Source organism: Crinia signifera, chromosome 1 (genome assembly GCF_055691185.1).
Source record: "Crinia signifera chromosome 1, ASM5569118v1, whole genome shotgun sequence".
In the NCBI taxonomy this organism is placed as follows: domain Eukaryota; kingdom Metazoa; phylum Chordata; class Amphibia; order Anura; family Myobatrachidae; genus Crinia; species Crinia signifera.
Window position 1 is genome coordinate 352,778,149 of NC_139217.1, and position 72,089 is coordinate 352,850,237.

At 45.8% G+C, this 72,089-nt stretch overlaps 2 protein-coding genes across 3 annotated transcripts; one reads left to right on the plus strand and one right to left on the minus strand.

Annotated features, from left to right (window-relative positions):
• Positions 1 to 3,476: 3,476 nt before the first annotated feature.
• On the plus strand, positions 3,477 to 8,574 carry SNRPD3 (small nuclear ribonucleoprotein D3 polypeptide). Of its 2 annotated transcripts, none has more exons than XM_083148151.1 (4): positions 3,477 to 3,633; positions 3,882 to 4,030; positions 7,556 to 7,748; positions 8,408 to 8,574. In XM_083148151.1, exons 2-4 carry the CDS (start codon positions 3,905 to 3,907, stop codon positions 8,467 to 8,469), a joined length of 381 nt encoding a protein of 126 aa, XP_083004277.1. In that variant the 5' UTR covers positions 3,477 to 3,633; positions 3,882 to 3,904; the 3' UTR covers positions 8,470 to 8,574. The 2 variants fall into 2 exon arrangements, with proteins under 2 accessions (XP_083004277.1, XP_083004285.1); XM_083148159.1 differs by having other exon boundaries at positions 3,477 to 3,629.
• An 8,376-nt stretch (positions 8,575 to 16,950) lies between these two features.
• Positions 16,951 to 38,340, minus strand: LRRC75B (leucine rich repeat containing 75B). The gene is made up of 4 exons (XM_083148173.1): positions 37,389 to 38,340; positions 37,002 to 37,130; positions 22,544 to 22,656; positions 16,951 to 18,435 (listed from the first exon to the last, which is right to left on the minus strand). Exons 1-4 carry the CDS (start codon positions 37,656 to 37,658, stop codon positions 17,961 to 17,963), a joined length of 987 nt encoding a protein of 328 aa, XP_083004299.1. The 5' UTR covers positions 37,659 to 38,340; the 3' UTR covers positions 16,951 to 17,960.
• Positions 38,341 to 72,089: the final 33,749 nt, after the last annotated feature.

Sequence of the window (72,089 nt, forward strand, 5' to 3'; positions counted from 1 at the left end):
GGTCAGGTAGGCAACCATGCTTTATTATTATACTGCAATTTAGATTTCAGTTTGAACACACCTCACTCAAATCTAACTATCTCTGCACATTTTACATCTGCCCAACCTGTAGTGCACATGGTTTTGCGCATAAGAGAAAAAAAAAGTGCTTTGGTATCCAGTCTGAATTAGGCCCCAAAAATGGTTGTTTTGATAAGTTTCAAACAGATTTAAACAATTTGTTTGAACAACCACTGTCTGTTTTCCAGTGTTAGGGAGCAAATGGCTGAATGTCCTTTGCTCCCATATATTACCAGATTTGTGTTTCCATCAGACAGATTAAGCTGGGTACACACAGACAGATTTATCTGTCCAATCTGGTTGGAACAAAAATGGGACTATAAACCATTTGCTCCCAGATGCTGGAAAATAGATAAAATTATTGTTTGGACACATTTGTTAAATCAGATTCTTTAACCAATTTGTCTGAATGACTATTGTCTGCTTTCCAGCATTTGGGAGTAACTGGTTGATTGTCCTTTGCTCTCATATATTACCAGATTTTTGTTTCCACCAGACATATTGGACAAATAAATCTTTAGGTATGAACCAAGCTTAAAGGTGCTGGGCGATATATCGGCCATTCAATTCAACAATGCTGCCTGGCAGCTGCAGGGGAGATCCGGAGGGTGAGGCAGAATCCGGGAGGATTGACCACCTTTCCGGGGGGCCGGGAGGGGGACCCGATTTCCAGGACCCTCCAGGCCAATCTGGGAGGGTAGGCAACCCTGCTATATCGGCCAGTGTGTATGCACCTTAAGTTCATCTTGAGGACTGAGGTTGGGAATACTGGGTCCATACCTCCCAAAATTTGTCAGCCCTAACTCGGGACCTGCCTAGCCTGACAACAAATGTGTGGAGCTACATAGTGGGTGTGGTCTCAGATAAAGGGCGTGGAAGATACCCTCTTGCGAGGATCAGGTCCTTTATAAGTGAACGTGACTTGGAGGCCGTAGGTTAGTGTCGGTCAAAAAGCACAGCCGCAGTGATGTGCCCGTCGGGTCCTAGGCTGCAGTGTTCAGTAAGTGACTCCTCAAGAAAACTAGTTTCGCCACGCTCAGGTGGCTTTTTCAATTCAGGAATTGAAAAAGCCACTGCAGACTAGGACCCGACGGGCACATCACTGCCGCTGTGCTTTTTGACCGACACTAACCTACGGCCTCCAAGTCACGTTCACTTATAAAGGACCTGATCCTCGCAAGAGGGTATCTTCCACTACTGTGACACTGACCACTGCAGCCGTCCGCAGACATCAGAAGCGGTGCGGCAGACGCCGACAATAGAAGCGGCACGATAGACGCCGGTAATTTACCAACTGAGGCGCAAGCCTGTTTCCGGGTCTCTAATCACGCTGCCCTACAAGGACCTGATCCCCGCAAGTGGGTACCTTCATCCACTGTGATACACATCACCCCAGCCGACCGCAAACAACAGAGGCGGCGCGGCAGACGCCGGCAACAGAGGTGGTACGGCAGACGCCGGCGGATTACAACTGAGGTGCAAGCCTATTTCCAGTGGAAAGGTAAAACCAGGGGATGCTGTAGTGACAACTATTCAGCCCTGTCTAACACAAGATTTGAAGTGTCACTCTTGCGTGAATAAGTGCTATTTACAACACAGGTGCCACTAACAACTATCAGGCATCCAAATAGTGAGCGGCAAGAGGTGATTAACCCGTCTCGTTCTGCACATTATTATACAGCTCTTCCTATTATAACTCTGGAGAGGTCTGAACCCGTGATGGGACTATAAATATTGGCCCCTACACCATCCAATCAGGACTTGGTAAATATTTGCTGCAGTTCAGTTTTTATATCCATTTTTTCATTTTTATTATTTTTCTCAATTTTTAGAATATCTCTATACAGAATATACATTTTTATTCTGTTTGCATGCATGCATACTATTCGTCATATGTAATCTGTGTTTTGTGTATTGTATCTATGTGTATATCGATTAAATCTTTTTAGTGTACAGAAGGCGCCCACTGGCTCTCTTTTCTTTGTAATCCTGCGCTGTCATGGTGCAGATGTCTGCGCTTGCGCAAATCACATGAATCAAATGAATCATTTGGTACTTGTTTCCTATCTGGGCGCCCACGATCAAAATCGCGGTGATCGGGGGTAAAAATCGCGGTGATCGCGGTCATCGCGGGTAAAATTGGATGGTCGCGATGCCCGCGATGACCGCGATCACCGCGATTTTCCCATAGGGAACAATGTTAAAAAGGCTGATTGACCGCGATTTCACTGTTAAATGGCTCAATTGACCCGATTTGGCCATATTAACCCTGAATTAGGCCCAATTAACCCTTAAATGTCCCCCCCAATTTTTGACGCCACCCCACGATCGACGCCAACCCGAAGCGTGGCGAGCGCAGCGAGCCCGCGAGGGGCGGCGGTACGCGTCCTCCGACCTTTTCATGCCCTACTATCCACTAGGGCGTGGTGTGAGAATATAATAGTGTGGCGAGCGCAGCGAGCCACCGAGCCCGAAGCGTGGCGAGCGCACGCGTATAACTTCACAGGTATTGCCCCCCCAAATGTTACTAAGTGGGCTAGACCCCACGATAGACGTCAACCCGAAGCGTGGCGAGCGCAGCGAGCCCGCGAGGGGCGGCGGTGCGCGTCCTCCGACCTTTTCATTCCCCTACTATCCACGTCGGCGTGGAGTTGAGAATATATAGTGTGGCGAGCGCAGCGAGCCACCGAGCCCGAAGCGTGGCGAGCGCAGCGAGCCCCGCGAGGGGACGCGTATAACTTCACAGGTATACGCGTCCCCTCGCGGGGCTCGCTGTGCTCGCCACGCTTCGGGCTCGGTGGCTCGCTGCGCTCGCCACACTATATATTCTCAACTCCACGCCGACGTGGATAGTAGGGGAATGAAAAGGTCGGAGGACGCGTACCGCCGCCCCTCGCGGGCTCGCTGCGCTCGCCACGCTTCGGGTTGACGTCTATCGTGGGGTCATGGCGGGCACATAAAAAATGTGAAATGGGTCATATTGGCCCATTTCACCTTTTTTATCATTTTTCCCTATGTGAGATGGACTTAATCAAGTCCATCTAATCTTGTGCCATTATAATGGCACAAGACCAACGCGATCCTCCCGATTTCAATGTTAAAAGATTTTTTAACATTGAAGTCTATGGAAAAATCGGGTGAATCGGTCGGTCGCATCGCGGCCGATTTTAATTGGTCGCGACCGACCGATTGACCCGATTTCTGTCATTCAAAGTGAAAAAATTGTAAAAAATCGGCCACATCGTGAGGATCGTGTCCCTTAATTAAGAGCCACGATCACTCACGATTGTGGCCGTTCTAGGAAACAAGTACCGCCCACCCTTTATTTGATGGTAGTCTTCCAATGACCATCCCTATTTGGACCACATGACCAAAGTTACTAAGTTCAGATATCAGTAAATGCGAAACAACGTTATAGGCCCGGAACCTTGCAACGCTTCCCCTTTTCCCTTCGGCGGTTACTCCTCTTCTCACAGGAAATAAAGTGTGAGGCGCCTTTCCGCTTCCTGTCTACGGTGCATTGTGGGGTGAGCGGGACGCCATTCGATCGCAGGCCGGTTGTCGCACGAGTAGGTGAGAGCTGGTGTTCTGGGGTTACAGAGCGGCGGGGCCGGTGCCACAGCCTGGGCGGGAGGGGCTGCTCTGCCTGCTAACTGCACGGCGTGTAGTTGGGATAACGTGGCGCATTGTGCACTACAGTAAGCCTGTGCTGTCTGCCATAGACAACGCTTGTCCGTGCTCTGTGGCCGCGCTGAGCGTATACGGCGGTGGGAGGTGACTGCTGGTTTGTGTGCTGCTGACTTAATTTCGCTTCTTTATAGCTTGATATCCTGAACCAGTCACCATGTCTATCGGCGTACCCATCAAAGTGCTGCATGAAGCAGAGGGGCACATTGTCACCTGCGAGACCAACACTGGCGAGGTGTACAGGGGCAAGCTGATTGAGGCCGAGGATAACATGAATTGCCAGGTAGGTCTCATCCCTTCTACAATGTTGGGGCTGATTTTATATTAACAGGTTCTACTTCTGAACTGTGTCACCATAACAGTGGTAGAGTATGCATCAAAAACCTATCCATGTGCTCATTATGACTTTCATGATTGTAAAAGTATCTTACCCAAAGCAGCCTAATGCTTTTTTTGGGATGCAGCTACAAGGCAGACTTTACACTCCCAACTGTTCATTGTCTGCTGATCTGCTCCGTCCCTCCATTGGTTACCTGTATTCAAAATAAAATACTTATTATTCACATGTAAGGCTATTAACCACACTACCCAACATACATCTCTATACTTATTCCCTGAATACCTAAACTGGATACATACACTATCCTGGCAGTCAAAAGACCAACCCCGGCATCCTGATAAGTAGAATCCAGTGAGGAGCGCTGTATGTACCCTAACAGCCCCCGTTAAATGTAAAAATGTAACCCTCTCTTGAGACAGCCTCACTAACTGACCCCACTAGTGCCTAAACCTAACCCCCATGCCACGCAGCATAACTTAGTGCCTAAACATAACGCCACCTTGCCTGCCTACTTACCAATCGAGATTCTGGTGTCTGCATCCTTATCCTGTTGAGGCTCTGGTCTTTTGTCAGTTGAAATGCTGCCGTCATTATATTGAACACTGGCATCCTGACCGGATCCCCTCCCAACCTGCAGGGTTCACAAATATTTGCTTTATTTAGTATCTTATATAGCGCAGCATATTCCATTGGGATTTACAATTTGAAACAGTGATTAAACAAACTGGGTAGATGCAAACTGACATGTAGGTAGGAGGGCCCTGCTTACAATCTATAGGGATAATAGGAGGGATACATAAGCCTAGAATTCAATAGCATGGCAGTCCCATCAGATTACAAGACTGATGGGATGCAATTAGATATAAATGCTACTGGAGGTTGTGTGTGTGTGTGTGTGTGTGTGGGGGGGGGGGGGGGGGTCCTGAATATAAGCTTGCTTGAAAGTTTGAAGGCTAGAGGAGAGTCTTACTGTGGGTGTGTGAGTCAGGGCATTCCATAGGGTGGGTGCTGCCCGACCAAAATCCTATAAGTGTAAGTGGGCGCAAGTAATGAGTGTGGATGAGAGACTCAGATCTTGTGCAGAGTGAAGAGGTCGGGTGGGGATATATTTTAAGATAAGCGAAGAGATATAAGTTGGTTTATTTAGAGTAATGGCTTTATATGCAAGTAGAAGTATTTTATATTGAATGCTATAGCACGTATTTTACTCCAAATTTGGGACCCGGGACTCCGAGTGGTTCCCCCGGCAACGTACTCAACTACAGCCAGTGGAAAGGTCAGTCAGATTTGGTCAGCAGTGGGCCCCTGTCCTGTTTGAGCCATGTGCTATGTTCTGCAGTATGGCTTAGCAGTACACCCTAGCGGACCCCATGGCCACAGACACTGGAGAGAATCCGGGGTGATGTGCTGCCTGGAGTGCCTGATGTACAGCCGTTATTGCTCGCAGCTCCGATCAGAACAGGGGTAAAAACGCCGGTGGCCACCGCTGCCATCTCTGCTCCCCCGCACTTTCAGCCTCTCCCAATTGCTGCTCCACTGTGCCTGATGTCCTTTGTGCTGGTACCTGGCTCTGGCTGTCCTGTCCTCTACTTCCACTGCTCCACAGCGCTTACAGGAGAGCACCTCAACCGCTTCCCTTTCACACCTCACCACACGTCACCTCACTTTCGCTTACCAACATAGGTCACATCACCTGTCTCCTCACGCCACCAGTCACATCACCCCTTCACCTCAACCCCCATCACTTCTTGCCGCCTCTTGCTCCCCATCACTTCTTGCCGCCTGTCCCCTCATCCCCTTTCATCTCGCTACCCATTACCCCTCTAACCCTCTCATATCTCTCCCTCTAACCTTTCTCCTACCCCCATCTTTCCGCTATTTCGTTCTCCTATTCTATCTCGTGCACTCGACCCAGCCCTTCTGTCACTCTCCTCTGCTGTCTCGTCACTTCCCCTGTCCCCCTCTCAAACCCCCCCCCCCCCCCCCCATCTCACCTCACTCTTTATTTCTCTCTGCTCTCTACCTCTTACCCTACACTTCACTCTTTTCTCCCTCTCTGACCGTCCCCTGTAGCTGGAACCCTTTCTCTCACCCCTTTCTCTGACACCCCCTCTTCACTTCCCCTCCCTGATATACTCTCGTCTTTCTCCTTTCTGACACCTTCCCTCTTCTCCCCCTTTGCCTGTCACGCCTCTCTAATTCCATTTAGCCCTCTCTTCCTCTTTTTTGCTTTTCTTTTTCATTCCACAATTTCTTCTGTCCCCAAAGAGGCATTGTAGTGTGGAATGGCTCAAAAATCATAATATGTGGTGTAACCCAGAAACAGCGAAGCAGGACCCCAAAGTGGATGGTCCCCGGGACACATTTTTTCACTGAGCGTGATCACTGACCCGACCTCTCCACTCTGTAATAAATGCGGACTAGAAGCACAGATCTTATGCATTCTCCCATTCATGATTGCAGGACTTTCTTCAGGCTCCTCCTAAGTGCCCTGGTGCACATACACTTGCACAGTAACATTCCCTAAAGTCAAATATTTTCTTAAGTGGTACTGTAGTTTTGTAGTAAAGAAGGAAACAACTGTTGAGATGCCTGACCGTTAATGAGCTACAGCATGGCTTTGAGCAGATGAAAATAAGAATTCAGCAGTGTGGGTGCACAAAATACAGAGAAAGCTAATGGAGTTAAAATGTACTTAACCTGATTACGACTGATCAGGCTGAGAAATGTGGTGAGAAGTGGCCAAATCGCATGTGTTTGATGTTCGATCTGATCCACGGTGCCATTCACATTCCAGTCAGAGATCGGACCTGTTCATATCTCTGGCATCCTGTTCCCACTTACAACACTAGATGTCAGTGACGTTATTTTCACATAACCATTTTACATGTGTAACTCTAGATGTCAGTATAGTTCTATCATCCCAAGGTAATTTCAATAAAATGAGATCTGTGTTCTACAGACAGGATTTCTGCCTTTTGTACTATTTCTGGTCCGGGTTTATTTGTGGGGTGAAACAATTGGAAATGATGTGTGTTGTGCAAACAGCTGCTGACACCAGGGTTGTCACACCCCAAAGAGGCTGAAGAGAAAATATAAGTGCCAGCGCTGGCTGAATAAAACGTTTACAAGACTGTGGTCAAGAATTAGTAATTTTTAATAACTTCATACATATGAATATAAAACCTAAAATAATCAGAGTGCAAATACATTTAGCTAGCATAATAGCTGGTATTTTACACTGGTCACAATTAGAGGATCCAACTAGATAAAGAATTTATGAATATTAGAGTTACCAATCCACTGGTGAGGTAAAGGTTGCTGTAGTGACCGTGACAGTCACTACAGCAATCTTTACCTCATCAAATGAGACCCTGTAAAAGTAAGCCTTGGCGTGCAAAGTATGTAATGCTTGTATTTTTTCAAGTGATTTGTTTTTCTCTTAATTGTGTAACTGTCTTTTTTCAGATGTCAAACATCACAGTGACCTACAGAGATGGCAGAGTGGCACAGCTTGAGCAGGTCTACATTAGAGGAAGCAAAATACGTTTTCTCATTCTTCCAGACATGTTGAAAAATGCTCCAATGTTAAAGAGCATGAAGAATAAAAATCAAGGCTCAGGGGCTGGAAGGGGAAAAGCGGCCATTCTCAAAGCCCAAGGTAAGGTCCACTTACAGCGTATTAATGAATGAGGGAAATGGTGCCGTCACATCTTGTATAACCGTTGCTTAGCTGCAAAAAGACTTCCCATCTTGCTTGCCAGGTGTTGGTGGCAGAGGGCACAAAAGATACCAGAGCAGCTGCACTTGATCATGTTCAGTGGCTGTGTTTTTTTTTTTTTTTTTTTTTGTTAGTTCAAAAGTGTAAGATAAAGGGAAAGTTGTTCATTTAAGGGCGGTATTTCCAACAGCTTTGAAGGTGGATTTAGACAAAACAGATCTGACTTTAAAACAAGTTGGATCTGTTTTTTCAGGAACGGCCGTGGATTATCGAATTAATGGCTGTTTTTCGACAATCCATGGCCGTTTTTGCAGACACACCCACTTTTCGCCAACAGGTGAAACATTGACTTCTGGCTGACAATGATCCTGGAACTCAACCTCCCCCCTCCCCTCTCAGACACTGCTGAATAGGCATTTTCTGGAAGTTAATTATATAGGGGATCTAGCCATTGAAAGGCATGGTATTTACGTTGATTAAAATGCTTCTTTGCACTGCATTTGTTTTAAATACAGCACCTTAATTTTAGGTGTGGCAGATTGCAAATAAAATTATATATCGGTTTCCTTTTTGACTGACTTCTTATTTTTTATTTTTAGTGGCAGCAAGAGGCAGAGGACGTGGAATGGGTCGAGGAAATATCTTCCAAAAACGGCGATAACCAGATGGGATTTTGTATTTTTTTTTTATTATTATTGTTTTGGTTATGTAACTGCTGAAATACCATGTTTTAAATTTGTTTAATAAAGCTATTTGTAACTGGCAATCTCTTTACTAATCCTATATATGTATATAAAAATGGATCTGGGGACCCATCTCAGACAGGTGTATGCCGGTGACACCTTGGCATGGTGAGCGGTGAAGCTTAAAACAAAAGGATAACGTTCAAGTACTGCTAATACCCTGTTCCCACTGCAAGGTAAATTCGCGGGTCTAGCATGTCGACCCAGTAATTTTGCCTTTTAACACAGGTTTTTTTTCAGTGTGAACGGGCCAACCAGTGTCAAAATTCCCGGGTCTCCAACCCTTTCTACCTGTGTTTGAGATCTGGGTATGCAGACACGGGTCGAACCGTTCACACTGCAAAAAAATCTGTAACAAGGCAAATTACCGAGTAGAACTGCTTCACCCGGGAATTTGCCTTAGCAGTGAGAACGGGGTCTGGTGCCGCAGTCCCAGGCATTAAAATGCAGGGTAAAAGCCGCATTCACACTTGCAGTGTGAACACGGCATAATTGAGCAATGCCATGTATCTCCGCTAGTCCCTCATATAACTTTATTGATCACTACTATGGGTTGACGTGTTGGGCGTTTTCCTCCCACCTGTGGTGTTGCAATTGGTCTACAAATAGGTGGAAAGGCCAAATGAATTTATAAAACTATTCTCCAGCGAACGAAGATAGGTGTCCCTTATTATATATATATATTCCTCCGCATTTTACAATGTGGTTTGATTAGTTAATTTCAGGGCATTGAAAACTTGATACTGAGGGTGGTTTTTTTTGTTTTTTTTAACCTTCCTGCTGTCACAATTGAACTATCTGTATTTCCGTAAGATTTTATTTCAGTCTGTGGGGAGTTGGACATAAGAAGTCATGTAAATAAGGCATCCTTGTGTTTTTTTTTTTTTTTTTTGGTTATATCAAGTAGAAAGCTGTAGTAAAATGCAGCTGTTAAAATGAACTTGCTCAGGTCGCACACACTGCAGGGAATTGCTATGTCATTCCATTTTAACACAAACTTATAACTTAAAGTTTGAAATTATGAAGAGACTCAGGAGGTGCATAACATGATGATAAATATTAGTCCTTATAGGATTCCTATGTGTAAGATGTCCTTCTGGTGACTTCAAATGGTAATGTCTCAGTGTACATAATATGAAATAAACATATGATTAGTAGAAAATTAGTCTATACAGATATTCTGTTCAAGGTGAAGTAAGGATGTTGGGTGTACCCAACTCACTCCAAGGTTATGTGTTCTCAGACATAGTGGTTTCTTTTCATCTAAGTGGTGCAGTGTTCTTCGTGGATCAAGATGTGACTTAGTTCTTTTTGGAACGTACTCCATGGTATGTGAAGACAACAATGTGTAGAATGGAGTTGAATAAGGTAGGTATTGATCTTGAAACCACATACCTCACTCGCCATTCAAGGTGTAGTGGGACGTTTATGAAGGTATCTTTTAAATGTACTATTACAAGGGCCACTTAATAGGCATACCCCAACTCACAGAATGCATAGGTATGAAGGCATATAAAGGTTTCTTTTAGGACCCCAGGAAATTGTGAGGTGCCTAATCAAGGTAAGGTAACTGAATATTTCTTCCCAATCTGGTTGGAATGAAAACCTGGAAATTTTGGGGAGCAGATGACAATTGACTGTTTGCTACTGAACATGGAAAACAGACACAAATTGGCCAATTTAAGGCCCATACACACTAGAAGATATGAAAGACTAAAGATATGGGTGAACAATTTCCCTTGAGCTGATCATGAAAGATATTGTGCATCCACACTGAACGATGCGTGCATGAGCAATATTGGCAGATTTTCCTGCATGTCTGGAAGATGTCAAGATCTTTAATAATGAGCATGTATGAGTAATTAAAGATATTATGCATACACACTAGAAGTTATTGCCATCAATATTGCTCAGTAGCCCCTCCAATGTGTGGTAACCAATTATATAGGTATCATACACTTGTAATGCCCCCTTTTTCTTTTTTAAAAGAACGATGCACCTTTTGGACAAACCCCGCTTATGATTTACCCAAAAGGTGGGAGAACACTTGTAGCAATTTCTTTATCCGTAAAGGACGGGCGTACCTTACTCCCCACTGATCCGGTGAGAGGACACCTGTATTGGGATCTTTATCAGTGGGTGGACCGGTTGCATACCTTACTCACCGACTGTAAGGTAGTAGATTGCCTATAACGGTTTATGGTTTAGCACCCTAGTGAGACATCATTCAGAAGGTATATTCAGGGATATGCATTCTATAAGTCATCTATAATCGTTTTTACAAATGTATATGTAAAGGTGGGTATTTGCCAAGGTTGACACAAGCATTAGGCTGACAGAGAAAGTCAACATGAGGTTTGTAAGTTTTTTTTCATGTCCTGAATGGCGACGTGGACAGCGTCAAAGTATACTGCGTCCCCTTACATGGCTTATTGCGCTCGCCCAGCTCTGAGAATGGGGTGTCGCTATGCTCGGCACACTTTTATTCTCCCACCACGCCGTAGTGGATGGTAGGGCATGAAATACTGCCTGACTGCTTAAAAAACTCATGTTGACCTTTTGTCTGTCAATGCTTGTGTTGACCTTCCAACCCTGTCGACCTTAGTCATATCAACCTATTTCAGGTGTCAACCTAAGCCCTGTTGACCTAATGCATGTCGACCGAGGGACCGTATTTCATAAAAGCTTAAGGAGTGGCGGTAAAAACGCAGTCTTTTCCTGGCCATTTCAAGGCATGTACCTGCCTTCAGCTGTGATCATGTATGTAGAGAACCATCGTGCCAGTGTTGCTACTGCTGCCCCATTCTACGTACCCTAGGAGTTGATGTTCCCCATTAGGCCCAAAGTGCTGATAAAAAAAATCTAATTTACAACCGTGTGCTAAATCTGCCACATAAAATCAGTAATCGCAGGTGGGTAACCTAGCGCTCACCTCTTATGTAACACAATGGTGTGTGTGGTAGGTATGGAATGAGAGAATAGACACGAAATATTCCTTTAAGAGGTTTATTGTGTTTATAGAAAATGATAAGTATCAGAATAAATAAAGATAAAAGGCAATAGGGGTCCGTCTGGCCAAACCAGAAGCTGCTGCACGGTGATGATTAATGCAGCCTGGATGGTAGATGGGCTGAGGTGTTGCCGTAAGGGTGGAGGGGGGGGGATTCCTCTGTGATAACGTCTCACCGAGTGAATGATGGGTGGAGGGCAGGGGGCAGTGGCCAAGTCGTAATGCACTCAAAGCACTAGATGATGTAAAAAAGCACAATGGTGAGTAAGAGCTGGCACTGGTAGTGAAAGTATCTGGAAGTGTCTGTGTCACAGATTAAATGTCCGATGCGAGATGCGACAGTCTGAATGGGAGGTCAAGGTGAGAGGGTGAGTGTCGCCGGGGGCTGGCGTCCCTAACCGCCCGGTGATACACTCAGCTCTTACCCGATACCTGGTGTTCCTTGGTCCCTCGCCGCAGGTCTGTCGGGATGTCTCCGGTGCGTGCTATCGCAGCCGGAAGCAGTAACTCACTGCTCAACGGCGTCTTCCATCACTTCCGGGTTCAGCTGGAGAGCGTGCACCCGGAGTGTCGGTGTCAGCCGGAGCTGTGCAGTCTCAACTCCTGTAGTGGAGGAGACCTGGGGATGGAAGTGAAGATAGTATGTGGCTGTAGCCAACGCGTTTCGGCCGCCTTTGGCCTTTTTCAAGGATGCCTGTGTGTAATCGTGGAGTGGGTTAAATAGAACGTTAGGTCCCGCCTCCATTGATTTGATAGGTGAAGTCTGTTGTTACACAGGTGGTGTTGTTACACAGGTTCACCTATCAAATCAATGGAGGCGGGACCTAACGTCCTATTTAACCCACTCCACGATTACACACAGGCATCCTTGAAAAAGGCCAAAGGCGGCCGAAACGCGTTGGCTACAGCCACATACTATCTTCACTTCCATCCCCAGGTCTCCTCCACTACAGGAGTTGAGACTGCACAGCTCCGGCTGACACCGACACTCCGGGTGCACGCTCTCCAGCTGAACCCGGAAGTGACGGAAGACGCCGTTGAGCAGTGAGTTACTGCTTCCGGCTGCGATAGCACGCACCGGAGACATCCCGACAGACCTGCGGCGAGGGACCAAGGAACACCAGGTATCGGGTAAGAGCTGAGTGTATCACCGGGCGGTTAGGGACGCCAGCCCCCGGCGACACTCACCCTCTCACCTTGACCTCCCATTCAGACTGTCGCATCTCGCATCGGACATTTAATCTGTGACACAGACACTTCCAGATACTTTCACTACCAGTGCCAGCTCTTACTCACCATTGTGCTTTTTTACATCATCTAGTGCTTTGAGAGCATTACGACTTGGCCACTGCCCCCTGCCCTCCACCCTTCATTCACTCGGTGAGACGTTATCACAGAGGAATCCCCCCCCTCCACCCTTACGGCAACACCTCAGCCCATCTACCATCCAGGCTGCATTAATCATCACCGTGCAGCAGCTTCTGGTTTGGCCAGACGGACCCCTATTGCCTTTTATCTTATTTATTCTGATACTTATCATTTTCTATAAACACAATAAACCTCTTAAAGGAATATTTTGTGTCTATTCTCTCATTCCATACCTACCACACACACCATTGTGTTACATAAGAGGTGAGCGCTAGGTTACCCACCTGCGATTACACTTAACGTTTGTGAGTTTGGACCACTCCAGCCCAGCAGCTCCCTCGCAACAAAAGGTATTTAGCGCGAGCACTGACCCCCATTTCTACTACATAAAATCAGTAGAAATACTTCAAGCATTGATCAAAGTACATCATCGGGTCATGAGTTTGCCAGGATACTTTATGCACAAATGGATTTAATCCTCCAAAGATGTTCAAGCAGAATTGCAGCTTATTTCTGAGTGGAATTTCTCACTGTGGTGATAAGACCTCTTAATGTGCATCAATGGAATTCACTTTGGATTGAAGATAATAAGATCATGAGATGGTTTCAAGTTAAGGTTGTAAAATATACATATAAAATTATCTGTAAGTTATATGGAAAACCAACACGTCCGGCGGATAACCATCTGCCAGATGCCAGCGTGTGGTGCACTGGCGGACACGCTAAGAACGGCCCCATCTGTGCACTGTAATGTCCAATAACCTGCACATAAATGTGTAATATGCTTACTTCAGGACATCACTTTCATACAGGATAGTGCACCTTCCCCATATTGCTCATATTAAACATTTATTTGCAGGTTATTGGACATTACTATGCATAAACCCATTTAACATATAATTGTGTGCTACCTTTTGCCGAATTTATAATATAAACACTTATTTAACAACGGCTAGCGCATCATTTGTATTATCTGTAGTTTCAATTGTGTCTAATTCATAGCCTCTGAAGTGGATAACTTATTTTTTGCTAGCCCTGTATATAACCTTTTCACTTGCACCTTTGTTTTACCCAGGACTCATTATTTCCAGGACATTTTCAAAGTTCTATTGCAAGCCTGGCCAACCCGCGGCTCTCCAGCTGTTATAGAGCTATGAGTCCCAGCATGCCCTGCCATAGTTTTGCTTTTAGAGATTGCTAAAATGGTGGCAAGGCATGCCGGGATATGTAGTTTTACAACAGCTGGAGAGCCACAGGTTGGCAAGGCATATTGTATGTGTGTATATATATATATATATATATATATATATATATATATATATATATATATATATATATATATATATTAGATTTTCAAATATACAAAACAACATATTGCAAAATTCACAAGAGTCGGAGGCCTGTTCAGTCAACAACTGCTGTCAAGGAATATCATGTTGATTATCATTGTTTATTGAGCTAGATTGTGTCTGAACAGTGATCTATTTGTACAATAATGAATTATGTGCATTGATTCCATCAATATATACTCATCAGATAGTTGGATAAGGTATATGTCATGCAGTATGAACTGTTCTTGTTACTGTATGTCATCTGTGAAGTGCTATGTAACTATGATCTCCGTCGGCATAACACTGACATAGAATTTAGAAAATGCTTCAGAGATAAATGCATCACTCTTGGAGGGTACAGATGTTAGAATTTATAAAAATAATTTTTAGTAACCCAGTAATACTCATTTCACACATGCAGCAAAATATTGGGATTTCGCATGTGAGAAAGAAAACAACCTTGGACTAAGACCTGGCTCCATGACCCTGCTCCTGACCAGTGTTATGGAACAGAGACATGGGAATTTGCCAGCTTGCTAGAATACACGTCAGCCCTGATTATGTGTACGCACTGGAGAAATATTAATGAAGGAAGGAATGATCAATTGGTTAAATCCATTTGTTGTATCAGAACGACCTATTTTGACAAATTCACCACTTTTGGAAGCAAATGGTTAACTGTTATTTACTCCCAAACATCACCAGAAAGATTGGACAAATAATCTAATGCTCCGTACACACTCTTCGATTCAGGGTCATTTTCAATTTGATTTTGTTTTTAGAAGTGAAATCGAATAAAAAAATGACCCTGAAGTGTTATAACTGCCTTCGATGCATATTGGATCTTGATGCGTGGCACCGGGACTGAAAGCAGAAATAGATTTACCTGGCAAGTCTATTTCTGCTTTGCTCTTCCAGATTGAAGGCAGCTCCCTGCTGCTTCCCCCCTCCCTGTCCACGCGCTGTCCTCCCACCATACCCTCCCTCCTGTTCAATGCTGGTTCCTGGCAGCTGTTGATATTGAATCAGTATTGACAGTAGCCACATAGAATCATGTGTACATGCCTTTATAGTGTGTATCCAGCTTAACAGCACTCAAAAGCACAAGTGTGATGACTGCTAGTAACATAGGAGATTATTCAGACCCGATCGCTGCGAAATTATAGAGCCCTTTGATCAGATAGCCACTGTCCGTCAGAATGATAACCCGCCCTATGTTAAGGCCCCCATATCTAAGGACAAGTCAGCCCCGATTTACCCTGAGCTTCCCCAGCAGCTCCCCGGGGGAGCTTGATAACATTTGGCACTTGATGTGCCATATTTTACATGTGATAAATCGGTTGCGATTTATCACATGAAAAATCCGGGGAGCTGCAGGCGGGGGGGGGGGGGGGGGGGGGGGCGGAGCGGCAGAATGGGAGTGGGGACCGGCCGGGGGAGTGACAGGAGCAGGCTGGGGGCGGGGTCCGGTCCTGGGTACCTGTAGGTGCAGGCTGTAATCTATATTGTGCACTGGGAGAGCCTCAGCCTCTTCAGATGTAGCGGCGCTGCGGCAGGCAGGGTCCGGAGCGGGGACTGCAGATGCAGAGAGACCGGGTGCGCGGCGCGAGAATAGAAAGAAATCCCATCCAAAGGACTGGGCGGCCGCTGATCGGCTGAGAACTCAGCCAATCAGCGGCCGCCCAGTCTTTTGAATAGGATAGTTTCTATTCTCCCGCTGCTCTGCGGTCCCCACGGCGAGCGGGAGAATAGAAACCATCCTATTCAAAAGACTGGGCGGCCGCTGATTGGCTGAGTTCTCAGCCGATCAGCGGCCGCCCAGTCCTTTGAATGGGATTTCTTTCTATTCTCGCGCCACGCACCCGGTCTCTCTGCATCTGCGGTCCCCGCTCCTGACCCTGCCTGCTGCAGCGCCGCTACATCTGAAGAGGCTGAGGCTCTCCCAGTGCACAATACAGATCACAGCCTGCACCTACAGGTACCCAGGACCGGACCCCGCCCCCAGCCTGCTCCTGTCACTCCCCCGGATGGCTGCACATGATTAATCTTATGTGCAGACCGTCTGACATCCGGATCTGATCCGATGTACACGGGACCGCGCATCGGATCAGATCGGATGTCATACACTACGCAATTTGCCTAGTTTCACCCGATTTCTCGGCCCAATCCTCCAGAATCGGGTGAAATCGGGGCCAAATCGCGTAGTGTATGGGGGCCTTAAGGCTATAAATGGCTTGAAAAAAAATCATGCCAAGTGGTGAATAGCTGCAAATCCATTCGCAAGTCACCAGTGCATCCAGTGTGTGCAGTCTGTGCGGAACCCAGAACCTACTCTGCCTGTGCAATGGAATCAGGCTGATTGGGGATGGAGTTGAAGTCCTACACCATCCCCGAAAAAGCCTGGGCACCCCTGCATTTTTCCAGACACCTAGAAAACGTCACTCACAAACGGCAGCTTCCTGTCAATCAACTTGTGCACAGCTTGCTATCAGAAAAGACGCTGGATTTTGTCACTGAATGGCCTTGCGCGTGCATACTACAATCCATACAGTTGATAAATAATCTGCCGCCTTGCCAAATCGCAGGGCTGTGATCAGATCGGAATAACACCCTATTATGCTATAATAAACTCTCAGACTACTTACACTTTCCTTTGGAATTGTCCTACACAATATATAACATGACATTAGTAACACATTGTTTAAGGCTTTTAATATTGTTGGTGGCTAAAACAATGAACAATAAATCATTTGGGTAAGCAAGAGTTAAGTAATACTACAGTGTAATATATTACAGTATGCTTACATTCCGATAAGTCATGAGGAATTAGGAAATACACAATGTTGCAATGCAGCCTTGTTACCGTGATTTCATATTATAATTGCTTAACAGGTTTCTATGGAATTTGAACAGTTTACAAACCTGGTACAATGGAAAACTTGTATTTTAAAAGCAACAGTGAAAGTATTCCTGCTTGCAAGTCCCTTGTTTAGCATTGAATACACATCTTTCACGATTCTCACACACACAGTTAAATTCTAAACACAAATTCCCTGTAAAAAAAAAAAGTCAGAGAAGCAGCGATGAGACCGAACTCTGCTCAAACTGGTCAAAGAACGTGTTTCACTGTGACTGAAACGTTATATGTACAACACTGGCTTTGTGATCTTTGCAATATACATCTTATGCAGGCAATGCAACATTCTGTCACTACCCACTGCTGCAAGAACATGTCAGTGAAGAGAGGCATTACTTAAATAATCATGACGTACAACTTATCCATTATCATATATATTCCTGATGTTTCCTCTCTTGGAGTCGTGCCACTATATGGCAGCAGGTGCCCCCTCCTCTTGGGCACCAACCCCACATTTTCCGGTTTTCCCTGACACTGCACTTTTGTCTCTGCCCAGCTGTGATCACTGTCTCCTATTGTTTAGAGATTAATCAGTACATACAGTGAAGAGGCCGGTGCTGAGCTGTGATGGTCTGCCTTTTTCTCAGTTCCATTCATCCAGTTGGTGGAAAAGTGTGGCACTATGGGATATCTTCATCCAGTACTTGTTCTCCTGGGATGAATACAAACTACCTGTGGCACAGTGAGTGTGACATCTCCTCTCTGCTTATTTAGATCGGACCAACATTGGTTTGAGGAGGGGGTCATCAGTCCTTCGCGTTATTATAGCTACACCAAGGGGTCTCACCTGTCCCAAGGCAAAGGGAAAGACATGGGAACCCCTCCCTCAGACAAGTCACTGTCCTGTGCCTCAGGGATGGTGGGAAGCAAATTCTGCTGGCACAGGCGGCGCCTCAAACCTAAGAGCATTGGTTGGGGCATGGAACAGATGTCTACATTGTTGCCCAAATCTACCCATGCCAATGAGGGGAAGTGGGTATTATCCTTCATGGCTTCGCTGAGATCCTTCAGTGTGGCAAAAGAAAGTCGGTTTCCATTAAGTGCAAGGTGAGTGAGATTGGGGAGAGCTGCAAGAGCCGGCAGGGCCAAAGCCAGGGTGCTGTCCATGAGTTCTGTAAAGCTCAGGTCCACACTAGTAAGGCTATCTCCATGGTCCTGCAAGTACAGGACCACACGATGGACATCTCTGGGAGATAAAGGGATGCCAGAGAGATCCAGAGCTTCAAGGTTTGACTTTTGTTGCAGACTGTTCTTCAGACTACCCAAAAGATAAAAAACAAGCAGATAAGGTTACATTAGCATATTAAAAGTCTATGCAAAGTTTATATTTAATTCTGGATGAAGTTCACTAAGGCAAGATAATATAAAATCTCTACTTGTAGGCCAGTGTTACCCTGAACCATAAACCCCAAACTCTCAAACAATGTAGCAAAGTGATCCACTCAGCCACTAAGGTGCGCCTTCTTCAAATTAACAGCATTGCTAATTAACTTAGCATTTGCATTTATGGTAAATTCACAGGGGTACCAACAAAATATTGGCCAAGCCAAACAAACGGTAGTTGGATAAAGGTAGGAAAGCTGAACTATTAGGGGGGTATTTATCAAAAAATAAAAAGATAAAATTGTGAAAGATTAAGTACTAACCATTTAGCTTCTAGTTTACATTTTACAGGATGTAAATAAAAAATGACAATAGCTAATTGGTTGTTACTTTATCTCTTACAATTTGATGCGGAGAGTAATGCCGGATTTTGCTGGTGTTACCCTATAGAACCCTAAGGGCCTCTTTCCACATTCTGCCCTGGATCCAATCATTTGGATGTAGACATTAACATTATACTATCATTATTATTGCAATTGTTATATTCTATGTGTGTTTGCATGTGTGTATAATTATATTTGCACCGTATTTATATATTTTTAATTTTTGGAATCCCATCTAGCATGGTCTACAACCATTTCTAGGCCAACAGTGCAAAATATTGGCCAAGCCAAACAAACGGTAGTTGGATAAAGGTAGGAAAGCTGAACTATTAGGGGGGTATTTATCAAAAAATAAAAAGATAAAATTGTGAAAGATTAAGTACTAACCATTTAGCTTCTAGTTTACATTTTACAGGATGTAAATGAAAAATGACAATAGCTAATTGGTTGTTACTTTATCTCTTACAATTTGATGCGGAGAGTAATGCCGGATTTTGCTGGTGTTACCCTATAGAACCCTAAGGGCCTCTTTCCACATTCTGCCCTGGATCCAATCATTTGGATGTAGACATTAACATTATACTATCATTATTATTGCAATTGTTATATTCTATGTGTGTTTGCATGTGTGTATAATTATATTTGCACCGTATTTATATATTTTTAATTTTTGGAATCCCATCTAGCATGGTCTACAACCATTTCTAGGCCAACAGTGCAATACAACAGCAGCCTCAAGCTAAAAAAAGCCTGAAAGAAATACAGCCGGCAGGTGGAGGAATGACTCGTGCCACAGAGAGGTAGGGTAATTTTAAGAAATAAAAATGTTGTGCAATAGTTTTTTTTTTTGGGGGGGGGGGGGGGAGATATTGCATAGGGTATTTCTGGGTCACAAATAGCACCAGGAATCTCCCTTTACGACATAATAAATAGAAGCCCAATATAAGAACTCAGCTAGAACAGTTTTCAACCCTAATTACGCCTCTGCTCATACGTATGATTTTCCAAAGAAAAAAATGCTAAAGGCTTGCAATGTTCCTGATAAATGTATGATTCATAACAATTTAGGTGTCCTAATATAGAGCTTGCATTGCGTTTAGTGATGAGAAACTGGGCAATACAAATCTTGTAATGGCAAATGGTTTGTCTGTTGTGGTTCCATACTGTAATAGCTTAGCAAGCTTCTATGGAATATGGACAGCTTGTATACCGGACCCAAAGAAGAACTTGTATTTACAATGATCTGAGTCACCAATACACCATATGTGATTCACCCCAACAGAAAAAATCTGCGAAATGGAAATCTAGGGTTCCACTATGCAGCCCAGGGAAAAAGTAGGGTTCTGAGATCTATTTTCAGAATATTAGCTTAATGTGGTGTGATATTTTTGTGCAAAGAGCATTGGATACCATTTATAATGATGTTAAGGGACCTATTTGTACATTATTGCAGTAATGCCCCTAAAACTAACATTTCTTATTGCCACATGTCGTATTATTTGGATTGTTAATGTTGCCCACTTTCTGGAGAGGCATTCAGCTTGTCAGTTTACTTTCATATTTCGCCCTGGTTGTGCAGCTGGGTGTACACGGCTATTCGGCCTGCATGTGCAATGTGGAATAGCAGCAATAGACATAGGCGGTCATTCTTGTTGATTCTGTCCCCGGTGTGCAGGGCTTCTGTGCGTATGCCTTCGCGACTTGCATAGTTGGTGTGGTGCTCGCACAGGGGGGGGCGTGATGGAGATCGGAAGGGGGCATTGCGTTTTCTGGGCGTGCCCTCTAAAACATTGGGTGTGCCCAGGAAAACACTGGGTGTCCCCATGCGAATGCAGGAGGGCACCTGCCTGCCAGTGGTGGGGGGCTGACATCCTGTGACGTCAGCCGCCCGCCCTGTTCTCAGACCTGGACGCCGTAAGTCTAAGTCAGCCCAGACTGAAAGATTTGCGAGCAAGGAGAAATCAAATGATTTGGGCCCTACACACTACACTGTGAATGGATGTTTATACAAAACATCCATTCGCAAAGCGGCGGTCATAATAGCAGTATAAATGCGTAAGTCCCATTTACACTATAGGGAAGAGGCAGCATCAGCTCCAAGCACTGACTCCTACCCTTCCCCCCAATGACACGCTGCCGCTTCGCCCCGCCCCTGCATGACGTCAACAACCTGGCTTTTTGCCAAATCCAGGGTGCGACCCAGCATTTGCAACGTGAAAGGGGTATAATAGACATTTATTGGATGGCATGTTCTTTACATCCAGTACTAATGTCAGTGTATTGTTTTTCACTATTTTAGTGTATTGTAGTCTTAAAATAAAATGTCTTGTAACTGTTAATAAGCAATTATTATAAGTATTCAGACTTGATCGCTGCTATGTGAAATTGCACAGTGACCGATTATTGAATGACCGCACATGCGTACCGATCGGAGTCATGGTTGCTCTCAGAATTGAAAAATCATTGGTAAATAAGTTGAATGGGGCAGGATTTCACTCTGTCAGGACTATCGCCCATCATTGATCAGGTCTATATAACCTCTATAACGCTCCAATAGTTGAGCATCAGAGGAGGAGGCCCATGTGCAGCCTTCTCCATTCTGTCCACTCCACTCTAACCGGCTGCACATAAATTTCTGAGCACTAGAGGGCACAGACTATATTGTATATGGACAAAAGGTTATGAAAATGGCCAGGAAGAGGTTCTCCTGCTGAAGCAGGACTTCAAGGAGGTGAGTATTAAAAAACTGGGTTCATGGTGTGCGGTGTGGGCCCCCCTGGACCCATTATAGATATGCCACTGGCCATTGTATAAGGTGTACACATGATTTCACTCCAATTCATAGATATGTTATGTGGAGGATGCAACACACAATGTGGTTCGCTAGCACTGATTATGGAATGATATATAGCCTGGCATTGAACGGCGGATCCTTAGTGTGTACCCACAAATGATATATTGTAACATCGTATCTATCCATTGCAAGATCACCAAATTGTCAGGTGTATACCCAGTTTAAGGCTTGAGGTTAGGTGAGTGTCTGATAATTTATTAAGGGATTTATCATCATTATAAATGGTATTCTTTGTCTTCTTCCCAGATGATTCTCTTAGTATCAGTGGATCATGCCACATTAAGCTAACAATACCGCTTAGAAGACTGCATACTCAGCCTTTTTACCTGCATGACGTAAAAATGTGGGAGGAGTTTCAGTCATATTTAGTGAAGTTGGGTTGACAAGATAACAATGAACAATGTATTTTACGTCAACTGTTTATAATCCAAAAAGTGTAATATTAGTGTGTAATGGACCTTTATGACCTTTACTGTTGTTGTTTAGATTTTAGAGTTTTTGGGATGTATACTGCTTCAGTTCTAAATTATAACTTTTTCCTAATGTTGACTACACACAGTTTGTAAACTGGATTGCCAAGATATGTATTTCTCTTTTGGTTTGGTAATCACAATAGTCGATGATAAAAAAAATATATATATTTGTGTACAGTACAGTGTCGCTGTAAAGGCACCATCATGGCAATCATAAAAGCAAAATGGGCATACAGTAATTACACTTTTATCTGTTTCACATATAATAGCTATATATATTTGAAGGTTAATTTCCTTTTATTCTCCGATCTTCCCACTTTCTCTTTTACTTACCAGGTCATACTCTTTCTTCGCGGTAGACTATGCCGATGCCACTTTGAGTGTGGTGTCAAGTGGTAAAGGAGCTGCCGGCAGATGCGATCTGTAGATTTCATTTGGTCATGTTCCTACAGGAAAATCAATTACATATTGTAATATTGTACATATACTGTATGTACTAACACACTCATAGAGGCAACCTAGAAAACATATTTACATATAATGTATAAGTAACAAATAACGTGACTGAAAAAAGTATGACTACAGAACAGAAGGCATGTAAAAACAACCTTTCACAATCATTAGCCAATGACCTTTAGCCAGCGACTAGGGCTGTTCGCACGGATGCAAATTCGCAGGCCAGGCTATAATCGATAGACTGCACATGCGTACGGCTCATAATACACATGGGCGAGGTCATCCTGCAGTGAAAACAAGCACATTTTTAACCATTGGCCATATGGAAGTTAATTGAAGCAAAGCCAGCGTTTGTGGGTGGTAGCCAGCCGCTTTCTCTGAGGAAAACACAGGTGTGCCCAAGAGTTTGAAGGGAAGTCATGTGATGTCAGCTCTGGCCCTGAATAGTCTGTTTCGGTACCTATGTAGTATCTGGGCGTCCGATTTAGAAATCGGATCAGATCGCATCGCATCGCATGCGACCAAATCGTATGCGATGCGATGGTCAAGATTTTTCCATAGGATTCAATGTTAAAATGGTCTGAGTCCATTTTAACATAGAATTCAATGGGAAAAAGGAGTCCTTTTCCTTTCCCCACTATCCAAGTGGGCATGGAGTTGGATATAAACCTGTGGCGAGCGTAGCGAGCCACCGAGCCCGAAGCGAGGCGAGCGTAGCGAGCCCCGCGAGGGGACACAGAATACTTTTTAAGAAATATGCGTTCGCTCGCCACGCTTCGGGCTCGGTGGCTCGCTGCGCTCGCCACGCTATATAAAATCAACTCTATGCCCACTTGGATAGTGGGGAAATGAACAGGACCTTCTTAACATTGAATCCTATGCAAAATCGCATCGCATCGCATCTGATTGTATGCCTTAAGGTAAGGCATACAATCACAAAATCGGATGCCCAGATACTACATAAGTACCTCTGTTTCTATCGCACACGTCCAGTAAAGATGCCCATACACTAGTTGATTCACATGCGATTTGGGCTCTTTTGATGCGATTGTGGTGATCGATCGCATGAAAACTGTTCAAATTGCATATGATTGACCGCAGGTCCGATGAGATGCGTGGATCCCGTGGGAATTGCAGCGGAGCCTCTGAGTTGCAAAGGCTGCAGAAGCGATCTGCTGGATAGCATCCGAGCCGGGCAGGCTTTGCTGGAATCGCATGCGATATATCGTACATGAAAGGACCACATATGATATATCGCATGCAATCCTGCCGCACGGAAAGCCTTGGGTGGCTCAAAGGGGATTGTGTGTGACTTCTTCGAGGGGAGAAGTCACACAAATGTATGCCTAGCTTAAGTACTGGGTTACGCACAGACTGCATAGAGTGGAAAAATCATTCAGTTTGCTGCTGATGATTGGCGTAATTTTTGCAAGCCATGCACAGCATTTTGCAGGCTTGCACAGGGCGGGATTTCACTCTGGCTAGGCGGAGATTACCTGATCGCAGGGCTCTGCAAATTAGCAGAGAACCGATCAGGTCTTAAGGCTCATCTATGAACCACAACAAAATGCAGCAGCATGCTGATTTGATGTCAACTGCATTTCAGGTGCATGGCTGCTTTTCTGCTCTTTAGGACTGTTTCAGTTCAAATAATCTTATCTCCACTCATAAGGCTCACTATAGAAGGAGTCCAATTCCAACTTATTATGCTTTGTGACAAACCTCTATATAAAAGTATTTTGTTTTCCAAAAATACTGCTCAGTATAGCTTAGATATTGTATTTTATTATCATCAAAGTAAGGGGACATCAGGGCTCTTTTTATTTTGTGTTATGTGTACGTGATTTAGCATTTAATAGATTGGAAGAATCCATCTACAATTGTTTAGATGCATAAAAATTCAAAAAAATGTTTAAAAATAGTGAAATGAATTTTTATATATATATATATATATATATATATATATATATATATATATATATCAAGGTGTGTGTTGACCTGGCGCTCCCCCAGCTGGTCAGGGACCCAGGTGCCTTCCGGAACAGTTGTGCAGGAGTAGGCAAAGAAGTAGACAGCGGCACTCTGGGAATTTTCAAAAACGTATATTTGTGCAAAAATAGCATACCAACGTTTCGGGGCATAAGGTACCCCTTTGTCAAGGTGAACAGTGCAATATACATCTTAATATCATTTTTATTGAACTAAGGGGGGAATTCAATCTCTGCCTCTATTTCCGACAGGGGAAATAGCGGTGGGCGCCTGTCTTTCCCGACAGCATTGAAGAGGCATCTCGGCAGAACGTACCAGACTTTAAAAGCTGTCAAGCCCCATTTTGGCGAGAACAGCTGTGGATTGTCGAGATCACAGCCGTATCTCAACAGTCCACAGCCATTTACGCGGCCACGCCCCCTTTTCGATGATCGTCAGGTGGGACAATGAATCCCGGCTGCCAATAAACAGGCAGGCGAGCCGAGAACAGGCCCGAGTCATCAATGTCGGGACATCCCGAAAGTCGTGACCTAGGATTAAATACCCCCGTAGTGTGTTAATTTTCAAAAGCGAATGCATTTTTCACTGTACTGTTTCGATTATGGTTTGCATGCCTAGGCTCTCTCATTAGAGCTCCTGCAAATTACACCACATGCGATACCCAACAATGGCCATTGCATCATTCAGACAGTGATAAATAGAGAGCATCATTTATTTAATTCTTATCAGTCTTATCGCACACGGAATGTGCTGCGGAATATCCGCAGCGCTTTACAGAGAATATTTGACATTCACATCAGATCCTTCCCCAGAGGAATCTATATTCCCTACCACATGTACTCACAGACATTCCAGGGTTAATTTTTGTTGGGAGCCAATTTACCTACCAGTATATTTTTGAATTGTTGACGGAAACCAGAACACGTGGAGGAAACCCACGCATGCACGGGGAGAATATACGGTACTTGTTTCCTAGCACGGCACCCGTCGTAGGTGATCGCATACCTTAAGTTAAGGTATGCGATGGACGCGACCGACGCAATTTCAGGGCTATTTTTAGCCTTTTCCCCGACAATTAAAAAATCGCGACTGATGCGATGGATGCGATTTTACATAGGGAATAATGTTAAATGGGCCAATGGACCCGATTTTTCATTGTATACCCACCCTTATGGGTATTTTACATGACAAATGCCCCCCCCATTGTTAACGCCAACCCACGATGAACGGCAACCTGAAGCGTGGCGAGCGCAGCAAGCCCGCGAGGGGCGGCGGTACGCGTCCTCCGACCTTTTTATACCCCCACTATCCACGTCGGCGTGGAGTCGATTTTATATAGTGTGGCGAGCGCAGCGAGCCACCGCGCCCAAAGCGTGGTGAGCGCAGCGAGCCGTGTGAGGGGCCGCGTAATACCTGTGAAGTAATGCGCGTCCCCTCGCGGGGCTCACTGCGCTCGCCACGCTTCGGGCTCGGTGGCTTGCTGCGCTCGCCACACTATATAGACTCCACGCCGACGTGGATAGTGGGGGTATCAAAAGGTCGGAGGACGCGTACCACCGCCCCTCGCGGGCTCGCTGCGCTTGCCACGCTTCAGGTTGGCATTGATCGTGTTGTGGTGTTAACAATGGGGGGGAATTTGATCCATCAGGGTTGGGAAACAATAAAAATTGGGGTCTGGGGGCCATTTAACATTGGGGCCAATGTAAAATCGGGTCTCAGTGACCATTTTACATTGATTCCAATGTAAATATTGTGTAAATCGCGTCAGGGGGGGTCCCGATGGATACAATTTTTATCGCTGGCGCCGTGCTAGGAAACAAGTACCGAATATACAAACTCCGCACAGTTAGGGCCATGGTGGGAATCAAACCCATGACCTCAGTGCTGTGAGGCAGTAATGCTAACCATTACACCATCCGTGCTGCCCAATTTCAAATAGGACACTAGAATACAGCATAATAGGAACTGTATTTCATAAATTAGGGATACTGGACCCGATTCAGTAGCAGTTGCCGCTATGCTAAAATAGCAAAACCGTAACATGCTGTCGTATGTTGGGTGCCGCTCAGCACAGGGCAAGGCTGTCCTATATGAAAAGGCCTGCGTAGCGATTAGTGTTGACCCTGGCTGATAAGGCAGGTACCCCACCGGCATTTTTTCTTACCCAATGTCTGCATGGGATGGCAAGCGGCTGCCCTGAAAATGGTCTGGGCACGACTGCTTGGTACAGACCCCTTCTACAAATATTGCTGTCAAACAAAATGTGATTGCACCCTTCTGCTTGTGCATGTGCGCTGCAGGCATTGAGCATGCGAAGAAGTCAGAAAATCACTTGTTTCGGATTTTCAGACCTCTGCAACTGCTGTTGAATCGGGCCAACTGTTTTATAATGTGCAGTCAATTCAATGTGGCATAATTATATGGGAATATATGGGGTGGTCTGGGGGTGCACCGGACCACCCGTTAGACCCGGCTGCTAACAATGGGGCAACAAATGGCAGCAGTGGTTCTGCTCATGCTTCTGAGTGCTGAGCCGCCTCGACGCACTGCGCTGGCCGGAGCGGGTGCTGGCTGTGGTGCAGCCTTCCATATGAAGCCCCTCTCAAACCCTGACCCACCCACACACTTCCTGCACTGCACAGTCTTTGTCTCATCAGCGGGCCACACAGTGATGACACAGCGCCGCCCCACCACCGGCACCATGCAGAGCTGCTATACGCTTACCCGCAGGCAGCGGATTCCCGGTGGCAGCAGCAGCAGCATGTACTGGTAGAGCTGCTGCAGACAAGATGCTGGGACTGCGGACACTGGGGCTGCGGAGACCAGCCAGGAGCCGAAGGTTTTGCAGGAAGCTGCCTATGCTCCCCCAGAGGTCAGTATATAAAATCAGACTGTGAATGAACACAATGGACTAGCATATGTGATACAAATGCTTATTAACTGGTCCATGTACCTGACTCTTCCTCGTTTCACACACAAAGTCCATGGTCATGTGCATTGTGAGCGGGTTCCGATCTGATCGCGACCCGCACCTGGGTGTATGGTCATTTTCAGATCCTACCTGCTGCTGGTAGGATCTGAATAACGACCGCGCATCTGATCTGGATTGGATCGTAACAGGACAGAAAAGGGCCCAATCAACATACAATCTACATTCAATCGGTCAGAATTGGATCTAGATTGATGGGATCGGACCCTCATCGTCCTGGTGTGTACCCTGCATAAAGGTTCTCAGTCCAGGTCCATCTCATTTTGTCACAAGGCTCATAATGCTGCAGTTGTTACAAAGAGAAAACATTAGTAATATAATAAAAGTGGCACTTGATATTTACAAATTACCTTCATATCTTTTTCAATTTAAAATAATAGGTTAATCTAAACCGGCGGTGGGAAATACCTCCCTTAAGGGCAGGGGCGGGCTGGGCTGGGGGGGGCAGGGTGCCATATGCCCCCCGGGCCGGTATCTACTGGCTGGGGCTGGGCCGGCTGTGTGCATCTTGCCTGTAAGGCGACAGGCCCCTCCAAAAATGGCCGCCGCCTTGGAGGAGACAGACACTAGAGGTGCTGCCATACCTCTAGTGTCTGTCAGTGCAGCCAGCACTACCCGGAAGTGCAGATTCGGGTAGCCCTAGCGGGCTGTTTAAGGAACAGTAGAGTATAGTTCCCCTTCAGTTACTGCATTGTGTATACCAATACTAGCTAGTTCCTCTTCTGCAAATGTAACTATTTTCCCCTCTGTATGTACCCTGGATCCCCCATGCCTACAAGACAGTTATAGAACCTTTGTTACATACACATAGGCCCTTATTCTGGTTCACTCGCAAAAGCAAATTCCTTCTCAAATGAAATGGGGTTTGAGGCCGTATCGCTACACGGGGGGGGGGGGGGTAGGGGCGGGGATTGTCTGCCTGCGGCCACCTCCAACCTTCTCCACAGGGAGGGGGGGGGGGTATGGTGTGGTGCGGCTGTATCCGGCCTGTTCCAGGGGAGAGAGGAGAGTTTGACGGCTCCACAGGGGAAAGGGGGTGCGGCAGCCCCACCGCTCACCCGCCGCCGACCTGCTCCAGGTTCCATATTGTTGGATGGGATGTTGGAAGCCCAAAAACCATTCGATGCTGCATTTCTGATATTCATTCCTATCGCTTTTATCAATTTAAGGGTTGCCCTATAGCTACATCACTGGAAGTAGCAATGTTGGTGCCATGTTTCTCTGTGTGCATGCACAAAAACTGCCATGATGCGCCTGCGTTTTTGCCACCACTCCCGTACATGCAAGCATGTTCACACAAGTCCCTTGGTGCATGGGCTACACTGATCACACACTGTGATCACGGCACATGTGCAGTCTGATGATAATCACTCTGTTGTGTGAACATTGGCATTGTATATAAACATGAATTAGGCCTAGTAAGCGTCCATACTGCAAGATCTCCAGTAGAGGTGACCATTCATGATTCCATTTTCTTTTGTATCTATACAGGTATGGCGTCTGTGTATCTAATACAGAGAATGATCGTGAAAATGATGTATAGTTGAAGAGTCAGGGAGAGGTTACACATGTATAGTTAGAGAGTCAGGGAAAGATTCCACATGTACAGTGGAAGAGTCATGGAGAGGTTGCACATGTACAGTTGAAGAGTCAGGGAAAGATTCTACATGTACAGTTGGAGACTCAGGAAAAAGATTGCCCATGTACAGTTGGAAAGTCAAGGAAAGGTTGCACATGTACAGTTGAAGAGTCAGGGAAAAGCTGCGAATGTACATGTTACGAGCCGCCTCCATTGGGTCGGTGTAAATGCAGCAATCTCTGTGTGTATTTTTTGTGTGCTCACCGGATTAGTGCTCCGGGTTTTTGCTGGTCCACTTTGCCTTGTTTCCATGCATGCCTTGGTCTTTGGATGTGGCTGCCTCCTGGGCTACTTGGTACATAGGTATGCTCCCAGCACTCAGAGCCTGCCAGTTATAGTCCTGTTTACTCCTGTTGTACATCTCTTATATATTTAGCCAGATCTGTCACTCATCCCCTGTGTAGCTAACGTTCCCGCCCAGCGGCATACACAAATACCAGTGTTTTATGTGTATAACGTTTTCATGTGTATAACGTTCCACCCCCTTGACATCACCTCACCCCGCCCAGCCAGGGCTACAGTACACACTACTCCACAGCCACCATTACTCCTGCACCCCCCCCCCCCTGGACCCACGCTACCCCCCCTCCCGCGATTCGCGGGACTCCCTCGACCCCCCCTCCCGCGATTCTCGAGACCCCCTCGACCCCCCCTCCCGCAATTCTCATGGGCTACACTGATCACACACTGTGATCACGGCACATGTGCAGTCTGATGATAATCACTCTGTTGTGTGAACATTGGCATTGTATATAAACATGAATTAGGCCTAGTAAGCGTCCATACTGCAAGATCTCCAGTAGAGGTGACCATTCATGATTCCATTTTCTTTTGTATCTATACAGGTATGGCGTCTGTGTATCTAATACAGAGAATGATCGTGAAAATGATGTATAGTTGAAGAGTCAGGGAGAGGTTACACATGTATAGTTAGAGAGTCAGGGAAAGATTCCACATGTACAGTGGAAGAGTCATGGAGAGGTTGCACATGTACAGTTGAAGAGTCAGGGAAAGATTCTACATGTACAGTTGGAGACTCAGGAAAAAGATTGCCCATGTACAGTTGGAAAGTCAAGGAAAGGTTGCACATGTACAGTTGAAGAGTCAGGGAAAAGCTGCGAATGTACATGTTACGAGCCGCCTCCATTGGGTCGGTGTAAATGCAGCAATCTCTGTGTGTATTTTTTGTGTGCTCACCGGATTAGTGCTCCGGGTTTTTGCTGGTCCACTTTGCCTTGTTTCCATGCATGCCTTGGTCTTTGGATGTGGCTGCCTCCTGGGCTACTTGGTACATAGGTATGCTCCCAGCACTCAGAGCCTGCCAGTTATAGTCCTGTTTACTCCTGTTGTACATCTCTTATATATTTAGCCAGATCTGTCACTCATCCCCTGTGTAGCTAACGTTCCCGCCCAGCGGCATACACAAATACCAGTGTTTTATGTGTATAACGTTTTCATGTGTATAACGTTCCACCCCCTTGACATCACCTCACCCCGCCCAGCCAGGGCTACAGTACACACTACTCCACAGCCACCATTACTCCTGCACCCCCCCCCCCCTGGACCCACGCTACCCCCCCTCCCGCGATTCGCGGGACTCCCTCGACCCCCCCTCCCGCGATTCTCGAGACCCCCTCGACCCCCCCTCCCGCAATTCTCGGGCCCCCCGCGACCCCCCCTCCCACAATTCGCGGAACCCCCACGACCCCCCCTCCAGTGATTCGCGTGACCCCCCCCTCCTGCGATTTGCGGACCACCGCGACCCCCCCGCGATTCTCGGACCCCCCGCGACCCCCCCTCCCGCAATTCGCAGGCACCCCACAACCCCCCCCTCCCGCAATTCGCGGGCCCCCCCTGTGACCCCCCCCTCCTGCGATTTGCGGACCACCACCCCCTCCCGCGATTCACGGCACCCCCTCCTGCGATTTGCGACCCTCCCTCCCGCAATTCGCGCCCCACCCCGCGTGATTTGCGGACCCCCTCCTGCAATTCGCGTGACCCCCGCGACCAGCCTCTCGCAATTCGCGCCCACCATCTCGCAATTCTAGCCCCCCCCCGCGATTTGCGGACCCCCCTCCCGCAATTCACGTGACCCCTGCGACCCCCACCCATGATTCGCGGAACCCCCACAACCCCCCCCTTTCCGTGATTCATGGGACCACCGCCCCCTCCCGCGATTCACAACACCCCCTCCTGCGATTTGCGACCCCCCGCGATTCACGGAAACCCCCGTATCGCCCCCTCCCACGATTTGCAGACCCCCTCGCCACCTCCCGCGCCCCCCCGCGATTCACACACCCCCTCCAGCGCCCCCTCCCGCAATTTGCAGACCCCCTCCCGCGATTCACAGACCCCCTCCCATGATTCACGCCCCCCCTCACGCATTTCACGCCACCCCCCGCACCCTCCCTCCTGTGATTCACAGCCCCACACGACCCCCCTCCCGCGATTCATGCCCCCTCCCATGATTCACAGACCCCCCGCCACCCCCCCTGCTCCCCCCTCCCTTGATTCACAGCGCGCCCCTCCCGCGATTCACGGACCTCCACAACCCCCCCTCCCACAATACACTGACCCCGACAACCCCCCTCCCGCAATTTGCAGATCCCAACTCCCGCGATTCAAGCCCCCCTCGCGCCCCCTCCCACAATTTGCAGACCCCCACCACCTCCCGCTAATCGCGGATCCCAGCACACCCCTCCCGCAATTTGCAGACCCCCGCTGACCCCCTTCCGGCAATTCCACCCCCCAGCGGACCCCCGCGAACTCCGCTCCCGTATTTCACGTACCCCCGTGACAATGGGGGATCCTGTACCGCCACAAGCAGGTGCCGCACCTAGGTGGGAAATCCGGCCCTGGCTGCCGTGCTGCAGGTTCCCCCACTGCCAGAAGTGACCCCACGGTCCTTTGCACCAGCGCCACAACTTTTATCAATGTCTTGCCCACATACCACTATTATACAGCCTCCTGCTCTCATGCATGCTCACTCCCTCCCAGTGGGAGGAGACGCTCACCCACTGCCGGGAGCTGCATACTGTCCCCCACCCTCCTCCAGTTCTAGGGATGCCCATCGACCATCAATGATTTCAAATAATCGATGGTTTATGGCCCATGTTGAATACTTTTGCCATCGATGTGGGAGGACCAGATGGTTTCCCTACATCGATGGCAAAGGAGAACCGATCAAGTTTCAAATCTTTTAAGGTGCCGGGACACGGAGCATAGCTCCGCCCCCCACACCCGGAAGTCCCGCCACCAAGTTCTGATTGACCCATGGCCTATTCAGTCAGATTTACTACCCCTCATGCCCACACACCTCTATCACTGCCCTGCCTCCTTTTCTCCTGCCCCATAACTTCCGCCAGTGGGGACCCGCTCATCCTGTGTTGCCCACATTCCCCTATCATGCTTTACCACCCAGCCTCCTGCTCTCATGCACCCTAACTCCCACCAAGTAGGAGTAGACACTGACTCAGGGCCACCGTTCTGTACTCCTGTGCTGCCACGCTGGACCCTCACCCACTGGCAGAAGCTGCACAGAGTCCCCCACCCTCCTCTTTAGTCCCCCGTATGCCCACACACCCCTATCACTACCGAGCTTCCTGCTCTCCTGAACCGGAACTTCCACCACTGGGGAGTCGCTGACGCTGTGTTGCCCACATACCCCTATCATGCCTCATATCCCAGCCTCCGGCTCTCATGCACCCTAACCTCCACCCAGTAGGAAGAGACACTGACTCAGGGCCACCGTCCTGTACTCCTGTGCTGCCATGCTGGCCCCTTACCCACTGGCAGAAGCTGCACAGTATCTCCCACCCTCCTCTTTAGTCCCCCTTATGCCCACACACCCCTATCACTACCCAGCCTCCTGTTTTCCTATGTCGTGATCTCCGCCAGTGGGGAGCCGCTGACTCAAAAACACCCTACTATACTATTGCACACACACACACAACACGCACGCACACCCCCCCCCCACCCACAAATGTCACTGTACCCTCCACACTATCAATGTACATCTTACTCTGTAACCACTTTTTAATTAAACAAAACAATACACACCCCCTTCCAAATCATATGCTCTCTATTTAACACATTTCACCTATAACTCAAGTTGCAATACAGGCCATTTTACATACAATTCTAACCATATTTCTCACAATACAAACGTTCACAAATTAAGGGGGCGCAGCCCCTTACGCTGGTGTGAAGAGCGCCCGTAGGGCGCGATGAATCACCTAGTTTAGTATATTCCTTGCTCTTGCTGATCTCTATGTTCCCAAAGAGTCTCAGAGTTTTAGCAAACTCCTGTCTGAGATTACTCCAAAGTTCAGGGTATTCCAGCCTGTGTATCCAAGACTTTTGTGCAACAGCTGTGTCCTAGATTGCCTCCATTCTGTCAGATCCTGCTTGTGTCAGAGAACCATTGTATCTGGTCTGTGTCCAGCTTCTGTGAGTACCAGTGGCTTCCCAAACATTGTGGTGGAAGTCGCACCCTTTATTACAATCTGCCGTTGGTATTCTCACAGCGCCAGCTGGGGCCATAGCTCTTGTCCTGACACATGGAGCGGTTAGGGTGCAGACCTAATCACATGCCGACTTCTCTTGTGTATGTTTCTTGTTTGTTTGTCTCATGGCAAATGCCAGAGATGCTTGTCTATCCTTGGTTATAGTTTTTGATTGGTTTATTGCGATGGATTTGCATTATAACTGTAAAGGCCGCAAATCCTGTGTTCATTCCTTGTCTGCAAGGTTGCATATTTTAGTCCATGGTCATCTGCAGAACCTAGTTTTGCTTTGTGTTATTTAGTCAGTTTATCCTTTTACTAGTACCCTGATTCGGTTGGGATTTTGTGTCCCCCCCCGATAGACCAAGTGGAATCCGAGGGTGGAGCTAGTCTGCCCTGGAAAGGTGGCTATTAGTGGCGAAGTCTAAGGCCAGCTCAAATGCCAGCCGATTCAGGGTATAGTGAGAGAGTCAGGGTCAGGTGCTGCTGTGGCTTCACCACCTCAGCCACTGAAGCACAATTCAGGCTGTACTCAACTTCTTGCACACCTGCCAGTCACAACCCCGAGTTCACCTTAGATTATCCTAATAGTACAGTTGTAGAGTCAGGGACAGGTTGCACAAGTACAGTTGGAGAGTCACGTAAAAGAATGCAAATGTACAGTTGGAGAGTCAGGGAAAAGCTGTGCATGTGCAGGTGGAGAGCCAGGGAAAAGCTGTGCATGTGCAGTTGGAGAGTCGGTGGAAAGCTGTGCATGTGCAGTTGGAGAGTCAGGGAAAAGCTGTGCATGTGCAGTTGGAGAGTCGGTGGAAAGCTGTGCATGTGCAGTTGGAGAGTCAGGGAAAAGCTGTGCATGTGCAGTTGAAGAGTCGGGAAAAGCTGTGCAAGGTGCAGTTGGAGAGTCAGGATAAAGCTGTGCATGTGCAGTTGGAGAGTCGGGAAAAGCTGTGCAAGGTGCAGTTGGAGAGTCAGGATAGAGCTGTGCATGTGCAGTTGGAGAGTCGGTAAAAGCTGTGCAAGGTGCAGTTGGAGAGTCAGGATAAAGCTGTGCATGTGCAGTTGGAGAGTCGGGAAAAGCTGTGCAAGGTGCAGTTGGAGAGTCAGGATAGAGCTGTGCATGTGCAGTTGGAGAGTCGGGAAAAGCTGTGCAAGGTGCAGTTGGAGAGTCAGGATAAAGCTGTGCCATGTGCAGTTGGAGAGTCATAGAAAAGCTGTGCAAGGTGCAGTTGGAGAGTCAGGATAAAGCTGTGCCATGTGCAGTTGGAGAGTCATAGAAAAGCTGTGCATGTGCAGTTCATAAACAAAGTAAACAAGTCACATGCACAGTGGAGGAAGAGATGTCAGGGAACAGGGAAAGAAATGCCTCCATTATGAATTTTGATTCAGTTCTATAGATACTGTACCTCATAGGCATGAGGCATTGTCAGGAACTATTAAATAAATAAAAAATACATCCATGATTGATTAAAAAAGTATTGTAATATATCAGGCATAATGATCGATCTATCTAAAATGACAATCTTCAGTGCCCATACCTCTTCCCCAACTGCTGAGTGTCTGCCTGTTTTTTCCACCACTGGGACATTGGTACTTTAGTTCAGGCACCAATGTGAGGAAGAACACAACCAACCCAATTACTTCCCAAACCACATCCAACCTATGGGACATATTTTGCCCACCACCTCTGCTCTAAACAGTTTGCAAATATGAAATTAATTAGGGACTCTTGCAACTCAAAAGGAGATCCTCATGGTAATTTAAGATTTTTGTTTCTGCCTTTATAAGATATATTTCACTAGATTTGCCCAGGGGCATAACTTCCAGAGGCAATTGCGGCCCAAGCCTCTGAACTCCAAGCCCTGAAGGGGCACCTGTGTGTAAAGCGGCACCTGTGTGGTTCACGGCGGGATCCATGTGTGACCACTGCACTTGCAATGGAGCTTTGAGGCATACCTATAGTTAATTGGCTCAATACCAGTAGCCCTGCTAACATCTGCAAGCAATGCTGCTGGGTTCTGAGATGCTAAGCACAGGTGAATATTGGCACACACCATATTTGGGATGGGGGGGGGGGGGTCCCCAAACTCCAGCTTGCCTCTGGGTGACTGATATGAACTTACGTCTCTGGATTTTCCCACCTTTTTGCATTTGTTATCTCATGATAGTCCACCTGCCCCTTGTTATCTATCTAATAATCTGAATGTGCACAGCAGCAGGAGAGGAATATGCTAATAATGTGTGAGGTAAACACGTCTGTAAATCAGGTTTTGTAAGTGTGATAGCTGGTTTTTGTGTATGTGACAGTGTCCTGGTTTGTGGAAAATGAAGGTACATTAGAAGCCACATATTTAAAGTTAAGGTACCCATCAGCATTTAGTAGTGAAGTAAGGTACAGTAGAATACCGGTGCCAATTATACAACTCAATAGTGTTCTCTATATTTTTTCATGTTTCTTTCATTTATTATATTTCTGTTGATCCCTTTTCTCCTGCGTCCCAACTATGTAAAATATTTAATATTTATTTAGTGATTATTTTTGGTATCTTTTTTCAATATGTATGAGTTTTTTTAAGTCTCACCTCTCTGATGTCATCTGATATCTGTATTTGACGCCACCCTCCATTCTCTGCAAGTCTCCACCCTCAAAACTATTACATATCTTATAACTGACATTCAGAATCAGACTTAAGTGTTCTGGAAGGTTTTGTCCTCTAAGCATAGGAGTGGTGGATGTTAATACTTTGTTCACAAAATGGTGCATGTATGTATTCAGGGAATGATTTATACACATTTTTCATACCATTCTAAATAGAGGTTAGGTCTATTTTCAAATGGGCTAAAGGACCTGTCACGTGACAGGGTAGGACAGGGGGGAGGAGCAAGGTCAGAAGAAGGGGCAAAAACGGACCCTCGTGGGCTAGCTTTGCTCTCCGTGCTTTGGGCATGACAACCACCCAGTGGTGGCGTGGATAGTGAAACTGCAAGGCACCTGGCCTTGCTCTTCGCCCTGGGCGTGAAAGGTTTTTTAGCCCACTTGGATTTAGCAACTACCATTCTTCTAAATAACAAGTTAAGCTGTACTGCTCATATATTTTTAAAATATTATACAAAAATAAAGTCCCTATAAAATGTATAACCAGATGCAAATACTAGCCAAGTACAATGTTAGATAGACTATAAAGGAAAATGTAGAAATGTTGTTTTAACTCCTACCTTCCTGGGGCACTGCAGTTCCCTAGCCAGGCTGAGCAGCAGTTCATGAGAGATGGGATCCACCAGGTTAAGGAATGTGACATGTCTGTATAAGATATCATTGAGGAATGTGCCCTCCAGGCCCAGGTCCTATAGAGACAGAAGAAGGGGAGGTCAACACGCAGTCTAGAACAAGGTTAACTTGTGATGAAATGGGAATCACGGCTCTCATGTATACACTTGTAACCACTCTGAATATTACAGGTGCTGGTTTATAGAAGGGAGGCACGGCAATGTCATGCTTGTATCAGATGTTGATAGAATTTGATGCACAATGATCAATATATGGACTAGAATAAATAAAGCCTGGTTCAGGATTGGGCAGAGAGTGGCCCTTGGGCTCCTCACCTTGCGGAGCAGTTTCAGAACATGCAGCGCCCGATCTTGTTTGTGGTCCCGGAGCAGCGCCTGTATATCTCGTATCCATCCTGCTCTCCTTACATACGGAGCCGGCTTGTTCCTCCGCAGCACCCCGGGAATGCGCTCTGAGTTCAGTATTAGAGATGTAATAGCAAAATCGCCCCGGGACCCTGCAGTCTCCCCCTTTAAGGGCCACGCATCTACTCCGTCCTCCGGCTCATCTTCCAGACTGCTCTGCCTGCTCACCCGGCCGCCCATCGCTTCCCACAGCTCTGCACCAGCTCTCCAGTATATCAGATGCCTAGAGTGCCCTGTTGAGGGTTACCTATACTACGCTGCCAACAATGGTCACCCTAAGCAGTACATATATGTGTACACACACAGTGCGTGCTCTCCCTATGGAATGTCTCCGTACTTATGTAATCCAAATCACATCACTTGTATGTATATGATCACATCTGTGCGGCAGCTCTCCGGATGCTGCCTAGGTGTCAAGTTACGGATCTCCCCAATGCATATAGAGCTATTGCCAATGGCCGGGAGCTGTCCACACCAGGAGTGCTGAAGAGGCTCTTGTAGAGCGTGTCCCGCTCCTGCTGGGTTTGTGTGATATGCGTCTGGCGTCCCGCTCCTGCTATGTGTGTGATATGCGTCTGGCGTCCAACTCCTGCTATGCGTGCGCCTGGTGCCCAGCTCTAGGTGCTGTGCGTCTAGTGTCCTGCTCCTGCTATGTGTATCCTGGGGGCTCAGGGACAGGGGGGGCCGCCTAGTGCTCGTGTGCTACCGTGCTGCCGCTGCTGCCGCTGCTGCTGTGTGTAGTCAAATTGTGTGTGTGTGTCTGTCTGGAGACGCCTGTCTTCTGTTTGTTTATATCAGCTTCCAATTTCCGACCAATCAAAAGCTGCGATGTGTGTAGTGAAGGGGGATGGGAGGAAGCAGGGTGTCTGGGATGGTGGAGGGAGTATAGAAGGGAGGAGGGCTAGCAACATGTCTGAGGAGAGAGTGGATAGGGAGGGCAGTGTGTCAGGGTGGGAGCAGGGGAAGGCTGCTGTCTGGCGTGTAAATAGAAAAGTCACGTAGAAAATTCTAGACTCCCACAAAATGTATATATATATCAATATTGCAGATAATCTGTGCTTCCTCACATATACAGGGCTGAATTTGTATTTGAATATTGGTATTAACAGTTTTGTTATTGGGTTGAAACTTGATTGTTATTTCGTTTACTGGGCGTTCCTGAATTATTCTATGCACTGTATGTCTTCTCTATATGCACTTTATGTGCACATATGTATGTTTCCTGTGTGCAGCATATTCAGGTTATATCAATTCTTGCATTATTCTGCTAAATACAGTATATTAAGCAATGTACAGGAATCATGTAAATATGTAATGTGGGTTTATTACTCTTTTATTACTATTTAATTTATTGACACAGTGCCACAAGTTGTACACAGTGCAATACAGAAGGTTATTCCAAAGAGAACACAGTAAAGCAGTACAGTAGTGTAATAGAAAGAAACAGCATAAGCTCAAACCTGTACCTATTATACCCCTTTCAGACAGAAAAAAAGACCCAGTAATTTATCGGCTCTTGCCGTGTCGACCCAGGTGTTTTTCTGTCTTAAAGGGTCAACACAGGTCTAAATTCCCTGGACTTTGACCTAGGTATTTACCTGGGTTTTTCCTGTGTCTCACATGTGTTCCCGGCTGTGTGAAAGGCTCCAACATATGATTTTTATCCCGACAATTGATAAAAAGCGCTTATTGGCTGTGCACCATGGCGCTGCGCGATTGGCTGTGCATTTCTGGGTCCCTGATTGGCTGAGCGGGCATGGCAGAGGAGTCAGACATGTGCTGTGATGCAGCACAAAAGTAGACAGGCATGGCGCATTGGAAAGACGAGGAGGTCTGTGAGCTGCTGGCGGTCAGAGGGGAGGAAGAGATCAAGAAACAAATCACTGGCACAGTGAAGGACGCTGTAGTCTATACCAATACTGCCAAGATCCTCACATCAAGGGGCATTGCGCGTACCCAGCAACAGGTAGTCAACAAACTAAAAGCTCTCCGCAAGTACTACAACAAAGTTTGTGACAATAACAGGAGGAAAAGTGGTGCTGGGAGGATGGAATGGGTTTACTTTGACCAATGTAACAAAGGCCCTTATTCTGATCGGTGCGGCCGGATCCGAATATGCGGCCAGGACCGTGCGTGCGAAACCCCGCCTTCCATACGGATCGCCAACTCCGTCCGTACGCGGTAAGAAGCTGGCCGAACGGACCACACTTGTATTTTTCATGGAATATGCCTCCTCCATCTCAGGGATCCTCCCCCATCATTCGATGGTCGCAGACTATCGAATGCAGGACCGAGTGGTCCACCAGCTCCCGCAACCTCAGACCACACGGACATTTTTCTGTGCAAAAGCAGGGATCTGGGCGGGCAGCTGGCATCCGGCGATGTCATATGTCCGCCCCCTACACGTGCGTCACAGCCGCATTACCATACGTACGCCCAGCGTTTGCATGGGAACGCCCATGAAACGCGGGGCGTATGCATATGGTAATGAGCCCAAATAGCCCTTCACGCCCCTCTCCACCCCCTGTTCGGAGTGTTCACATTTCATGTGGGATTTTGCCGTACGCCCCGCTCGCACATGCGCAGAGGCGCCTCTGCACATGCGCAGACACAAAACATCGGCGGTACGAACGCACGCGGATATTACCGCACCAACCAGAATAAGGGCCAAAGTCTTTGGCAATTCTGCCCTGGTGAACCCCGTTGCCATATCATCGTCTAGTGCAGCTTCATCACGGAGCATAACTCCAGAATGCAGCCCATCTTGCCCACCTATAATGGATTACCAGGGGCTGGCTGGCAACTTGAAGCTTGGGGGGCAACACAAGCAAGTGGCCCATCACCATCGCCATCGTTTCACCACCCTATCCTCTCCCCTCTAGTATGCAGCAAGGATTAAACAATCCTTCCACACACACATATACAACAGAAATGGGGATAGTGCGTGGCGAAGGCGCGCTGCAAAAATTTACACTGTAATGCCCATTACACATAATGCCACACACCGTAATGCCCATTGCACATAAAACCATCACTAATGCTAATTAAACATAAAGCCACACACCGGAATGCCCATTACACATAAAGCCATCACCGACGTAATGCCAATTAAACATAATGCCACACACCGCAATGCCCATCAAACATAATGCCACACACCGTAATGCCCATTAAACATAATGCCACACACTGCAATGCTCATTACACATAAAGCCATCACCGTAATGCCAATTAAACATAATGCCACACACCGTAATGTTCATCAAACATAATGCTACACCGTAATGCCCATTACACATAATGCCAAACCGTAATGCCCATTACACATAATGCTAACACCGTAATGCCCATTACACATAATGCCACACACCGTAATGCCAATTGAATATAATGCCACACATCATAATGTCCCATTACACATAATGCCACACACCGTAATGCCCATTAAACATAATGCCACACATCGTAATGCCAATTGAATATGCCACACATCATAATGCCCATTACACATAATGCCACACACCGTAATGCCCATTAAACATAATGCCACACACCAAAATACCCATTACACATAACACCGTAATGCCCATTACACATAACACCGTAATGCCCATTACTCATAATGCCACACCGTAATGCCAATTAAATATAATGCCCCCCTGTAATGGCAATTAAATATAATGCCACACACCGTAATACCCATTACACATAATGCCAACACCATAATGCCATCACCGTAATGCCCATTACACATAATACCAACAACGTACTGCCCATAAAACATGCCATAATGCCCATTAAACATAATGCCAATACCGTAATGCCCATTAAACGAAATAATTATACCATATAACTGCTGCTTACCTATATCGCTTGTTGCCAGGGATTACATGCTTCTTGCCAGGTGTTTCATTCTTGCCATGGGGAATTTTTGACAGGGGCAGTCAGGGTACATGCTCGGCGCCACGGGGTGCCATTTAAATAGCGCTCAAGCGCTTCCCGGATCCACACTTCCGGGTAGCGCTGGCCACGCTGTTCTCTTCTGACAGACACTAGAGGTATGGCAGTACCTCTAGTGTATGTCTCCTATAAGGCGGTTGCCATTTTGCGAGAGGCCGTTACCTTACATTCATGCGGCCAGGAAGCTGGGGGTGTGCTGGACACCCGGAGGTGGCCGGCGGCTGCAGCGGTGATGGCTGCGGCAGCGTGTGCAAGATGCACACAGCGGCCCAGCCAGTAGCTAATCATACCGGCCTGGGGGGCATGTGGCACCCTGCCCCCCGGCCCAGGCGCAGACAACAGCATTCCTGATCCTATTGCTGCCATAGAGGACCCATTAACCGATCCAATAGAGGGTGAGGTGGAGGACAGTGGAGCCAGCACCAGTACACCATGTGGGACAAGTCCTGCACAGACTGAGACCTCGACATTGCATCGTAACAGTAAGTTTTTAAAAGTATTGTTTGTGTATCTATTTTAATATTTGTTTACAGGGGGGGGGGCTTTAATGCCCCACATGCTGGTACCTGTGGTTCTCCCAAGTACCAGCATGTGCGGCAGGCTTGCTGGGACCTGTAGTTCCACTGTAAAAGGCAATATTTAGTAAAACAGCTAACAACACCGCACCCACTCCCCAGGGGTGCGGGTGATAGCCTACAGCACAGGCCTGGTGTGCCCTGGAGAGAGGGGACCCCTTTATTTGTGGGTCCCTACCTCCCCAAGAACCCCCGGCCTGTGCTGCCTAGTTTGGGTGGGTAATGCTTTGGCCACGGGACCCCATCAAGTGTGTTCCCTGGCTATGGTATTACACCCCCTGCTAGGGGAGCCTATATATATATATATATATATATATATATATATATATATATATATATATATATATATAGTCCAATGTAAAGAGCACTCACCAGTCTTCCAAATTTGATGCCAATAAAGTTTAATACATCACCAGAGTTTCACAGCAGAATGTCAAACTCTGGTGATGTATTAAATTTTATTGGCATCAAATTTGGAAGACTGGTGAGTGCTCTTTACATTGGACTATATATTTGGCTGTACCCCCGGGACTACAAGCCTAAGTTGGCACCCCAGCAGTTGCTAAATTGAAATTTGTGTGTGCTGGCCCTACAGAAGTATATATATATATATATATATATATATATATATATATATATATATATATATAAAGAGATACAGGGTCCGGCACTCCACTGGTTATAATGTAGGTTACTTGCTCCGGTGCCCTCCTCAGACATCAAAGTCCAAATGTAGGTAAGAAAGCAAGGTGGCCGGCGGCTGCAGCGGTGATGGCTGCGGCAGCGTGTGCAAGATGCACACAGCGGCCCAGCCAGTAGCTAATCATACCGGCCTGGGGGGCATGTGGCACCCTGCCCCCCGGCCCAGGCGCAGACAACAGCATTCCTGATCCTATTGCTGCCATAGAGGACCCATTAACCGATCCAATAGAGGGTGAGGTGGAGGACAGTGGAGCCAGCACCAGTACACCATGTGGGACAAGTCCTGCACAGACTGAGACCTCGACATTGCATCGTAACAGTAAGTTTTTAAAAGTATTGTTTGTGTATCTATTTTAATATTTGTTTACAGGGGGGGGGGCTTTAATGCCCCACATGCTGGTACCTGTGGTTCTCCCAAGTACCAGCATGTGCGGCAGGCTTGCTGGGACCTGTAGTTCCACTGTAAAAGGCAATATTTAGTAAAACAGCTAACAACACCGCACCCACTCCCCAGGGGTGCGGGTGATAGCCTACAGCACAGGCCTGGTGTGCCCTGGAGAGAGGGGACCCCTTTATTTGTGGGTCCCTACCTCCCCAAGAACCCCCGGCCTGTGCTGCCTAGTTTGGGTGGGTAATGCTTTGGCCACGGGACCCCATCAAGTGTGTTCCCTGGCTATGGTATTACACCCCCTGCTAGGGGAGCCTATATATATATATATATATATATATATATATATATATATATATATATATAGTCCAATGTAAAGAGCACTCACCAGTCTTCCAAATTTGATGCCAATAAAGTTTAATACATCACCAGAGTTTCACAGCAGAATGTCAAACTCTGGTGATGTATTAAATTTTATTGGCATCAAATTTGGAAGACTGGTGAGTGCTCTTTACATTGGACTATATATTTGGCTGTACCCCCGGGACTACAAGCCTAAGTTGGCACCCCAGCAGTTGCTAAATTGAAATTTGTGTGTGCTGGCCCTACAGAAGTATATATATATATATATATATATATATATATATATATATATATATATATATATATATATATAAACTAAAATATGGGGGACCCTCACTCACATAGCTTGGGAGCCTCTAGATGGTATAAAGGATTGTGAGTACATTGTGTGTCTAAAAAAAAATGCTGTGGACCAATCAATTGGAGGGTGGCCATGAAAAAGCCTCAAGCATATGTATACTGACATGGCTGCTATTCGATTGTAATGATTGGTTATCTTCCTTTCTTTGTAGTATTTGATGTACCTGCATGGAAAAAGAAAACATCAAAGATGGAGCTTGCTACACGCACAATTTCAAGAATCCTGGTTGATCATCTGCGAGAATCCGATGTTGAATTCCAAACTCGAGAGGATGCCCGGCTGCAGCGCTTCTTTGACAATGAGAGACAGTTACAAGATACGTTTCTCACATAGCTCGTGGGTCTCCACGAATGAATACCGCGTAAAAACAGAGAGGCACAGATTACCTTCCTTACCAATATGGTGTCTACATTACAGAATCTGCACCCTTACAAGATGTATAGTTCTCCGTACGCTAAGGGTGATTATTGTAATCCACCACATCATAACAGAGGCCGTACATTTATGCCTTCAAACCAAACTACTCCGCAGGCCCCAGGGCGAAGTTATACTGAAGACACAGGCAGTAATTATGCACATGCCACAGTGCCAAGCAGGCCTCATGCCAATACCAGTCCACAGAAGACAATACATAATACTCTCAATGGCACAGGATATAGTAGGCAATATGGCAATGTGCATAATTATTCAGATGATTCAGGGTCTAGTTTTTCTGAAGGCACCAATCCTAACAGTCCAGTTAGCACTGTAATCAGCAATGCCTACCGGCAGTTGTAGTAATGTTACCATATTGTTGAAACGTTCTTCATTTTTTGGCTGATATAATATTTTTTTGATACTATCCTATGCAAGTGTCACTTACAAGGGCCGTCAAGTGCGGTGTTCCAATTTTATCTCCACAGTATGTTTATTTTTTAACGTTATGTGGGCATTACAAATTGCTCTTTTTTTCCTTTTATTTATATTGGTTTTGAAGCTGCAATACAGGTCCCAAACCTTTCTTTTTCAAATGGGTGGCAATCATTGCAGTATACTGTAGATATGAACATCATCTAAAATGTGTACACAGTATGCCTTGTTCTTTACGTACAGAGCCACATACATATTTCTCTGTTTGTTTTTGGTTTTTTTTGGAGGTTGCTGCACTAATGGCACCGTAAATTCTTTTTTAAGAATGCAGTCTAGTGCCGGCTGAAAAGGTGGGGCTGCTGGACAGTCAGACTTGTGTCTCCCCTATACTCTAACGCATTGCAAAAGTTTAATACATATATGTTTACACTTTATATTTTGAAAGGGTATGTGTTATTTATGTCCAAAAAGAATACCATCTCTTTAAACTGGAATTTTTTTTATATTTAAAGTGAACTAACAGGCATAAAACAAATTTAGAACAAAATAAAACAAGTTATTTCAAGCATACAAACCATGGGTGAGATTTAATAGGATGAGAGATTCAGAAAGTGAGAGATTTGGGAAGAAATCTCCAGTTTTTTTAAAGCAGCAATCATTTACACAGCAAAACCAGTTTGATTTTGAAGTGTAAATGATTGCAGCTTTAAAAAAACTGGAGATTTCTTCCCAAATCTTTCACTTTCTGAATCTCTCATCCTATTAAATCTCACCCCATGTGTCCTTCTACTGTGTCATAGTATGTAAGTTAACAGTTAGGGTGTTACAGATAGCCTCAGCACTGGAACAACTTGTCTGACCCTCGTAGCCTGCTGATTCTACAGGGGTATCAGCCAGGTCATAGTCCACCACATTCCACTCAGGTAAAAAGTTCTCTTTCTGTAGCTCACACACATTGTGCAGAATGCAGCAAGCTGCCACCACATCCGGAACCAGGGTAATGGCAATGTCATTCCTCTTCAGTAGACACCACCATCGCCCTTTGAGTCTACCAAAGGCATTTTCCACCACCATCCGAGCCGAGCTCAGAGTGTGGGTGTAGTGGACTTGGTCAGGAGACAGTGGGGTATGTTGCGTGAAGCCCTTCATAAGCCAACGCCTCACAGGGTATGCCGCATCTCCAATAAGATGGACTGGGATCTCCACCCCAGATACAAACTTTGATCTCTGTGAAGGTACAAAAAAAACATTAGAATAGTATAGGTGGCAAGTGTATGTTGGATTACTTGTGTCTCTATCTACTGTATATTAGACGTGAACAGCAGTGGTCAGAAGAACACATGCCAGCATGCCTTGACATTGTTTCAGCTTAACTGTGCCACAGCATGCTGGGATGTGTAGTTATTCCGAAGCATTAGCAAAGTACATTTGACACCCTAGCTGTACAGCTCAATAAAATGGACACGTAACCCAATTTATATCTATTGCATGATTATTTTGCAGTAAAAAACTTTTTTAAAAATAGACAAATTTACCTCTCTAGGGAACAACCTCTCCTCCGCGATCTGGAAGTCTGAATTGGCAAGTACCCGTGAGTCATGAGCACGACCAGGCTAGCCAATGTAGACATCTGTGAAACTGAACAAAAAACATATTTGTGTTTAACAATATACAGTGCGGCCCAATCATATCACTCACATGTAAACACTGCATACTACTTACCAATACTTATGGTCCACCACAGCCTGCAGGATGATGGAGTGCCAACCTTTCCGATTATGGTAATCCGCTGGGTTATCTGAGGGTACAATAATGGGTATGTGTGTCCCATCGATGGCTCCAGCACACTGCGGATAGCCTCTCCTCAGAAAGCCTGTTATGGTCTTATCCAGTCGGTCGCCTTGTGGTAAGCAGATGAAACGGTGGTAAAGGCTCTCCCACAATGCCTGTGTCACTTCCTGCACTAGAACACTCTCTGCCGCTAGGGAAGCTGCCAGTCTCTGCCTCCCTGGAGATGGATGTGCTGCTGCCATGCTCGTGCTGCTGGGGCATCCCTGGGCTGGCCCATTCCCGCCTCCCCTTATGGTGACTCTATCGCCCTGCTGCATTGGGGAATGGGGGGATTGGAGGAGGCAGCCCAGGTCCGGATTGAAGGGAGTCCTGTCCTCGAACAGCAGCTGCGAGCATCCAGGAGGTACAGTACACAGCTCCTGGTCACAGAGCCCACTACCCATCTTACACCAGAAAGTGCAAGGACTAGGCTGGTGTGAAAGGAACCAGCCCAGGAATGTCCCCGCATGATCCTGTGTATTTCCAGGTAAGTCTCTGCATTTTCTGCTGTGAGAGGGGTATAAGTAAAATGGGCCAGTAATTAGAAGTCAGAAGAAATCATTTTTATTTCAGAATGGGTGAGACAAGAGCAAGTTTGAAGAATGAAGGGAAGATGCCAGTGGAGAGGGAAAGATTGAAAAGGAAATCAAGGTGGGACCAGGCAGTGTGAGAGAATGAATAAAGGAGGCAAGAGAGGATGAGTACCAGAGGGTAGGTACAAGATAAAATAAGGGAATGGACTCTGTTGCACATGGTGGATTTGAAGGAGCGCAGGAGTAGGCGGCAAGAGGGAGGCGAGTGGCATGGTAGGGATGGAGAAGAGTGATGGAATGAGGAGATTTAATAATGATGGCCTTCATTATCGTCTCCAAAATCAAGGTCAAGTCAGTGGCAGTATGGGAGGATGGGAGAGGTGTGTTGAATGTGGCAAAGAGGAAGCAAGGATTGGAGAACTGAGATGATAGACCTGAGAAAGAATTGGTTAGCGAGGGAGAGAGCAGAGCTGTAGTAAGAGAAAATGAACTTGAACAGGAATCAACCAGTGGCAGCACTCAATTCGACCAAGTACATCTCCACATTGGATCTAACTAGTGGACACTGGCAAATACTGGTAGCCCTGAAAGACAGAGAAAACAGCATTTGTTATGCCAATGGGGTTATGTGAATTTGAGAGAATGCCCTTTGGCCTCTGTAATGCACCTGGCACGTTCCAAAGAGTCATTTTGACATGATCTTATGAGCTAGAAGATATTCTGGCAGATGAAGGATTATACAGGGAGCTGACATAGAAGAAGAAGTAGCAGATCACAGGTGCACTGGTACTGCTGGAGCAAGGATAGCCTGGAGCCTTAGGGGGTGATTCTGGTTGGTTTGCAAAAGCAAACTCCTTCTTTAATGGACAAAGCCATGTGCACTGCAGGTAGGGCTGATGTAACATGTGCAGAGAGAGTTACATTTGGGTGAGTTATTTTGTTTCTGTGCAGAGTAAATACTGGCTGCTTTATTCTTACACTGAAACCCCACCCAAATGTAACTCTCTGCACATGTTACATCTGCCCCACCTGCAGTGCACATGGTTTTATCCATTAAAAAAAGAGTTTTCTTTTGCAAACCAACCAGAATCACCCCCACAGAACGCTGCCGGAAGCCTTGCTTATATCCCCCTTGCCTGCTTGTGATTGACTGCAAGCCGCAGCATCAATCAAACCAAGAAGTTCCCATGCACACTTCGATCATGTGATCAAGAGCAAAGGTCAGACGATCAATGCTTGGAGGTAAACTATTGGAGCAAACATGTCAGCTGACTATAGGTGTCATGGCGGCACTCATGCAGCATGGGACCAGCCTGGAACTAGTGTTGGATGCCAACTAGGCCCCGAGTGACCAGAGACCGCACAGGCCACAGGCCTGCACTGCAAGACGTACAGATGCGAAGGTAAGTGATGTGGCCGCGAATGCAGCTGCACACTGCGATTCATGACAGGTCATCTCTTGAAAACGAAGTCCAATACTTAGGTCATATCTTTAGTGCCTAGGGAATCTCTCCTGACCCTGAGAAAATATTCAGGAGTGGCCAGTGCCCAAAACCCTAAAGGATGTTCAAGCCTTCCTTGGCTTTGTAGAGTATTCATCTGGGCCTTCTCCATGATCGGCACACCTCTATTTACTCTGCTCTGTGGTATCTCCAAAACACATCTAGGCCAATAGGACTTATTCTGTGGACTGAAGCACAGAAGCAGTCTTTAGACACCCTGAGGATCACACTGACAAGTGTTCTGCTGTTGGCTTACTCAAATTATGACCATCCATTCTGATTCTATACCGATACTAGCTACCAGGGCTTAGGAACAGTCCTGTCTCAAGTCCAAGGGGTCCAGGAAAAAAGTGATTGCTTATGCAAGTTAGGGCTTAACTAAGACAAAGTGTAATGACAACAATTACAGCTCTTTCAAATTGGAGCTATTAGCCATGGTATGTTCTGTCATTGTTAAATTTAAATAGTATCTGGCTGCTTCTTGCTTTACCGTCTTCACTGACAACAATCCTCTAGCACATTTTTTTATTGTTTATTTTATTTCTCGCTGTATTTGCATATATACATATGCTATATACATTCCTTATTTTTTGCTCTGGATTCGATATGTATATGCGTCTAGATGTATAATTATATATGATGTGTATTAAACACAGCTCTGGACTTTTTCCTAATAAGAGGTTAATAAATAGCCCCACACCTGTGATAATAAAGGCCTGACAGAATTGAGGTCTCTACAAGGCACACCTGTGCAATCTGTTCCTGAACCAATGAAATGAATCTAAGCTGGGTATAAAAAGCATTGACCTCAAATGAAAAAAATTCTTTGAAAAAGCCCTGTTTGAGGGCAAAACGCGTTAGGAGCCAGCCTTCCAGCTTACCAGCCAACAACTTGCATACCAGCAAACCACTGGGTGATTTCCATCACCCAGCCTTCATCACCGTGTGTGGAACGGTACATCCGCCAGCCCTTGTCCACTGTGCAGCATGTAGAACGCCAGTAGGAGCCTCTACAAGCACCCGTGAGTGAAAGTCACGGTGGTGCACTGCAGGACCATAACATCTCCGGCAGCGTGGGTGAGAGACGCGCATACCGGCTATTACATCCAGGTCCGCATTGTTAGTCTCCTCAGGCGGGACACTCCACCAAGTAAACATCGCACAGGACTCATACCATCGGGCAGCACAGGTGATGTATGCACTCACTGTGCTATGATCCATTACTCCTGAAAAAGGACATTGTTACCACCATTTTTTATATATAAATTCAGAGAGATCATTATTATTATTACCATCTGTTTTTATCCAGAGCTAATATTTTAGCCTATTTTTATGTGCACATTGGTATTATAGCATATGCTAATATACACGTTTTAGGTGGCCACCCTACAAATAGTTATGTATATGTATATTTTGTATGATAATTAAATTGTTTTTTGATATATTAATTTAAAACAGTCTCCAGTCTTTTGCTATACATGTAAATCCCCTCCATGGTGAATTGATACAATTTATTGTGTATACATTAGCGCAATCTTCCTATTCTCCTTCTGGGTAATATACATTTTGCTGTACAAGTTTGTGGTCCAGGACTAAGTCCAGACCACAGACTTGGTACTTATTTTGCACTGACACTAGTGCAATTTTTGAAGATTGCTGCTCATTCAAAATATTATACATTTTGTTCCTTACAAGTGTGCATTTATTTTGAAAGGGATATTAGCGCCCAAGTCCACCTCTGTTTCCTCGGTGGTAATACATCTGCCACATTTACAGACTGCCTGTTTGGGCACCCTAGAGCAGCGGTGGTGTTCCCGTTTGGCCAACTTCAAAAGGTAGACAACATGACAATGCAGATGCCCTTTCCAGGCGCCATCTTCATTTGGAGAATAAAGAGGACGACCTCGGTGAGGAAACAGAGTGCCCACCATGGTTCACAGAACAAACCCAACAAAAACTGATCATGTCCCCAGATGTGACCAGCAAGTTCACAAATCAACCGCGTAAGAAACAAAACCCAGGAAAGATAATATTGCCAAAAGATTCAAGGGAAAGATGTTGTGATCTGTGAAGTAAAGTCACTGTTAAAGACAGCAGGGGGTATTTTCAAGTCTCAATGGATGTCTGCAGATCGTGATCCCACAAGCACATACATCTCTCATTCTAGACAGGTACCATGATGACTCAGGACACTGGGGAAAATTTACTAAGATGTGTATTTTACTTCACATGTGATGTTGCTATGGCCAACCAATCAGAATCTACTTCTTATTTATTTAGCACCCTCTAGAAGATAGTAGAAAGGATCTGATTGGTTGCCCATAGCATCATCACATGTGAAGTAGAATACACATCTTAGTAAATTTCCCCCTTTGTGTACGAGAAGACGGAAAGCACATTAAGAAGACAGTTCTATTGGCTCAGACTACGGGAAAATGTAGAGAAATGGTGTCAGTCTCATTGCTTCAGTAACTTGAAAAGAACATCCAAACTTGCTTAGAGGGCACCTCTCCATCCTATCACTAGCAACCACCAACTGAAATTAGTGGCCATGGATCATGTTAAGCTGGAACCAAGATGCAGTGGCTACCAATATGCTTTAACCATCATCGATCATTATACTGGGGGGGGGGGGGTATTCTGGTTTATTTGCAAGGCTGAGAATTCGCAGCCTTGTGAGTTCATCAAACCCTGCCTTGCAAATAGTTGGGCGCCACCCATTTTCAGCATGCATTTGCGCGCACTGGCTGCGAATGGATGTTTCAGATAAACATCCATTCGCAGCCTGCGGGGTAACACCGACATCATTCGATGGTTGTCGACTATGGAATGATGTGGAATGTGCACACATATATAAGGTTGCTCTGAGCAACCTTACATATGCGTGCATGTTCAGGAGGAAGTGGGCGGGCAGCTGACATCCGGTGATGTCAGCTGCCCATCCCCCACATGTCCACCACGGCCGCATTAGCATGAGAACGTCCAGCATTCTCATGAGAATGCCCATGAAATGCTGGGCATTCCCATATGTTAATGGGCCAGCCCACCACCACCCCTCACCCACCAGGCACAAGGTTGAGTGCGTGCACCCGGTGAACATTCTGTTAGCCGTGGCCACACTTACCAAGTGCATGCACAAACATCGGTCCTGTGTGAACGCAAGCGGACCTACAAACAGACAAGAATAAGATCTTAAGTTTGTGGTGGCAGTGCCGGTAAAAAGACCTATCTGTAAAAACTACAGCCATCACCATCTGGAGACACTTTGGGAGTTATTCTGGCTGATTCGCAAGGCTGAGAATTCACAGACTTGTGAGTCCACCAGACTCCGCCCTGGGAATGCCGATACGCATGCCCCCTTGCACTCCACGTTTATACGCACAGGCAGAGCCGGCCTTAGGCATAGGCAAACTAGGCAATTGCCTAGGGCATTTGGAATGCCTTGGGGCATCAGCAGCTTCTGCTGATTAAAATGATATGCAGCATTCCTATATTCTGTGTGTGAGTGAGGCTGTATCTGCATATGAAATAGTGTACTCATGGAAATCACTGTAACATAGCATTCCGTATGCAGGTACAGCCACAGTTACACACAGAATATATTCATGCCACATATAATTTTAATCATTCGGAAGCTACTTGTGTGTGCTGGTCATAACAATGCAAATAAGACGAATTTTCAGCAAAAAATGCACCCAACGTTAGCAGAACTGGCCAGGAGCTGCATGGCCTATTGAGGCAAGATGTATGAGGAAACGTCTGTATCCAAGCAGAGGAGAGTATCCAAGCAGAGGCAGAGGTCACAGTGTTAGCAGCGGTGGGAGTGCTGTCTGCGGGTGGGTTGGTTGTGCAATAGTGTTCGGCATTATGTGTGGCATTATGTATATGAAGGGCATTAATAAAGGTTGGCATAATGTGTAAGGGTCATTATGGTTATAAGGACATTAATAATGTGTAAGGGGCATTACTGTGTGGTATTATCAGGGGTGCCGAGAGAAAGGGGTAGGGGGTACAAATTAACCAGGCCAAAGTCTGATGGAAGGGCCCAGTGGGGGCCACGGGCCCCTCCCCTTAAGTGACAGCAGCAGCTGCAGCTCTTCTCCTCTGCCCAGCACACACTGCTTTGTGCTGGTTTGCAGTGTGGCCATGGAGGTGCTTAAAATACAATATTTTCTTAGGATTTTTTCTAAGGGTATAATGTGAATAATGTGAGGAATAATGTATATAAGGTAAAGTGGTACTACTGTGTGATGTAACGTGAATAAGGGACACCATTGCATGATATAATGTGAATAAAGTGGCACTACTGTGTGGCATAATTTTAATTGGGGGTACTATTGGGTGGCCATGCTCCTTCCCAGCAAGAACACACCCCTGTTTCTATTTAAAATATTGCAGGTAGGAGCACCAAAATGATGACTGCTATGATGAGGGTTGATGGTGCTGGGAAAGGGGAGCAGGGTCAGAGGCGAAACTAGTGGCGGTGCTAGGGGGCACCAGCCAAAATCTTGCCTAGGGCATCATTTAGGCTAGGGCCGGCTCTGTGCACAGGCTCTGAATGGATGTTTCACATAAACATCCATTCGCAGGCTGTGGGGGAACACCCACATCATTTGATGGTCGCCCAACCATAGATTGATGTGGAAGGCCCACGTTCATCTAAGGTTACTCTGAGGTAACCTTAGATCTGCGTGGACATTTGGAAAGAAGTGGGCGGGAGGCTGACATCTGGTGACGTCAGCTGCCTGCCCACGGTGCCCACGTCAACAGGCAATTTCCTTGGGAATGACCCCCATTTTCATGGGAATGCCCATGAAACACTGGGCGTTCCCATGGGCATCACTATCCACCGCCACCCCAAGCCCCCCACCCGCAATCTTGGGTGCACGCACCTGGCGAATACACATGCGCATATACCAAGCATCGGTCCCCATGCGAATGAACGGTCTGTGCGAATGGGATTTTAGATATCCAATAAGGGCCTTTGTTCAGCTATATTGACAATCCTCACAGATCAAGGGACAGGCTTTAAATCACCGCTGTTTGCGGAACTGCGTGAAATCTACCATTGTAATAAAATGAGAATGAAAGTATACCACCCAAAATGTAATGGACTGTGTGAAAAGATTAATCAAAACATGATTAATATGCTCCGGGCTAGCCCATTGTCTAAGAGACTTAATTGGCCCAGCTTGCTGCCCAAGCTAACTTTCCTTTACAACAATACCGAACACTGTTCCACCGTATACACGCCGTATTACTTAATGTTCGGCAGGCAAGGAAGGCTTCCTGCAGATTTGCAAATGGAGGTGCCAAGGGATGTGGCTGATATCTTCTCTCGTCGTGGTAACTGGGTGCAAGATCAGATTGATCAGATTGAATTGAGGAAGCAAATGGAAAATGCACACCACAAACAAGAAGACCATTACAACTTAAAAGCTAAAGCAGAGTCCCTGAACATAGATGATAAGGTTGCGAAAAAAGGAATGCCACAGTAAACTGGGCTCATGGTGGAAAACTGTTGCCTATGGAGTAGTGGAAAAAACGACACCCAGCCAACATATACGAGATCGCAACAGCCGCCTCTGTCACTGTACGTCCCCTGATGAGATAGACCCAGATTTTAAATTACCTGTGACAGGGGGGGAAAGTTCCCCATGCAGACCAGCAAATAAGCAATCCTATGGTTATGCTGTGGTTCACTGGGTACTCCATGCCTGGGAGTGGGGTCAATAGTCCGGACAAACCTAAATTGAGTCTTGAATCAGAAAGAGAAATAGGGAGTGTAGAAACCACTCCCCCAATCAGAAGTCCTGCCCCTGCGTTTTAATGAATCTTTACAATAATCTTTAATTATTTATAAAAAAAAAATGAGTTCTACATATTCACCCTGGATACACAGTTATGAAGACTAATTATTAAATGAGGGAAGAATGTAATACACCCCCCCCAAACTGCCTCTGTCCAGCAACAGCTGGTGATATTGAAATGTATGCTTATGCAATGTTATTGTGCTCATTCTCAAAGTAGATTTTATGCTGATGGAAATGTGATATTGAATTGCATATTTATTCAATGTTATTGTGGTCATTCTCAAAGCGGATTTAATAGTGATGGAAATGGAAAAGCATGTTATGCAATGTTAATGAGTTTTGCTACAATTTAAATCTGGTGTTGATAAAAAGTGCAGTATTGAATGGTATGTTTATTCATTGGATTGTGTATGGTCATGAAATTTTAGTGAGTTCTGATGAGGTATATTCTTAAAGGCTGGCTTATTAATTGCGAAAGGGGTGAAGCCTGTTTGCTACTTGTTTAATATTGCTAGTTATAGAGGCTGATGCTACTTGCTACGCATATTAGATTAGCTACAGTCCTTTGCCAACGCCATGTACCATGATCTCCTTATGTCTCAGCACTGCCTTCTCCCACTAACTTCATGTGAGCTGCCCCCTCTCTTCTGTGTTTCACATGTAACCTCTTTCCTTAACCTCATATGTACTTGATGGCACAACATACAAGAATATGGACTAACATACATTGAACCTTGGGTTGAAATCCAATGGAGACTTACTTGATTTCTTTTATATGTCTGCTGCTGCTGCAGAGTTTCATGGTGAAATCTTGTGGAATAGCCTGGAAGTACTACATAATGTTATGCTGTACAAACACCAAACACAGTGTATTTTCCACCAGGGCTGTAACTAGCTGTGTGCGAGCAGTGCCTCACACATGTCAAAGAGCCATGTGGGGGCACCTTCGCTACCACACTACCAGTGGTGCTGCTGACAACACCAAATCCCCCACTCTACTGGTCTCCTGCGGCTGCAGCAACACAAGTGCTGCAATTTGCGGGTATTTTAGGGGAGGGGCTTAATGCAGAAAAGTTTCCACCCCCATTCATAGTCATCTGGAGCTGAGTCAGGTAGCACTCCCCCACCCCCCATCTCTCCCTATCCTCTCTCTCTGTCTCTCTCTCCCTCTCTACCTGGAGTAATGTGTGTAATGGGGTGTGTGTGTGGCATAACATGCAAACAAGGGCTCTATCTGTTGTAAATGGGGCTCTGCCTGGCATAATATGTATAAGGGGCTCCACCCAGCATAACAGGGAATCTGCCTGGTGTAATGTGTAGCGGGGCTCTGCCTGGCTTAACACAAAGCAGAGGGCTCTGCCCAGCATAGTGTGTAGTGGAACTCTGCCTGGCATAACGTGTAACAGGGGGCTCTGCATGGCATAACTTGTAACAGGGGGCTCTGCCTGGCATAACATCTAACAGGGGGCTTTGTCTGGTGTAACATGTAACAGGGGGCTCTATCTGGCATAACGTGTAATGGAGGCTCTATTTAGTGTAATATTAATAAGGGGCTTTACCTTGCACAGTGTGTAGAAGTGCTCTACCTGGTACAATGTGTACAAGTGGCACTACTATGTTGTGTAATGTGAATAACTGACACTATTGTGTGGTGTAATGTGAATGTGAATTGATACTATTAAGTAGCCACCCCCCTTCGCAAAAAAAAAAAAACACGGTCCCAACATTTTTGCTGTGCGCACTGTCCCTATTTTGAGTATGGGAGGTGGTTACCAATACCCTTTCTGGCATAGTTCACCAAAATGTCTAGTTACAGCACTGATTGCCACAAAATCCTGATACCAACCTGAAGTCCTAGCCACTATAATATGTCCTATAAAGCCAGGATGTCATTACGTAAAAGTAATGTGCAGGGGGAAGAGTTTCCCATAGCACCTATAAGCTTCTGCCTATCATTGTATAGAATGCTATTTATAAATTCTAGGGGGAAATCATATTGTCCACTTATTCACTCTTAGAAGGTAAAACCAATTACTGTATGTGACCATATTTACTTGTGTATAATATTATGTAAACAAACTCTTTTGATGGCAGAAATAACAAATTAACCATTCCAGTCTTCTCTTTTAGTAAAATACAGGTTGAGTATCCCGTATCCAAAATGCTCGGGACCAGGAGAATTTTGGATAACGGATTATTCCGTATTTCGGAATATTTTAATATTTCAATTATGTATTTTGAAGTATCTTGCATGTATGCTGTATAAACACATAAAATACACACAAATATATTTTATTACCACATAAAATACACACAAATATATTTTATTTGTTCAAAAAACAAGGTTTCAAACGTGAAACAAAATTTGTGTACTATCTCAGATATTGAATTTGAATGCCAAGCAATCATTTTCTTGCACATATATAGTGCAGGTTACATATCATGTCCCCAGTGATGCTGTTACAAATGTCCCCAGTGAGTTTTTAGCAAAAAAAATATTTTTTTTTTCACTTTCTGGAATGTATGGTTTTCGGAATAATTCGGATAACGGATACTCGGATACGGGATACTCAACCTGTAATTATATTTTGAATATCTTTAGGAATTTCCTGAATGTATTTTAGTTCTCCTATAGCTTCTTCTCTCTATGTTAAAGAAGAAATCTAGATCCAAACACTTCAATAAATTGAGCTGAACAATGACATAGTGGGCGAGACATACCATATATACTCGAGTATAAGCCTACTTTTTCAGAACATTTTTTATGCTGAAAAGGCCCCCCTCGGCTTATACTCGAGTGAGGGTCCCACTTGAGTCAATAAGTTTTCCCAGTTTTTTATGTAAAATTAGGTGCCTCGGCTTATATTCGGGTCGACTTATACTCGAGTATATACTGTAATAGGGTGCGATTTTTTACACCACTAAAATATATATATTTTTTAAATGTGAAATGTGCAATATTTTTCCAAAATTGTAATAATGTGCAAATTTTTAAGTCAGAAATCACATGCAATTTCTGGCGATTTTAGTCATGAGAATGTGTAGATTTGTGTAATTTGTGTATGCAATGCATACAGGCATTGGTAGCTATTCAGTGTTACTAAATTTTCCCTTTGTGGCATTGTAGTAAGGCGACTGCACAAAATGCCACCGTCCAAGGCTGAATTAAGGTTTGTGTGTGACCAGGGGCTGGCTGGCAACTTTCAGCCTGGGGGGCAACACAAGCAAGCGGCCCACCACCATCGCCATCGTTTCACCACCCTAACCTCTCCATTCTCCCCTCTAGTATGCAGCAAAGATTAAACAATCATTCCCCCCCACCCACACACACATACAGTACACCAGAAACGGGGACAGTGCGTGCCGAAGGCACGTTGCAAAAATTTACACTGTAATGCCGATTACACATAATGCCACACACCGTAATGCCCAATACACATAAAGCCAACACCATAATACCCATTAAACATAATGCCACACACCATAATGCCCATCAAACATAATGTCACACGTAATGCTCATTACACATGATGCCAACACCGTAATGCCCATTACACATATTGCCGCACACCGTAATGCCCATTGCACATACTGCCAACAGCGTAATGCCCATTACACATAATTACACATAATGCTGCACACCGTAATGCCCATTACACATAATGCTGCACACACCGTAATGCCCATCACAGATAAAGCCAACACCCATTAAACATAATTTATAGGTATATTGCTCGTTGTCATGGGTTACATGCTAATTGCCAGGCAGTTTATGTACATATGACAGATGCAGTATATGTATATATGAGAAAGGTAGTGTATGAATGTATATATATGTATGAATGGAGGCAGTGGATGGATGTATGAATGTGTATATACTGTATGAGAGGCAGTGAATGGATGTGGGGACATACAGTTAAAGGGGGGTGTCAGACTGGGGGACATACAATGAAGTGGGTCAGGCTGGGGCACATACAAAGGGGAGCAGGCCTGTTGCATAGTATATTTCATCTTCCAACAGCGTAACAGACCCTCTCTGTATATTTTTTATTTATTTATTAGCAGTTTCTTTAAAGAAATTAATATGTGGGGTGCTGGGAAGAGGGTATTTGGGGGAGCAGGGGCGGTATTCTGCAGCTGGTACTTGTTTCCTAGCACGGCCACAACAATCATGATCGTGGGCATCGTGAGGAAAAATCGTGGGCATCACGGCCATCGCAAGCACTAAAAAATTGGGTGCGATGGCCGCGACGCGATGCCCGCAATTTCCCCATAGGGAACAATGTTAAATGCCTCAATTTAGCCGCGATGCCCCCGATTTCCCATAGGAAACAATGTTAAATGGGTCAATTTACCCAAATCATCATAGGGAACAATGCTAAATGGGCCATAAACCCCCCAAAACACCCCTGAACAGTGAAATGTCCCCCCAAAAGTATTTTACGCCACCCCACGATCAACGCGAACCCGAAGCGTGGCGAGCGCAGCGAGCCCGCGAGGGGCGGCGGTACGCGTCCTCCGACCTTTTCATACCCCCACTATCCACGTCGGCGTGGAGTTGAGAATAGAATAGTGTGGCGAGCGCAGCGAGCCACCGAGCCCGAAGCGTGGCGAGCGCAGCGTGCCCCGCGAGGGGACGCGGATACCTGTGAAGCCCGCGAAGGGACGCGTTTACCTGTGAAGGTATCCGCGTCCCCTCGCGGGGCTGGCTGCGCTCGCCATGCTTCGGGCTCGGTGGCTCGCTGCGCTCGCCACACTATTCTATTCTCAACTCCACGCCGACGTGGATAGTGGGGGTATGAAAAGGTCGGAGGACGCGTACCGCCGCCCCTCGCGGGCTCGCTGCGCTCGCCACGCTTCGGGTTCGCGTTGATCGTGGGGTGGCGTAAAGTACTTTTGGGGGGACATTTCACTGTTCTGGGGTGTTTTTGGGGCTTTCTGGCCCATTTACCATTGTTCCCTATGATGATTTGGTGAAATTTAGGTATTTAACATTGTTCCCTATGACAAATCGGGGGCATCGCGGGTACATTGAGCCATTTAACATTGTTTCCTACGGGGAAATCGTGGGCATCGCGTCTGGACCATTTAAGCCTTTTTTAGCCGCATACGACGCGACCGACGCGATTTTGACTTTTTTCAATGCATTTCAATGGGAAAATCGGGGGCATCGCGTCGGTCGCGTCGTATACCACTAAAAATGACACCCGATGCCCGCGATTGTGGCCGTGCTAGGAAACAAGTACCCTGCAGCTTTGCCTAGGGTGTCTATAACCCTTGCGCCGGCCCTGCCTCTGTCACCACTGAACCACTCCATCCCACTGCACCTCTATGCCCGTTACCCCTGCACTTCGCCCCATTTGTCATCGCTGCACAGCCCACATACACCCCTTAACAGCTATCACCACACTCCTATAACCTTACATTACTCCCCCTGACCACCCATACACTACTACTGCCCATGTCTTCCCACATGCACCCCATACCCCTCTAGCCCCAACATACCCTACTCCCCCTATCTCCTACAAACACTCTATATAGGGACTATGTAAAAACCAGACCCGGACTGAACCCCGGACTGCCGGACCGGACATCAAAATCTGCAGTCCGGAGCTTGTGGTGTCCCATCCGGGGGGTGTCTTGTCCGGGGGGGTCCCTGTGATAGCTATCATCAGGGACACACGGAAGATTACAGCCTCCCCGTGTGGTCCGGCCCGTCCGGTTTTTGCTACATGCAGGGAGGCTTTATTCTCTCCCTCCTCCTCTCCCTGGTCACAGGTGTCACAGGCAGCCCCCCCAGACAGGTACCCCCGGACAGGACACCCCCCGGACCGGACGCTACAAGCTCTGGACTGAAGATTTTGATGTCCGGTCCGGAGGTCTTGTCCTGGTCCGGTTTTCACCCAAACCCCTCTATATACCAACACATCCTGCACTTCAGTTCCTGTCCCCCAATATACACCCCATAATAACACTCTACCCTGGCCACAGACACATTTCACTGACTGTCCCCAACATACACATGCCATAATCACCCCCCCATCCCATATGACCATCTGATAGCCACTGACAGTCCCTAACATTCCTATACACATCCCATAACACCCTCCTCGCCCCCTTTCTTCATATAACACATTACCTTCTTTATATTTGCTGGTTGTGGTCCCTTCTGGTAGCCACATTGTGGGAGCTGGGCAGGAGGAGGTTAGCTGCGGCGGGCGGCTGTCAGCTGGATTTGTTCACCATCCTGCAGCCTGTGCAGGCCCTGCGCAGGCTGTACAATTACAGGCAGGTCAGAAGTCAGCCGTCACAGCCCGCACTGCGACGGCGGTTGTGACGGCTGTAACTGGGCTGGGAGAGCGGGCAGGCAGGCGGGAGGGGTTGGGGGCAGCCGTCGGTTTTAGGGGGGGTGGCGCCGCGCCGCGCCACTGAACTTTAGTAGTAAAAAAAACACACACACAGAAATGATAGCCGCCTCTGTGGGTAGGGGTTCCTTAATCAGCGCGCCAGCGCTACCCGAATCCGCACTTCCGGGTAGCGCTGGCTGCACTGACAGACACTAGAGGTATGGAAGTCCTCTAGTGTCTGTCTCCTCCAAGTCGTCGGCCATTTTTGGAGGGTCACCTTACAGAAGGCTGAATGCGGGTGGACCCGGAGGCGGAGGCGGCGACAAGATGAATTGGGCACAGCGGCAGCCGGCCCAGCTCCAGCAGGTAGATACCGGCCCGGGGGGCATTTGGCACCCTTTCCCCCGGCCCAGCCCGCCCCTGTGTGTGACCCATACTTGGACCTTGTGGGGGTCCTTATAAGTACAAAAGATATGCTTCCGATGTTATTAAAAGCAAACTGTGTACATATTTCCAGCACCACAAGTGTGTGATATGCTGCAATGGCCCCGTTTACATTATGCCAGAGAGAAACCCAGTGAACATATGACACTGTACCCCAACTCTGGACATTAAGATATCAGTGGGCCCCCAGTATGTGTGGGGGCCCAGAGAGACTCTCCCAGCCACACTAATGCTAGTCTGCAAATGTTCTCATGTCACACTGGCCCATAATCTCTAGTTTTGTAACCATTGGACCTATGTTTTGATAGTTTACATCAATGCTGCTTTTTGGTTTAGGCTACAAAAGGATGTTGGTAGCTCTTCTATTTTCTGATTTCCTTCATTGGATATTGGCTCTGATCATATCTATACTCCTCTTTTAGACGGTCTCTTTTTACAATAGCTTAGCAGGTAATTTTCATTTATTGCTCTACAAAGGAATGATAATAGATGTTTCTTGAACAGAGGTTGGCTACTTTCAGCATTGTGTGCCTATATAGAGATACTCCCTGCTATGGCTCAAACTAATTGGCCCCATATATCAGCAATTATTTGTGACAATCCTTCGTTCTGGAGATGATTGTCACAATTAATTTTTAATGTGTGGGCTCCCCTTTTGGCAATCCCAATCAAAAATGAATAGGGATCGCCAATCGATTGCTGAATCAGATTTCTAAACATGTTTAAAAATCTGGTTTTATTGGAGTTTCATTTTTGTATGTGTGGGCATTCTAACAGGAAAAATCTGCCGATCACAGAAACAAATCTGTAATGTGTGGGCAAGTCAAATAGATTGAAGAAACTATTTATCTGGGGGGAAAAATCACTGGATCTGAGAAGCAATTAATTGTGATTGCTGATGTATGGGGGCCATTACACCCGTTTAGGTTTAATATATGTACATCCATAAAATATACACAGGGCTTTACTTTTTTCCACATTTTGTTATGTTACAGACTTATTCCAAAATGGAATAAATTATTTTTTCCCCTTAAAATACTACACACAATACCCCATAATGACAGTGTGAAAAAAAATGTACAAAAGTATTCACAATCTTTGCTCAATACTTTGTTGATGCACCTTTAGCAGCAATTACAGCCTAAAGTATTTTTGCATATGATGCCACAAGCTTGGCACACCATTCATTAGGCAGTTCTGCACATTCCTCTTTGCAGCACCTCTCAAGCTTCATCGGGTTGGATGGGAAACATCCATTTTCAGATCTCTTCAGAGATGTTCAATCGGATTCAAGTCTGGGCTCTAGCTGGGCCACTCAAGGACATTCAAAGAGTTGTCCTGAAGCCACTCTGTGATATCTTGGATGTGTTCTTAGGGTCATTGTCCTGCTGAAAGATACACCGTCACCCCAGTCTGAGGTCAAGAGCGCTCTGGAGCAGGTTTTCATCCAGGATGTCTCTGTACATTGCTGCATTCATCTTTCCCTCTATCATGACTAGTCTCCCAGTTCCTGATGCTGAAAAACATCCCCACAGCATGATGTTGCCACCACCATGCTTCACTGTAGAGATGGTATTGGCCTGGTGATGAGCATTGCCTGGTTTCCTACAAACATGATGTCTGGCATTCACCCCAAAGAATTCAATCTTTGTCTCATCAAACCAGTGAATTTAGTTTTGCATGGTCTAAGAGTCCTTCATGTACATTTTGGCAGACTCCAGCCGGGCTGTCATGTACTTATACTAAGGAGTGGCTTTCGTCTGTCTACTTTATAATAGGCCTGATTGGTGTATTGCTGCAGAGGTGGTTGTCCTCATGAAAGGTTCTCCTTTCTCCAGAGAGGAATGCTGTCGCTCTGACAGAGTGACTATTGGGTTCTTGGTCACCTATCTTACTAGGACCCTTCTCCCCCGATCGCTCTAGTAAGAGTGTTTCTGAACTTCTTTCATTTATGGATGATGGAGGCCACTTTGGGACCTTAAAAGCAGATATTTTGCTGTACCCGTCCATAGATTTGTACCGCAAGACAATCCTGTCTCGGAGGTCTACACACAATTCCTTTGATTTCATGCTTGGTTTGTGCTCTGACATGCACTGTCAAGTGTGGGGCCCTATATAGATAGGTGTGTGCCTTTCCATTTCATGTCCAAGTGAATTCACCACATGTGGACTCCAAATAAGCTCTTAAGGAAACAAAATGCACCTGAGCTAAATTTTGACTTTAATGGCAAAGGCTGTGAATACTTTTTTTTTTAAAATTTGCAAACTTCTCCCAAAATGTTTTCACGTTGTCGTTACAGGGTATTGTGGGTAGAAATTTATTTATTCCATTTTGTAACAAGGCTGTAACATACCAAAATGTGAAAAAAGAGAAGCGATGTGAATACTTTATGGATGCACTGTATGGAGACATGGAAAGAGCTAAAGTCCAATAGTTGCCCAAAACAACCAAACAGCTCCGAAGTCCCGGCTGCTACTCATGCATATCATCTCTTGCTGCGCTGTCCTGGGCAGACCCACCCATTGAGTGCCGCAATTCACGATGCTGTCTGTTACAGTTGGGCGGCTATGGGTTATTCCCCACTGGTGGCTGTAGGAAGGGTTTGCCTCCTGGGATCCCAGTGGTGGTTATTTGGCTAACACTCTGCCACGTTCTGTGGTCTCCTGTGCTGCAGACGACCTTACTTTCCAACTCATCATTTAGCTGTATTGGGAAGCCAAGCTCAGCAGCACAGACCTCGCAGATGTGATGAGCTATATGTTTCTTATCCACCAGGCTATAGCTTTCAGTTGGGAAGCGGTCATCTATTAGAATGAACTTAGGTCTACAGTCATTAGGTCGACCCCACTAGGTCGACTGGCAGGAAGGTCGACCTGACTTAAGGTCGACATGGGCCAAGGTCGACATGACTTAAGGTCGAATTTGCATAAAGGTCGACATGAGGAAGGTCGACTGGTCATAAGGTCGACATGGGGTTTTTCACTGTTTTTTGAGCCGTCATGTGCCGACAGGCGGTATTTCATGCCCTACCATCCACTAGGGCGTGGAGGAGGTTATTAAAGCTGTGGCGAGCGAAGCGAGCCACCGTGCCCGAAGTATGGCGAGCGAAGCGAGCTATGCGAGGTTCCGATTCTCATTGCCAACTGTGTCCATGTCGACTGTGTCGACATTCGGATAAAAAAACAGTGAAAACCCATGTCGACCTTATGACCAGTCGACCTTCCTCATGTCGACCTTTATGCAAATTCAACCTTAAGTCATGTCGACCTTGGCCCATGTCGACCTTAATTCAGGTTGACCTTCCTGCCAGTCGACCTAGTGGGGTTGACCTAATGACTGTAGACCTAAGTTCATTCTGATAGATGTACCGATTCCTTTCAGTTAAACTTTGTTAAATAATAATCAAAATAATAATATATTCCGCCCGCTGGGGGGGGGGGGGGTTGTCTAGTGGGCACCAGACCCGCCATGCTCTGATACTGTAGAGGGGACTGGAGAGACCAGGAACAAAGCTTCTGCTGCACCAGCAGCAGCTTGCAAGTACGGGACACCTAGCCGGGGGGGAAGGGGGATTGCGGGCACGGTAGTGGTGGAGAGGGGGGGTGTGTGCGGGCGGGGGGGGGGGTCACCTGGGGCACTCTGCGGCTGAGCAGCAGGGGGAGCAGCACATTGCTGCTGTCCCGCAATGGCGGGCTCCATGCAGGGAGGGGGGGCGGGGGCGTACGGAATCATCCGGCAGCTCTCTGCTTGGTTGAATTCTTGGCTGGGTGTCCCGCATGCTGCTGCAGCTTTCTTCCTGGTCTCCTCGGCGGCTCAGTACCACCCTCCAGTGGCCGGCGCCCTAGGCAAATGCCTAGAGCTGAATAGAAGGGGATTGACTTGCAAAGACGCAGGTCACAAAAAAGCAAAATGTGCTTTTTGGGCGCACTCTTTGTATATAATTATGTAATGTAGTATTGATTCATTAAAACGTAACTTTTATTAAGACTTTACCTAAAAGAAGGATGACTATCTAACTCTTCTTTGAAAAGAAAAATTCTCACTTGAAAGAGAAAAAGATTAAAATGTCCGCAAATGCCAGTGTTTGCTCTGCTATGAATGAGTCAGAGCATAAATTGGTCAGGCATGCAGTTAACGTTACTGGTCATGGGCATTCCTTTTGTAACGCTGCCTATTTATTGAGGCGTTGTGTGACCGTGATTACTACATTACATAATTATATACAAAGAGTGCGCCCAAAAAGCACATTTTGCTTTTTTGTGACCTGCGTCTTTGCAAGTCAATCCCCTTCTATTCAGTTGTATTCTCTGAATGTTTGGGCGCACCACCAATTGATGACTAGGAGATTTTTCGTCAATAGTTTCAAATATTGGTCTTTCAAAATTAGTCTAACATAATTACTTGATATGAACCATAGTCTGTGCGGATCCACCCTCCACTTACATTAAAATGCCTAGAGCTGCCTAGTGGTGGCGCCGGCCCTGTCAGCATTAGATTTGCACTATATAGTCATTGCTGCCCTGTCTATCTGGGTTTCAGTTTGTGCTGTCACAGGAGTGTGCATCATGATCGAAATGTAAAAAACCTGTGCGATCTGCATGCCATTTTGACTATATAGTCAAAATCTAATGTCAAATCTCACTGTGTAGAATTGAAGTATTTACTCTACACAGAGACTACGGGGGAAATTTACTAAAGGAAATTTGTAAAAAATAGGTGTATTTGTATCCAGAAATACACTTATTTTTGACATTTACTATCCCGAAAATACGGCAATTCGTATTCGTATTGATAGCATATCAATACGACTACGAATTGCCGTATTTGCGGGATAGTAAGGGGGAAATTTACTAAAGGAAATTTGTAAAAAATAGGTGTATTTGTATCCAGAAATACACTTATTTTTGACATTTACGATCCCGAAAATACAGCAATTCATAGTCATATTTATGTGCTTTCAATACGAATATGAATTGCCATATTTTCGGGATAGTAAATGTCAAAAATAAGTGTATTTCTGGATACAAATACACCTATTTTTTACAAATTTCCTTTAGTAAATTTCCCCCTACATGATTCACCCAAATCTACATCTCTCTCTGCACCGGTTACATCTGATGGTGCTTGTTACAACAAGTTACTTAACATTTTTTTCCCCCAATCATGGGTCTCAGTAATGTTTCTGTCTATTGTGCTGCTTGGATTCTTGATCAACACAATTTATTGATTAAAAATTAAAATGTGTGCATTAATCTATTGCTATCATTGATTGATATTTTCATTTTTCATGAATTGTGCCTATTTCTAAAATGAAACAGTAAAAAGGATTAATTTATTGTAGATGTTCAATATACTATGTAGCTGGGAAAACACTCATATTCTCTGACTAATTTCTTCCTGGTAATTACACAGCTTTCATATATCAGGAGTTGAACTAAACTTTTCCATTTTCAATATGAGGTAATTTCCATAGAACACAGTCTATTTGATCAAGCATAATCCCAATGACAAATACAAAATCCATTTAACTCTTAAGGTTCTTAACACGAAGAGATACTTCAACAAACTTGTGTAACTAAGATTACATTTTGAATAATCTTGTAAAAATAACTAAGGGCCTAATTACAAGCACCTTTTTTTCTCAAATGTACAAAACCATGCTGCACTGCAGGTGGGTAAATAGTGGCTGCTTCATTTTTACACTGCTATCTAGATTACAGTAGGAACAAGCTATCAATGTCCATATAAGATTAAACCGATAGATAATAAGTGAAGTGCACAGTTTACGTACTGTGTCAGTAAACTTATAACCTTTTACTCTTAGCTACGGGCGAACAAAGCGTAGCGAGCCTTGTCTGTGTATAACACATGCTATACCAATACCATTGAAGCGGTATCTTTTCGCAGTACTTAGTACTCAAATGGGTACTTGTTTCCTAGCACGGCGCCCATGATTTTAATCTTATGACATCGTTTTGATCGCATTGCATGCGACCAGATTGCATGCGATGCGATCGATGCGATCAAAACGATTTTTTAATTGTACAGGCACCCTGATGGATGTTTACTATGTTATATGCACCCCCATTGTTAACGCCAGCCCCACTATAAATGCCAACCCGAAGCGTGGCGAGCGCCGCGAGCGTGTGAGGGGCGGCGGTATGCGTCCTCTGACCTTTTCATACCCCCACTATCCATATCGGTGTGGAATTGATTCTATATAGTGTGGCGAGCGCAGCGAGCCACCAATCCCAAAGCGTGGCGAGCGCAATGAGCCCCGTGAGGGGACGCAGATTACTTCACATGTTTTCCGCGTCCCCATGCTGGGTTCGCTGCGCTCGCCACGCTTCGGGCTCAGTGGCTCGCCACACTATATATATATAATCAACTCCATGCCGACGTGGACAGTGGGGGTATTACAAGGATGGGGGACGCATACCGCCGCCCCTCGCGGGCTCGCTGCGCTCGCCACGCTTCAGGTTAGCGTTGATAGTGGGGGTGGCATTAACAATGGGGTGCATTTAATACCCCATCAGGGTGCCTATACAATTACAAATCGCATCGCATGCCATTGTAATGGCATGCGATGCGACGTGATATGGTATGCGATGGCATAAGATGGATGCCATGCTAGGAAACAAGTACCCTCAAATGTAAGTACAAAATCAGGTACTGTTTCTTTATAAACCTTTCCTCTTGCGAATAAAAGCCAAGACTTGGTATAAATTCCTGAACCAGGGGATAAAATCCCTGTAGGACAAGGGGGTTACAGACATATAGAAGCAGATAACAAGATATACAGACTGCTACACAATACAAAGTAGGTTCTAAAATAACAAGGGAAAAACCACAGATATAAATTCAATCAGCCACAGTACAGTATTAATATACAGGAATGCAAATTATTTACATTTTCCAGATATGGTATTCTTCCATGGATGATGGTTTCAATCATAAGGTCTTATACCAAACCTTCCTCTTCCTTGGTGTCTCTCATTCTTATACATATGTTTTATGTACATTTTCATCATCACTATAAAACCTTCTTACCAAACTCCGGTTCTGGGTAAAGTATTGAGCTTACTTAGAGATTCTATCTCAATCTAATATGGGTTGGGTAATACACTCTTAGAACCCTGTACCACCTGTCCTATACTTGGCAGCAATGTAAAAAAAAAACAATGTCCTTGATTTTGGGAAAAAGAACTGTGGATAATAGTCCTTCCAACCTTTTACCGGTGGGGCTTTGTCACAGTCCTTTTTGTAGCTTGTACAGGTTGCTTTGACCTTTGCTGCTCTTCAGTCCTACAAGGATAATGCCTCTCGCGATATTTTCTTTCTTTCACTCTTAATACAAAGAACTTCCGGGTTTCTGGCCTTCTTGCAGTGGGACGAACTTACCCAGGTCTCTCTCTCTGCGACTGTTCTTCTCAATGGTCTATCAAGCAACCTGTGTGTGGCAAATCATGGGGAACAACAAATCTTCTGGTTCAGGATTATGACAGTTATCAACAGGGATGTCAGGTGTCAACAAATTGTTCTTTGCAACATTTTCAGATGTTGGTTCATCTTTAATCTGAGTTGAAAGATCAGTTCATGGTTACGTCTAAGATCTTCCTGTGGAGCTATCATGATGTGTGGCTGCCGGCCAAGCAATGTTTCAATGGGGACAAATGAGGTGGAGCTCTGAGAGTGATTCTACTACTATGCAGCGCAATGAGCAGTGCCCCTGGTCATAGCAACTCTGTTTCAGCCATAACTTTACCCAGTTTGTTCTTGACAGTACCCTTCACCCTCTCCACCTTAGCGGTTACTTGGGATCAGTAGGGAGTATGGAGTGTACTATCAATCCCTAAGAGTTTACACATGACTTGATAAACTTCTCTTAAGGGAAGAAGAAAAAAATATATAAGTACTTCTGAGATACCATATCTATACATAAATATATCAGTACATACCAATAATAGTAAATACATTTCTAAACATTTCTACCTGAAAAGGGCTTTCTGTAGGAGGGATGTGAGATGGCTATGTTGGAATGGTTTTCCAATGTTCTTTCTTCAAACAGGTTAGGCATCACATTGGAACTCTACCTGCTTGTGCAACGAACCCTGGTGCACACCAGTAGGCTTTCACCAATTTGCACATATCTTCCTTGCCGAGATGTGTCAGCCCATGAGCCGCCTCGGCCACGCTAGGAAGGTATGCCCTGTGGGCCACTGGCTTTCAATGTCCATCTCTCCAGAATCCGGTGGACTCTTGATCACATCCCTTCGACTTCCATACTGCCCTCTCCTGTGGTGAACACAAATTCTGCATGTCTATGAACCTTTGAATGGATACAGGTTAGAACACACAAACATTTACAGGGGAACAAACATTATTCGCAAAGCACGTGGCTCACCCAGCTGCCCCGCCAGCACGGTTATTACCAAGTACACTGGATCCTTATTAAAGGTGTGGGCTTTACACTTGATAATAACCACTCTGTTCGGCAGCTGTGTGGCTGTCGGGAGTCTTTTTACATACAATGCTTGCGCCACTGGAGTGCCAGCTACTGTCACTAAATTTCTGATGCACCATAGCGCCCCAAAATCTCTTGCATTACCCCAACAAGCGTACATAGAGTCGGCACAGATATTGACTGCTTTTCCCTTAGCCAGCTCACACACACTGGTCAGTGCCACGAATCTGGCTACTGTTGCTGAGTGAGATGGTCCATGGGGCTCAGCCTCTACTATACCTTCTCCATCTATCACGGCATAGTCAGTGCACAATTCTCCAGTTTTGATGTCTCTGTGGCAGCTGCCATCAATGAAAAAAATAATCATCTCTACCTCTTCCAATGGGTTGTTGCCACCCTTTGGGGAAATGCTGTAAAGGTTTGATTCAAACATGTCATGCAATCATGTTCGTCTAGGCTCTCACTAAATTCCACCATTCCAGCAACCTCAGCATCAACTCCCAATCTTTGTGCCTTGGAGGGCACACCTGTAAGAGTGTTGCTGGGTTTACAATATTACACATTTTACTGGTCATATTTATTTAAGTCATCAATGCAAATTCCTATTTGGTTTATCTGACACAATTTAAATTTAGTTCCTGCATTGACAATGCCAAACCAGAGAAACCTGAGATTCCTTCTTATCACTATCCACACTTGTCTGTGAAGACATGGGTTTGTGGTTGCACCTATTCATATGTAAATGCCTAGTGGTACACGAGCGCTCATTGGCTCCCTGAAAACTCACCTCTTCAGGCAAGCCTATCATATTTAAGTTCTACACGCATAACCCTCTGAGGCACTTATGTATTATTTAGCTTCCCTTCTGGACTTGTAACTTGGTGGGACTGCTATGCTATTACTGGTGCCTGTCCTTGTGTTTCCCTCCTATATCCCTGTAGATTGTAAGCTTGCAGCAGGGCCCTCTTACCTCCAAGTCTGTCTGTTGCTACCCAGTTTGTTTTATCACTGTCTACTATTGTAAAGCACAACGGAATCTGCTGCGATATATAAGAAACTGTAAATAAAAAAATAAAAAAATTGGCTCAAAAACGAGTGCAGCATTTTAATTGGTTATCATCGTCCTGCACTGAAGAAGCAGGCAGCACAGCAGAGGCAGTTAGGGGAGGGGGAGTACGGTGGGCAAAATGAGCTGCCTGGGCCCTTCCAGAGGCTGGGGTCTGGGACAGCTGTACCCACAGCACCCCTCTGTCAGCGGCCCTGATGGCAGTGATGAGTCAGGACATAACAATAAATCTTTGACCCATTGTATCGGTGTCGGGCCATTTATGGGCAGAACGGACTATACGCAGTTATGCAAGGCCTGGGAGGAGGTTTTAGGGCTGTAAAGGTATAAGGGACAGAAGAGAAGGAAGAAAAATCAAAGCAAAAAATTAATGACAGTGGTATTGGTACATTGCAACATGATTTTTCATTTGAATGACAGCAGGATTTAGCACTATGGGGAATTGGCTCTCAACTATTTTGCTTTTATCCCTCTTAAATCCTGTTCTAACATGTAAGCCCTCCCTCCACTCTTTTACACAGGTGGTGAGACTATTGACCATGCTAGGGGTATGAACTAAGATTTACTGTTGTAGCACTCGCTATATCACTGGGTACACTCCCAGCTTGATCTCAGATTTTAAATGGTGATGTAGTATTTTTGGGCACTATCCTGCGTGCTTTTAAACGGATTTCTATTGGAGCTATTTTTGCCATTAATCCAGTGTCCTGCCCATCTTTAGTTCAAAGGGAACTAAGTATTTAAACAGTAATTTCAGCTACCTTAGATGTTAGAATCTATAACAGTAGAGTGCAGCATTAATCACTGAGGTCTATCCAACAATTCTGCACCCATTGTGCACCTTTGTCCTGTTGTATCTAAGTTATGAATCTGCTGGAGTCCAGAAGATGACATAGCTCATTTTTCAGGGCAGGTCTCTATCTAGAAGATTAGTCGGAGCTGCTGCAGCCAACAGAAAAGAATGTTTGGCATGCAAGGGCCCGATGATGATTCCATCAATGGATAATGCTGCACTTTTCACATTACCCCAATTGTAACTACCTTTTGCTTGGTACAATCTAGATCAAGAAGAAATGTTGCGAGAAAGGCTAGGCCTTCCAAAACAAACCTTTCATTTTCCAACTGTTACACTTACCCATATCTGAGGCTCTTCCCTCAGATATTGTGTCATGCTACCTGGTTGTAGGATACGAGTGTGACCTACTTCCTACTAGCACATTTGTGTCACCCTTAGGGCGGCGGCGGCTAACAAGTGGGGAAAGGGTCATGTGTTGTGACCTGTCTGTCTCCTTCCCTTTGTCTTTGTGGTGGGTACTTACATGTCTCCTCTTGGTGTGGTTCCCAGCCCCTTCTATGTGTGTAATTTGTCCTAGGGTTTCCTGACCTGCAGGTTCTGGCTAGGTATCCCTCTTT

Coding starts and splice junctions, on each gene's coding strand:
- SNRPD3 (XM_083148151.1), top strand. CDS start 3,905: ATGTCTATCGGCGTACCCATCAAAGTGCTGCATGAAGCAGAGGGGCAC. Junction 4,031..7,555: donor AGGATAACATGAATTGCCAG/GTAGGTCTCATC, acceptor GTCTTTTTTCAG/ATGTCAAACATCACAGTGAC. Junction 7,749..8,407: donor GGCCATTCTCAAAGCCCAAG/GTAAGGTCCACT, acceptor TTTTATTTTTAG/TGGCAGCAAGAGGCAGAGGA.
- LRRC75B (XM_083148173.1), bottom strand. CDS start 37,658: ATGGGCGGCCGGGTGAGCAGGCAGAGCAGTCTGGAAGATGAGCCGGAG. Junction 37,131..37,388: donor TTCTGAAACTGCTCCGCAAG/GTGAGGAGCCCA, acceptor CTGTCTCTATAG/GACCTGGGCCTGGAGGGCAC. Junction 18,436..22,543: donor CGAAGAAAGAGTATGACCTG/GTAAGTAAAAGA, acceptor TCTTTTGGGTAG/TCTGAAGAACAGTCTGCAAC.